The 71,700-nt window shown below is 45.1% G+C and overlaps 2 protein-coding genes across 6 annotated transcripts in view; both read left to right on the top strand.

Annotated features, from left to right (window-relative positions):
* The window catches only part of LOC144696777 (DENN domain-containing protein 5B-like), a 294,878-nt gene extending 271,888 nt beyond the window's left edge, over positions 1-22,990 (top strand). For all 4 annotated transcript variants that reach the window (XM_078568498.1, XM_078568496.1, XM_078568499.1 and 1 more), the window contains 6 exons: positions 3,702-3,820; positions 5,004-5,191; positions 8,562-8,644; positions 11,448-11,574; positions 15,152-15,326; positions 18,383-22,990. In XM_078568498.1, coding sequence (XP_078424624.1) covers positions 3,702-3,820; positions 5,004-5,191; positions 8,562-8,644; positions 11,448-11,574; positions 15,152-15,326; positions 18,383-18,566 — 876 coding nt within the window. In that variant the 3' untranslated portion in view covers positions 18,567-22,990. The remainder of the gene's footprint in view (positions 1-3,701; positions 3,821-5,003; positions 5,192-8,561; positions 8,645-11,447; positions 11,575-15,151; positions 15,327-18,382) is intronic.
* Positions 22,991-41,775: 18,785 nt separating this feature from the next.
* Positions 41,776-68,088, top strand: sinhcaf (SIN3-HDAC complex associated factor). 2 transcript variants are annotated; one of them, XM_078568489.1, is made up of 7 exons: positions 41,776-41,861; positions 46,738-46,856; positions 58,884-59,042; positions 59,155-59,254; positions 60,178-60,304; positions 63,327-63,477; positions 67,526-68,088. In XM_078568489.1, the coding sequence occupies exons 3-7, from the start codon at positions 58,915-58,917 to the stop codon at positions 67,686-67,688; spliced, it is 669 nt and encodes a 222-aa protein (XP_078424615.1). In that variant the 5' UTR covers positions 41,776-41,861; positions 46,738-46,856; positions 58,884-58,914; the 3' UTR covers positions 67,689-68,088. The 2 variants fall into 2 exon arrangements, with proteins under 2 accessions (XP_078424615.1, XP_078424616.1); XM_078568490.1 differs by having other exon boundaries at positions 41,786-41,885; positions 46,764-46,856; positions 58,904-59,042.
* The last annotated feature ends 3,612 nt before the right edge of the window (positions 68,089-71,700 follow it).

The following is a 71,700-nucleotide window of genomic DNA, read 5'->3' as shown; positions in this document are numbered from 1 at the left end:
TTGGAAGGTGCTGCCTAAAGAGCCTAGGTGAGTTTCTGCAGTGCATCTTGTAATTGGTAGACACTGCTGCTACTGTGCATTGGTGGTGAGGGAGTGAATGTTTGTGGATGGGATGCCAATCAAGCGGGCTGCTTTGTTCTGGATGGTGTCAAACTTCTTGAGTGTTGTTGGAGCTGCACTTGTCCAGGCAAGGGGGGGATATTCCATCACCTGTGCCTTGTAGATGGTGGACAGGCATTGGGGAGTCAAGAGGTGCTCGCCGCAGGATTCCTGGCCTCTGACCTGCTCTTGTAGCCACAGTATTTATATGGCCAGTTTCTGGTCAATGGTAACCTCCAGGAAGTTGTTAGTGGGGATTTCAGTGATGGTAATGCCATTGAACATCAAGGGGCAATGGTTGGATTCTCTCTTGTTGGAGATGGTCATTCCCTGGCACTTGTGTGGCACGAATGTTACTTGCCACTTGTCAGCCCAAGCCTGGATATTGTTAAGGTCTTGCTGCATTTGGACATGGACTGCTTCAGTATATGAGGAGTTGCAAATGGTGCTGAACATTGTGCAATCATCAGCGAACATCCCCACTTCTGACCTTATGATGGAAGGAAAGTCATTAATGAAGCAGCTGAAGATGGTTGGGCCGAGGACACTACCCTGAGGAACTCCTGCAGTGATGGAACTGAGATTAATGACCTCCAACAACCACAACCATCTTCCTTTATGCTAGGTATGACTCCAACCAGCAGAGAGTTTTCCCATGATTCCCATTGACTCCAGCTTTGCTAGGACTCCTTAAAGCCACACTCAGTCAAATGCTATATTGATGTTAAGGCCAGTCACTCTCACTTCATCTCTGGAGTTCAGCTCTTTTGTCCATGTCTGAACCAAGGTTGTAATGAGGTCAGAAGTTGAGTGACCCTAGCGAAACCAAATTGAGCATCAGTGAGCAGGTTAAGCAAGTGCTGCTTAGTTGCATTGTTGATGGCCCCTTACATTACTTTACTGATAATGGAGAGGAGACTGATGGGGTTGTAATTGGCCTGGTTGGATTTGTCCTGTTTTTTTTTTGTGTACAGGACATACCTGGGCAATTTTCCACATAACCAGGTAGATGCCAGTGTTGTAGCTGTACTGTAAAAGTTTGGCTAGGGGCGCAGCAAGTTCTGGAGCACAAGTCTTCAGTACTGTTGCCAGAATATTGTCAGGGTCCATAGCCTTTGCAGTATCCAGTGCCTTCAGCCATTTCTTGATATCACATGGAGTGAATTGAATTGGCTGAAGACTGGCATCTGTGATGCTGGGAACCTCCGGAAGAGGACGAGTTGGATCATCCACTCGGCACTTCTGGCTGAAGATTGTGCCAAATGCTTCAGCCTTATCTTTTGTACTGATGTGCTGGTCTCCTCCATCATTGAGGATCGGGATATTTGCGGAGCCTCCTCCTCCATTGAGTTGTTTAATTGTCCACCACAATTCGTGACTGGATGTGGCAGGACTGCAGAGCTTAAATCTGATCCGTTGATTGTGGGATCGCTTAGCTCTATCTATCACTTGTTGCTTATGCTGTTTGGCATGCAAGTAGTCCTGTGTTATAGCTTCACCAGGTTGACACCTCATTTTTAGGTATGCCTGATGCTGCTCCTGGCATGCCTTCCTGCCCTCTTCATTGAGCCAGGGTTGATCTCCTGGCTTGATGGTAATGGTAGGGTGGGGGATATGCCGGATCATGAGGTTACAGATTGTAGTTGTATAAAATTCTGCTGCAACTGATGGCCCACAGTGCCTCATGGTTGCCCAGTCTTGAGTTGCTAGATCCGTTCGAAATTTATCCCATTTAGCACTGTGGTCATGCCACATAACACATTTTTATCCTCAATGTGAAGACGGGACTTTGTCTCCACCAGGACTGTGCGATGGTCACTCCTACCGATACTGTCATGGACAGATGCATCTGCAGCAAGCAGGTTGGTGAGGATGAGGTCAAGTATGTTTTTTCCCTCACCACCTGCTGCAGACCCAGTCTAGCAGCTCTGTCCTTCAGAACTCAGCAAGCTCGGTCTGTGGTGATGCTACCGAGACACTCTGGGTGATGGACATTGAAGTCCCCCTACATTCTGTGTCCTTGGTTCAATGAAGAGTGCAGGAGGGAATGCCAGGACCAGCACCAGGCATACCTAAAAATAAGGTGTCAACATGGTGAAGCACCCTCGGTGCTTCCTCCAAGTGATGTTCAACATGGAGGAGCACTGATTCATCAGCTGTGGGAGGGCGGTATGTGATAATTAGCAGGAGGTTTCCTTGCCCATGTTTGACCTGATGCCATGAGACTTCATGGGGGCTGGAGTCAATGTTGAGGACTCCCAGGGCAACTCCCTCCTGACTGTATACCACTGTGCCGCTACCTCTGCTGGGTCAGTCCTGCCGGTGGGACAGGACATACCCAGGGATCATTATTGTGGAGTCTGGGACATTATCTGTAAGGTATGATTCCGTGAATATGACTCTGTCAGGCTGCTGCTTGACTAGTCTGTGAGACAGCTCTCCCAATTTTGGCACAAGTCACCAGATGTTAGTAAGGAGGACTTTGCAGGGTCGACAGGGCTGGGTTTGCCAGTGTTGTTTCTGGTGCCTAGATCGATGCCAGGTGGCCTGTCCGGTTTCATTCCTTTTTATTGACTTTTTAGCGGTTTGATACAACTGAGTGGCTTGCTAGGGCATTTCAGAGGGCATTTAAGAGTTGTCAGCCTGGAGTCACATGTAGGCTGGACCAGGGAAGGATGACAGATTTCCTTCCCTAAAGGACATTAGCGAACCAGATGGATTTTTACGACAATCAATAATAGTTCCATGGTCATCAATAAACTTTTAATTCCAAATTTTTATTGAATTCGAACCTGGGTCCCCAGAGCATTACCCTGGGTCTCTGGATTACCAGTCCAGTGACAATCCCACTACACCACCGCCTCCCTGTTATGTTTGATAATAGCCCCGTGAAGTGAAGTGCCATAGGATGTCATATTACATTAAAGGTGTTATATCAATGCAGATTGTTGCTGTGTTGTGATTTATCCACAAAGACAGCTCTCACTAACTCACCCCATTTTGTTAAATATAAGAACTGACTCTACAATTGGGTAATCCCTGGCAAGGATTAGCTCTGGCAGAGAGCCCAGGTTGGGGCATTGGGTGCCTACTGCTCTTGATTTGCCACCTATTAGAATTATTGAGCGGGTCTCAAACCTACAGTCTACAGAGCTTGGCTTCTTACTTTGGATTGCTCTACCTAACTTTACTGAGATTTGGTTTCTCAAGTGCTGGATGCCTTCCAGTACCTCACCTGAGTAGCCATTTCTGATGTGAGTTGTGAGAGTGGGGGCTGTTCGACCCGAGAGTGGGCGGCATCACAGTTGAAGTTGATCCTGTCCTCATCTGAATCCACACGTGCACTTTCCAGTGGGCTGGGGTGAGTGTCCTTGGCTTTTTTAAAAAATCCTTGCCCCCCTATATATTCAGGGTAGCAACACTAGTGCTGCTAGAACCTCATTGCAAGTATGGAGTCAGCACATTATGGATTGAACCCAAGGTCAGGCTCTTGAGAGCCAGCAGAGGGCAGAGGAATGAACACTGAGTCAGAGAGCAGACTGTTGTGTTGCTGTTGGGTGTGTGAACTGTGAATTAATGGTCTCCACTTTCCTCTCATTCAGTGCCAGAATCTGGGCAAACTAACCACAGTTCAGATCGGCCACGACAACTCAGGCCTGTTGGCTAAGTGGCTGGTGGATTGCGTGATGGTCCGGAATGAGATTACCGGACACACTTACAGGTAAGGACCTGACAACACTACACTAAACACTTTCTGTCAGCAAGACAGCACGATTCACTTGACCGGCTGCCTGTAGTCCCAGACAATCTCATGTACAACAAGAAGGGCTGCTGGAGATCGTCAATAGCATCCCCAGTAAAAGCTGGAAACACAGTTTCCTTGTCAGGCATAATCTGTGGAGAGAGACTGAGGGATCCTACTTCACAACTGGAATGAGAGAAGTGGACAGACACATATAGGAAATGGATAAGCAAAATACATACATCTATATCTACAGTTTTTTTGATTTGTTCATGAGATGTGGGCATCGCTGGCTGGGCCAGCATTTATTGCCCATCCCTAGTTCCCCTTGAGAAGGTGGTGGTGAGCTGCCTTCTTGAACCGCTGCAGTCCATGTGGTGTGGGTACACCCACAGTGCTGTTAGGGAGGGAGTTCCAGGATTTTGATCCAACACAGTGAAGGAACGGCGATATATTTCCAAGTCAGGATGGTGTGAGACTTGGAGGGGAACTTGCAGCTGGTGGTGTTCCCATGTGTCTGCTGCCCTTGTCCTTCTAGGTTGTAGAGTTGTGGGTTTGGAAGGTGCTGTCGAAGGAGCCTTGGTGAATTCCTGCAGTGCATCTTGTAGATGATACACACTGCTGCTACTGTGTCAGTGGTGGAGGGAGTGAATGTTTGTGGATGGGGTGCCAATCAGGCAGGCTTTGTCCTGGATTGTGTTGAACTTCTTGTGTGTTGTGGGAGCTGCATTCATACATATCAATGGAGAGTATTCCATCACACTCCTGACTTGTGTCTTGTAGATGGATATATATGGATACAGATACATCTACATATATATAAAATATACATGTATGCATGGGTATTGTGTATATATATAGAAAGGCGATAGATTAATATAAGATAGATATACACACATAGGTACCACACATACACATGTATGTTTATATTAACATAAAAAAATCATATGTATGGTATTTAGGAAGTACGGAGAGTGAGGGACAGCCTGTCATAGGGCACTGGGGTAACAGTGGATCATTAACAGAAACCACAGTACAACATGTTTTAGAAACAAGTAACATTTACTTCAGACTCCCCGCCTCACTCATGAAAAAATGGCTTTAACACAGTGTTGTCACGGTTTTGTTTGATGGCTTGTGCTCCTGTATTATATCACGTCAGGTTCCCCTGCGGCCGGTGGCTTGGGAAAGGGGTAGATGATGGCAGTTTGGAGCGGATCCTGGTTGGTGAACTGATCACCCCGGTCGTGGAGGAGGACCTGAGCAAGCAGTGCCGCACTCCGCCTCAGCTACGATCCCCAACCATCGCAAGGCGACTCAGCATCACGTCCCTCGGAGGGAAGACAGGCAGTGAGTGCCCTTTCAGCTTTGACGATCTGACAGGCCGGGGTTTCACAAAATCCCTGGGCTACAAGGCCATCTGTGGGAAACAGTCTCGCTACATGTCAGGCCAAGTATACCTGCAGTCCGGACCAAATTAATGGGAGGATCCCATGAGGGTGATTGGACTGTTCATATCAGGAGAGGCCTCCCGTTGCCATTTAGTCAGGGGGTTGCTCTTCTGAGGCTGGGGCTAAGACATGTTGTCGGGGCAAAGCAAAGGGAGCTTCACTCTGCAGCTAACTGTGCTATCTAGCCCTGCCCTGGGAGTGATTAACACTCAGTGCCTGACATGGAAAGTGTTTCATTTCTCGATATAACCATTGCACCAAAAAAAAATTGTGATAAAATCTGAAATAAAAACAGAAAATGCTGGAAAAACTCAGCTGGTCTGGCAGCATCTGTGGAGAGAGAAACAGAGTTAACGTTTCGAGTCCATGTGACTCTTCTGCACCAAAAAAATTGTTCCTTTTTCTTCCCAGGAGGGGAACTAATCTATAAAATGGCCTCAAAGTAAGATTTGCTCAGTCTCTATAGCTGGCACTGCCCATCCTCTCAGAATGAGCCAGTGGCCTAGCGGTAGCGTTGCTGCTTCTGAATCAGAGGGTTCAGACCCTACCTCACACAGTCCTGCTCAGCGGAGACTGAAGTACTGGCTCTGAATTCCAGTGGGATAATTGTGTCTGGTGGGTGTGGATGGTTCCTCCTCTCATTGTTTAGGCTGTGCAAGACCATCAAACCCTCCATGCATGTGGGATGAACCATTTCAATTGGTACACCCATGGTGGAGTGACGTGCCAACCTGTTAGATTGTGAATGCTTCCATCTTCTTCATAGTCTTCGCCAAGAGAAGGTCACCTTCTCAAATGGCCAGTGCCTAATCTCCTGATCGGCTGAACATACTTGTACTTATTCTATTCTAATATGGAAAGTGGCTGGCATGGCAAGAACTGAAGTTGATGAAAGCCTGGCACCTTCAAAGTTAATTGCAGGAATTTTTGACTGGTGGATTTCTCAGAATAATTTTTCTTTGGATTTCCGATCATTACATTCGAAAATGAGAATTAGGGGCTGATGTTTCTCTCTCGTTGTGTTTTTGGAGGAGGAGGAGGAAGGGGATGCAAGGAAAGATGCGAATTGGATTTGCTCCAGCCTGATGTGAGTTGGTCATCTTGGCCAGTCGCACAGGCCAAGGTCCACGACTCTGGGATCATCCCGGGCCCATTTCACCAGGCTGGCTGGCACTGAACTGTGCCAGTTGTGGAACCTGGCAATTAAGTCACCACAGCCTTGACATTCCGTGCCTCAGACCAATTTCAAGCTGGCACAGAGAACACCAGCAACAGCGAGGCCTCGGAGAGGGTGCAGAGATTTATTGGAATGGCACCTGGGATGAGGGCTTTCAATTATGTGGAGAAGCTGGGATTGTTCTCCATATAGAAGAGAAAGTTAAGGGGAAATTTAATTTAGGTATTCAAAATTAGGAGGGGTTTGGATAAGAGTATAGAGGGAGACATTGTTTCCATTGGCAGAAGAGTCAGTAACCAGAGGATACAGATTTAAGATAATCGACAAAAGAACCAGAGGGAGATGAGGAGAAGCTTTTTTATGCAGCTAGTTGCTACGATCTAGCATGCGCTACCTGAAAGGATGGTGGAAGCAGATTCAATAGTAACTTCCAAATGAGAACTGGATCTAAACTCGAAAAGAAGCATTAGCAGGGTTGTTTGGAAAGAGGGACTAATTATATAATTTTTTTAAGGAACCAGTAGGGGCAAAATGGGCTGAGTGGCCTCCTCCTGTACTGCCTGATTTTATGATCAGTTGAACTGCAATGCACAGATGCATTAGGCATGTCTCTAGTGCATCAGTCACAGGGACCTTTGGACTCTCAACTCTTCACCCTACTTATTAACAGCTTAGATGATGGGATATGAACCCCAATCCAATTTGCCGATGACACAAAGATAGGAGGCATTGTAAGCAGTGTAGATGGAAGCATAAGATTACAAAGAGATACTAATAGATAAGTGAATGTGAAAAACTGTGGTAAGTGAGTTTCAATATATGGGTTTCAAGTGTGAGGTCATCCACTTTGGACCCAACAGGATAGAACAAGAGACTTTCTAAATTGTGAAAAGTTAGAAACAGTGAAAGCCAAAGAGACTTGTGGGTGGTGGGGGGGTCCAGATATATAAATCATTAAAATGTCATTAACAGGTATAGCAAATAGACTAAGTTTTGATAATTCCTTCATGGGATATGTGCATCACTGGCAAGGTCAGTATTTGTTGCCCATCCCTAATTGCCCTTGAACTGAGTGGCTTGCTCAACCATTTCAGAGGGGACAGTTAAGAGTCAACCATATTGCTGTGGGTCTGGAGTCACATGTAGGCCAGAGCAGGTAAGGACAGCAGATTTCCTTCCCTAAAGGACACTAGCGAACCATGAACCACAATCAATGATAGTTTCATGGTCATTTTTACTGAGACTAGATTTTATTAATTAAACTTTAAATTCCACCAGCAGCTGTAGTGGGATTTGAACCCATGTCCCCAGAGCATTAGCTGGGACCTCTGGATTACTCATCCAGTGACATTACCACTATGCCGCCATCTCCTCAGAGCTCTTATATCTAGAGGCTCTTATATCTAGAGAACGTGAACACAAAAGGGGAGAAGCCATACCTCAGTTGTACAAAGCTCTCATTTGGCCACAGCTGGACAACAAGCAGTTCTGGGCACCGCACCCTAGGAAGGACATATTAACCTTGGAGATAGTACAGCACAGATTCACCAGAATTATATCTAGACTCCCAAGAATTAAATTACGAGGAGAGCTTAAACAACCAGTGTTATATTCCCTGAAATTCAGAAGGTTATAGAATGATTTGATGGAAAATTTCAAGATATCCAGGGGACCAGGTAGGGTAGATAAAGAGAAACTATTTTTTGCTGTTTGGGGAGTCTAGGACTAGAGCTATAATCAAAAAATGAGATCCAGACCTCTCAGGAGTGAAGTTAGGAAACACTTCTACACACAAAGGGTGGAAGAAGTTTGGAACTCTCTTCAGCGAACAGCAATTGATATGAGATCAATTGTGAATTTTAGCTCTTAAATTGGTAGATTTTTGTTAATCAAAGCTATTAAGGGTTATTGGGCAAAGATGTCTGTATGGGATTAGGCTACAGACTAGCCAGGATCTCACTGAACAGGCTTGAGGGGCTGAATGGCCTTCTCTTGTACATGTATTGCTATCATTCACCAGGGGAAGGGGGTTCATAATTTTCCTCATGGAAACCTGTCTGCTCAGTCAAACCTTTTCATTTTTCTCTGACAGAACCCAACGCTGGCCAAATCCAGGAAGGAATTGGGGAATCTATAAATAACATTGTGAAGCACTTTCACAAACCAGAAAAAGAGGTAGGTTTCAAAACCCTTGTACATTTGAGTCCGATAAAGATGTCAGTGAGCATCGGCTGATTTTATTTTTCCTTTTCTTTCCTTATGTGTCAGCTTTGACTCAGTTGGTAACACTTTCATCTATATGTTGGAAGATTGTGGGTTCAAATCCCACTCTAGAGACTTGAGCACAAAATCCAGGGTGACACTTCAGTTCAGTACTGAGGGAGTGCTGCATTGTCTGAGGTGCTGTCTTTTGGATCAGACATTAAACTGAGGCCCCATCCACGACCTCAGGTGGACAGCAAAGATCCCACAGCACCATTGAAAGAAGAGCAGGGCAAGTTTCCCCTTATGCCCTGGCCAATATTTACCCCTTAGTAAGCAACCAACACCAAAATGGGATGACCTTGGGTCATTGATCACATTGTTGTTCGGGGGACCTTGCTGTGCACAAATTGGCTGACGCATTTCCCATTGCAAAAGTACTTAATTGGGACTAAGACTTTGGGACATCTGGAGGTCATGAAAGGAGCTGTGTAAGTGTAAATTCTTCCCCTGTGCAGTTCATGAGTAAGCTTACTCTGCCGTAGTATCCATTCTTAACGTCAGCCCAGGTTGTGAGCATTAGTTGTTCTTAAACATTGAGAATCCCAGCCAAGCTTAATCCTGATCCCATCCATTGCAGCACGGTCACTGGATAATGATCAGGAGTGGGAATTCCTTTAGATTTTTTTTTTCCCCCATCTCTGAGGATGAGTTTGGAGTGCGGGTGGGGCAGATCCAATTATCCAACTTCCTTCTGGACTGGGATGAGCTAACTCGGTATAGGTCAACAATCGAAGCTGGGACTTGCTGGTCTGTAAGGATCAGGACCGTACACACACTCCTGTCCCCACAAGGTCCTTTGGTCAGAAAGGTGAGTTTTAAGGAGAGTGGTAAAGAACTGGAGAGAGGTGGAGAGGCTGAGGGATCTGAAGAGAGAATTGAAAAAAGTGGAGCCCTAAGTGGCTGGATGGATGCACTAGAGTCAGAGGAGAGGAGAGTTTGGGATAGGGGGGTGGTGGGAATTCTAAGACTGGTGCAAGTTGCAGAAATAAGCAGGGGTTTATTTATATAAGGGGTTGAGAATTTTAAGTTTGAGGCAGGTGCATGCTGGGAATCAACATGGACCTGTGAGGACAGGGATTGTCTGAGGTTTACCGAGCGGAGGATAGGTGGTTTCTCTGGAGACCACTGGAATAATTGAGTCTAAAGAGGACAAAGGCTTGGAAGAGGGTTTCTGCAGCAGATGGGCTGCTGAAGGAGTGGAGACCACCAGTGTTGTGGAGGTAGAGGTAGGTGCTTTCCTGTGGAGAGCATATGGGTTTGAAAGTCAGTTTGGGGTTGAACACCAGTTGTGGAATTATAAATCTGACCTGGTAAAATGTCAAGTTCCATCAGTAAAGGTTAGCAGCAGGCATCTGTGTTGATATGTTCCTTGTTACCTAGTGGACAAAACATGGTGTTGCTGAATCAGAAGATATTGTGCTGCAGGAAACAGTGGAACTACAGTGACACCAAATGGCTACAGCCAGGATCTGTTTACATAGGGAATTCCCATTTTAACCAGTTACATTGGCATTTTCAGCATTAAATATCGAGACAAGAAATTATCATTTGACAGTAGAAAGTGAGGTATATGAGCAGGAAATGGTGTACAAGCACATGGGGTATTTTAACTTAACCTGCACATGAGGGAAGTGACAGGATTGCGTAGAATACTGGCTTTTACACCTGCCTGATTTGAATCTGTACTGAAGACAGTGCAGAGTAATATTGGGCCTGGAATATAACCAGTATTCCTGCAGTTTTCCCGCTCGTCAAGTTAGATTAAACTGACCGCAAGACTTCCAGTGTAACGTATTACAGATGTGTGAAAGCACATTTGCAGTATATTTGCCAGGGGTCCAGTTTGGCAAGTCACTCATTCTTTCAGTAAAATTCTGAGGGATAACAGTTATCCAAGAAGTCGTGTTCCAACTTAGAATGGTTAAAGAGGAGGCCATTCGGCCCATCATATCCATGCCAGCTCTCTGCAAGAGCAAATCCACTAGTGCCATTCTCCCACCTTTTCCTCATAACCCTGCAATTTATTTTCTCTTCAACTATTCCCCTTTGAAAGCCATGATTGAATCAGCTTGTACCATACGCACAGGCAGCGCAGTCCAGATCCTCGCTGTGCAAAAATATTTATCCTCATGTTGCCGTTGGTTCTATTGCTAACCATTTGAAACTTGTGTCGCCGATGGGTAACTTCAGACATGTGCTGTGCATGGTTTTTCAACTGCTGACTCTTACTTTGTCAAGACTGGAAGCTTAAACCCAATAGCCCAATCTTAAAGCCACGTTACTTTGAGTCTATGATGTTGTCAGCTGTCTGGATGACATATAGCCTACTCTGTAAAGCAGAGCTGAAGGAGCTGCATTCTTCTAGTCCAAGAGAGTGGTCAAACCCTATTTACCTTTCTCATAATGTGGGGATGTGAATTAGCATGGTTATTATATTGTTATAAGAGGTAAAGCTAATCGCTGAATTTGAGTTCCCTCTGCCCCTCTATGGTTCACTCCTCCTGGAAAGGGGGTCACTCTTTAAGGAAAGGCCAAACGAGGCATCCCGCTCGGAAAATCCATCCCAGCTCAGCCTCCGTATTTCCCCTGAGCAGATTCTGCAGGCTGCAGCAAGGTATAAATGCACCCTGGGCCAAGAGCCTTGTCCAGTTCTTCACCATAGAGGTTTCTGTAGCCTGTGTTCAAGAACTCTCAACTGGTTGTGTTTCCACAGAGAGGCAGTCTGACCATCCTGCTGTGTGGGGAGTTTGGCCTGGTCTCTGCCCTCGAGCAAGTCTTTCATCATGGCTTCAAGTCTGCTCGGCTCTTCCAGAAGAACGTCTTCATCTGGGACTTTATAGGTGAGTGTCAGAAAGCTGGTGGTCCTCCTGCGCTAGGCGCTCACCAAAGTTTTTACTGCGGAGCTGATCTTCATCAGTGGCCCAGTGTATAATGACAGGTGAAGGTTCAGAGTTCAAAGTCGGTCTGTGCTAAACTAGCTGGTTCCAGATGTGGTGGAGCCAGGGACAGCACAATGAGCATCACCATTACTGGTTTAGCGAATTGCTTTCCACTAATCTTGCCTGAAGGATGATTAATGGCCGGCTGTTTGTCATGTGACAGTGGTTATGGCTTGACATGTGACAGCGGCTGGAATGATTTAGCTGCTGCCATTTTAAGTCCCTCTGGTTGACAATGCTAAACACTCTAATAGGTATCTAAATGAGACAGTTGTCAACAGGATTATAACTCTGTACTAGAGAACGGTTGGGAAAAGTTATTGAAGGAGAGTATTTAACTTGGAACTATCCTGGGTTTATTTTCTAACAGAAGCTCTGGGTGGTTTTTTTTTCTGTCTTCCTCCTCCTCCTTAGCAAAGGGGTAGGAAGGCCAACATCCCAGCAACTGCTGCCCCTAACTAAGAACTGGGAACTTTGCACTGTGGAACTGGCAGTCAGTATATGCAGTATATATAGTGTACTGCCACCTTGTGGAAGAAAGGTGAATGCCTTTGAAAGACAAATGGAAAGAGTTGCATTTGCACAGTCTCTGGAGAACATTGAGACCAAATGGTGCATCGCATTTTTGTCATCATCTCTCTCAGTCTCAGAGTATTTCTCACTGTATTTCACTGATAGTCCTGCCCGTTCCATCTCACAATTGGAGCCTGTGGTACAGGCTGTGCCTTTAGAGCAGTAATATGGGGCTGCTGCATTAATAGCAGGTTGCAGGCAGGAGTATACTTTCATTCTGTCTAGCCTAATGTTGGCTAAAACATTTGTGGCATCGTCAGGAACCCAGGCGTGACTAGTCACATGATTAGTGAATAAAAATTGTCATTGGGCATGTGATCGAATACCAAAATCAAGCCTCATGGAGTCAGTGTCAGCTTGGATTTTAAAAATTGCCTAAGGCCAGAAAACATTGAGTCATGGTAAGTGGTTATTCTTCAGACTGGAGAATGGTAGACAGTGCTGTTCCCAAGGCTCAGTGTGAGGTCCACAGCTTTTATTGAATACATATTTATAATATATAATATGACTTGGATATTGGAATACAGAGTAAAATTAGGGTTAACAAACATGGAAGTGTGGCAGAGAGTGAAAATGATACCAATTGTCTGCAACAGCACATAGATAGACTAGCAGAATGGGCAGAGAAGAGGCAGATAGAATTGAATACAGAGAGGTGTCAAGTGATACCTTTTGGCAGGGGGATAGGGAGAGGCAATGCATATTTAATGACACAGCTCTAAAGAGTGTACAGGATCTGAGGACCTGGGGTTTCATGTGCACAGATCGTTGAAGGTGGTAGGGCATGTTGAGAGAGCGGTTAGCAAAGTGTATGGGACTTGGGATTCATAAATAGAGGTATTGAGTATAACAGCAGGGAAGCCAAGCATTTTTTTATTCAGTCATGGGAAGTGGGCATCGCTGGCTAGGCCAGCATTTATTGCCCATCCCTAATTGCCCTTGAGGATGTGAACTTTTATAAAGCTCTGGTTTGGCCACAACTAGAGTAATGTGTCCAATTCTTATTACCACACTTTAGGAAGGATGTGAGGGTCCTTGAAAGGGCATAGAGGAGATTTACCAGAATGGTTCCAGAGATGAAGGATTTTAGCTACAAGGTGAGGTTGGAGAAGGTTGGGGTTGTTCTCCTTAAAGCAAAGGAGATTAAAGGGAAGATCTGACAGAGGCGCACAAGACATCAAGGCAGCATTTGACCAAGTGTGGCATCAACAAGCCCTAGCAAAGCTTGAGTCAATGGGAATCAGGGGGAAAACTCTCCGCTGGTTGGAGTCATACCTAGCACAAAGGAAGATGGTTGTGGTTCTTGGAGGTCAATCATCTCAGTTCCAGGGCATCACTGCAGGAGTTCCTCAGGGTGGTGTCCTAGGCCCAACCATCTTCAGCTGCTTCATCAATGACCTTCCTTCCATCATAAGGCCAGAAGTGGGGATGTTCACTGATGATTGCACAATGTTCAGCACCATTCGCGACTCCTCAGATACTGAAGCAATCCATATCCAAATGCAGCAAGACTTGGACAATATCTAGGCTTGGACTGACAAATGGCAAGTAACATGCACGCCACACAAGCACCAGGCAATGACCATCTCCAACAAGAGAGAATCTAACCATCGCCCCTTGACATTCAATGGCATTACCGTCACTGATTCCTGCACTAGCAACATCCTAGAGGTTACTATTGACCAGAAACTGAACTGGACTAGCCATTTAAATACTGTATACAAGAGCAGGTTAGAGGCTAGGAATCCTGTGGTGAGTGACTCACCTCCTGACCCCCTAAAGCCTGTCCACTATCTACAAGGCACAAGTCAGGAATGTGATGGAATACCCTCCACTTGCCTGAATGAGTGCAGCTCCAACAACACTCAAGAAACTTGACACCATCCAGGACAAAGCAGCCCGTTTGATTGGCACCCACTCCACAAGCATTCACTCCCTCCACCACCGATGCACAGTGGCAGCAGTGTATACCATCCACAAGATGCACTGCAGGAACTCACCAAGCCTCCTAAGACAGCACCTTCCAAACCCACGACCACTGCCATCTAGAAGAATAAGGGCAGCAGGCACTTGGGAACACCACCACCTGGAAGTTCCCCTCCAAGCCACTCAACATCCTTCACTGTCACTGGGTCAAAATCCTAGAACTCCCTCCCTAACAGCACTGTGGGTGTGCCTACACCACATGGACTGCAGCGGTTCAAGAAGGCAGCTCACCACCACCTTCTCAAGGGCAACTAGGGATGGGCAATAAATGCTGGCCCAGCCAGCGACGCCCACATCCCGTGAATGAATAAAAAAAGAATTACAATAAGTTTAGGTAAGGTAGACAAAAGCTGTTCCCATTAGCTGATGGGAGGGGAACACTGACCTGAAGTTTTGGGCAAGAGGTGCAAGGGGGATGTGAGGAAGGACGTTTTTACACAGTGAGCGATATTGACCTGGAAACCCGCTGCCTGTAAGGGCCGTGGAGACAGAGACGAATGATTTCAACAGGAAATAGGATGGACACTTGAAGGAAATCAACTCGAGGGCCAGGGGACAGAGCAGGGGAATGCAACTAACGGAGCACTTTAAGGAGAGTCAGCATTGACTCACTGGGCTGAATGGTCGTCTTCTATGCCATAAAAAGGCTTTGGCTCATATCCAACAACATAAACTGCATTTAGGAATATAGGGGAAAGCTACTTAGTCTCTTGAGCTTGTTCTGCTATTCAGTGGGATTTTGGCAGATCTGCCACCTAAATGTATACATGCCTTCACCCCATGTCCCTTGATACCCTTCCCAACAAACCAGCCCACCCTGCAGTGCCAGACGGGAACTGGTGTTCAGGTTCGGGGGGTTCAACTTTCTCAAACTCTGCACAGTCCACACGTTAATCCTTCTCCACCTCTCTAAACGCAGAGAAAGCTGTCACCTACTTTGAAACAGCCGAAGAGGATGAGGAGTCACAAGAGAACCTGCTGCAGCTGAAAGTCTGCTCTGCAACCTTCTGTCAGTATGTCAACGCGATTACTGCAGCTCCCCGCAGTATCGGAAAAGATGGAAAGTTACAGCTGCTGGTCTGTCTTGGGGCAAGGTAAGAAAATACGATTCCAAAGTACAAATGTTATGACGTTTGTCAATTATTACATCTATTCCTCATTTAGCACTCCTAATGTGTTCCTAAGAAATGGTCTGCTAAACAATAATGTGCTGAACAAAAATCACTTTCCCCGAAGAAAACATGTAATAAGGGTGGGCTGCGATCCTGACCTATAATTTTCACCCCATCCACAAACATTCACTCCCTCCACCACCAACGCACAGTGGCAGCAATGTATACCATCTACAAGATGCACAGCAGAAACTCACCAAGGCTCCTTAGACAGCACCTTCCAAACCCACGACCACTACCATCTAGAAGGACAAGGGCAGCAGACACATGGGAACACCACTGCCTGGAGGTTCCCCTCCAAGTCACTCACCATTCTGACTTGGAAATATATCGCCGTTCCTTCATTGTCGCTGGGTTAAAATCCTGGAACTCCCTCCCTAACAGCACAGTGGGTGTACCTACACCACAGGGACTGCAGCGGTTCAAGAAGGCAGCTCACCACCACCTTCTCAAGGGCCATTAGGGATGGGCAATAAATGCTGACCTAGCCAGCGACACCAACATCCCATGAAAGAATTTAAAAAATTAAAAACCTATGGCTGCACTGTACTTAACTGACCCAAAAATCCTCTTACTAATTTACTAACTCTTAATACCTTACTTACTAAATTACTCTAACTCTTACTAACTCTCTAACTCATACTTACATTACCTCCAGCTTCGTTGCTTCCCTCCCAGATCCTCCTCCTCGCCATTTGCAGCCACCATGCCCACTCCCCCCTCCCTCTTCCCACTCCACTCCTCTCCTGAACCCTCGCTCACAGCACCCCCTCCTCCTCTATCTCTATTCCCTATTCCTCTGCTTTTAATATTCTCCCTTTCTCTCTCTATCCTTGTGTGTATCAATGATTCTCTCTCTCTATCCCTCTTTCCTTGTGATTTTTAATCTCCTTTCCTCTATGTCTGTTCTCTCCTCACCTCTTTCTTTGTCTCTTTCCTTTCTTCTCCTCTCCCCTCTCCTCCCCTACTTCCTTCCCCTATCCTTCCCTCTCCTCTCCTCCCCATTCTCCCCCCCACCCACCTCCTCACCCCCTCCCTTGTCCTTCCCTCTCCTCTCCTCCCTATTCTCCCCCCCACCCACCTCCTCACCCCCTCCCCTGTCCTTCCCTCTCCTCTCCTCCCCATTCTCCCCCCCACCCACCTCCTCACCCCTTCCCCTCCCCTCTCGTCTTTCGCCTCTCCTCTCCTCTTGCCTCTCCCCTTCCCAACTCTCCTCTCCTCTCCTCTCCTCTCCTCTCCCCTTCCCAACTCTCCTCTCCTCTCCCCTTCCCAACTCTCCTCTCCTCTCCTCTCCCCTTCCCAACTCTCCTCTCCTCTCCCCTTCCCAACTCTCCTCTCCTCTCCCCTTCCCAACTCTCCTCTCCTCTCCCCTTCCCAACTCTCCTCTCCTCTCCCCTTCCCAACTCTCCTCTCCCCTTCCCAACTCTCCTCTCCCCTTCCCAACTCTCCTCTCCTCTCCCCTTCCCAACTCTCCTCTCCCCTTCCCAACTCTCCTCTCCCCTTCCCAACTCTCCTCTCCTCTCCCCTTCCCAACTCTCCTCTCCTCTCCCCTTCCCAACTCTCCTCTCCTCTCCCCTTCCCAACTCTCCTCTCCTCTCCCCTTCCCAACTCTCCTCTCCTCTCCCCTTCCCAACTCTCCTCTCCTCTCCCCTTCCCAACTCTCCTCTCCTCTCCCCTTCCCAACTCTCCTCTCCTCTCCCCTTCCCAACTCTCCTTTCCTCTCCTCTCCAGAATTTCTGCCTGCTCCTGACCTGCTGTCTTCAGGCATTGCCGACTGTTCCTGACCCATTTTGGAACTGGAAAATGCAGCTGAGCACACGTTCAACGTTTCTTAGGTGGCACCTTTTAACGCACCTGTCTCTCCCAGTTCACCAGGTGATGGTTTAGAGCTGCAGCAATGAGGCACTCAACCAACAAGAAGGGAAAAAAAGCACCAAATTGCAAGACTCAGTGCCTTAGAAGCCTTGTCATACACATGGGGCAAGTTAAAAGTCAGCAGCGCTGTTTGTGGGGATGGTAGAAACCTCTGACTGAGCCGACGCTTGATGGTAAGGGGTCTGTCCCAGCACAGAGCAAGGAGCCAGCAGATTAACCCTTTGTAATTCAGTACTTCAGCCAGTGAAGAGTGCTGGCTGAACAATAGAAGGGGGGGGAATGTAAAGAAAATAGCAGAGAATCAGCAACACAGTAAGAGCCTAGATGGCTAATTGTACCTGTGCCTGCTATTTGAAAGATCTTCTAATTACTCTTACAGCCCTGTTCTTTCCCTGTAGTTGAACTATCCTGTGCAAATATTCAGAGGAGAGAGGCGTAACGGGAAGAATGAACAGCGGACACCAGGAAATTCAGCCCGGCATTTGAAATTTTTAAACGTATAGGCCAGCCATTGTGCTAGAACCCATAGCGAGCAAGGACTTGTATTGGTTCCCCAGGAACACAACAAAAAATCTACATTTATATAGCACCTTTAACATCCCAAAGTGCTTCACAGGGAGCCTTATCAGACAAACATTGACACCGAGCAAAAGGAGGAGATACTAGGGCAGGCTGGCCAAATGTTTGGTCAAAGAGGTAGGTTGAAGGAGCATCTTAAAGGAGAGAGAGAGAGAGATGGAGGTGAGCTTTAGGGGGGGAATTGCAGGGTTTTAGGGCCTTAGCAGCTGAAGGCACAGCTGCCAGTGGTGAGGCGAAGGGAGTGGGAGATCACAAGAAGCCAGAATCGGAGGAGTGCAGAGATCTCAGAGGGTTGAAGTGCTGGTGGAGGTTATAGATGTGGGGGGAGGGGGATGGTGGAAGGGGTGAGGTACATGAGAACCAGGTCTAGCAAGTTAGCAGCCACCGTGAGTTGAATGAAGCTGTGGCCCATCACAACAGGAGCCTAAAGAGGGAAGGCGCAGGGTGACACCAGTTTCGATTCAGACCTTCACTTTGCCCCTCTTTTATTTCCCTCCCCGCAACCCCCCCAACCTCTCTCGCAGGGATCATTTGCTGCCTCAGTGGATCCCGCTGCTAGCGGAGTGCCCGGTGATCTCCAGGATGTACGAAGATGGCGCCCTGCTCCGGGACCATGCAGCCGTCAACTCGCTGATCCGGGTGCTGCAGACCCTGCATGAGTTCAACATCACGCTGGAAGCGTCGCTGGTCAAGGGCATCGACCTGTAGCGTTGGGTTTTCAAAGGGAGGAGACCCTTTCCCCCACCCTGCCTGTCTTCCTCTGACATATATTGAGGGCGGGGGGAAGGGGCCCTCTGCACATGGCATTTGGGGCGCCAGTCATGTGACACTGCCTAGAGACAGACATCAAAACAGACTGCAGAAAGGTCACGACCTCCAGCTGACCCTGGCAGAAGGGCAATAAAACTGATCACATTACACAGGGGGCCGGATTGATAATGAGAAGAATATTTTTGCTTGTTAGACGTGTGTAAATAAATTGCACCCTTCCGGAAAAGTTACGACACTGTCAGCTGTTCACCAGGACTTTTTGGTTTTAAAAAAAAACAGCTCTGGTTTAGGAAGCTTGAGAGGGAATATTCTCCTCCCTCCACGTGTAGCCACATCCTGTAAATACTGCGTGATTGTTTGTCGCTTGCTTGCGGGTACATCTGTGTTAAATGAAGAAAAGCTCTGAAATCCATTTGGGATGGTGGGTGCATAATGAGAGGACCGGTCTCACACTTTCCTCCCAAGCATTTTTATGACTTGTGCCCCTCTCGTTCCTCCCCAGCCCCACCCACCCCAAACTCCAAAAATCCTGAAACTTGCTCCTGGATGTTTCCGCCCCTCAATTTTCCGGCTTAATTTCGCCGCTGTCTCCTTGCTTTGAATCAGCTGTGACAGCAAACGAAAAGGTCACTGATGAATTCGTCTTTTCGATTTTTTTTTAAAGTCGATCGAGGAGCTGCCCCTGTTTAATACCCTGTGGTGTGCAGGGACCCTGTAAATAGATCAGTCCCAAAACCAAGGACCTGTTTCTAAGTCCAAAGTCCCCGTCTCCCAGAGATGCGACTGGTGCCAGTATGAGGTGCAGCACAGTGTTGCGAGGGCAGTTGGCCGATTGCGGGTGCCCTTCACCAAGTGCCACTCAGGGTAGCACCAGTCTTGCCTGCCATCATAACCCATTAATTTTCAAGGAAGGAAAGAAAAATGCAGTTATTTATTGGTTGAAACTTGAATTGCTCAGTTGGTTTGGAGAGAACTAGCATTGGCACGAGCGATTTACAATGAAACTGGACAGGGGGAGTGGGAGGGGGGGGGTGGTGCAGCCCTCTGTGGGATACCTCTCTGCGAATACCAGAAGTGTTCCTTCCCCTCCATCCCCTCAAGTCCTGCACTGAGATAGCTGGCCTGGCAAGGGAGGAGGAAACCATCCTGGATTCCTGCTGTGGATGGAAGTGCCGCCTCCCTTGGCCAAAAAGCTGGTTGTTGCTCACTGCCCAGGCTGACTCGAACAAGGCGGAGAATAGAATCGGGGAGGGGTTGGGGTGTGGAGTAGTGTTTAAAAATAAAAATCAGTGTTTGTGGATTCTGGAAATCCGCAATAAAAACAGAAAGTGCTGGAAATAAGTTGTCAACAACTGAGGAGACAATGGACCTGTTAACATTGCCGACGGAGGCCATCTCGTTAGAGAGGCCTTGAACTAAAGCATAAAGCTGCCTTCTGCTTTTAGACACGATGGATTTGCAGCCTTTTTCAGTCATTTGAAGGAGTTGCCTTTGGAGAGATAACAGAGTACCATGAGGGAAGATTCCCAGTATTGTGAAGAATTCCGAGGGGGAAGCTTGTGAAGATAAAGGCCCCTCTTCCCAATAGCTGCCTTGGCTCTGAAACACAAGAAGAAGAGGGAGTTGCAGCTGCACTCTCCCACTGTCCTGGGAACGCTGTCTTTGAACATTCTTTTCATTTTATGTCTGATAAACACTGCAGGTGGGTAATGTCTGCTGCTGTCTGGTGTAGGAGGTCACAACTGAATCAGTAAATGATGTCTGCAGTGAGGTCCCTAATTGCCATGAGCTTACAATTATTTTGAGAACAATTTTCTGTGTTTTTCATCTTTGGAGACTGTCTGTTTCAATTAGTTAACACCATAGTGACTCAGACCACAGGCGAGGCAGGATGGTCACCATCTAGAAAGACCTGATGATGGGTGAGAAAAGGCTGCCCCTCCTCTCTGTCCATTGGACAATTCCCCGCCCTGCCAGGGGCAGAGGAGGTGTAAAACTGGCCCATTTCAGGAAAAAACTCTGGAAAATCCTCCCTGACTCCGTGAGGAGTCTCCTGGATATTATGGTTAGTCATGATGCACTGAAGTAACCCCCACCTTCCCCCACAGCCTTTCACCTCATTCAAGAACTCTCTTTTACAAAGGTCTGCAGCAGTCACTTTTTGGGGGTTACCAACTCTCCAGGGGTATTCCGCAGTCTTCCGGAATTAAAGATTAAATCTTCCCCCACACGGCAGAGAGCAGCCCCAGAGAAAAATAATAAGGGGCATTAAAAAAAAGATGCCTTTTTTTTCATGTCCTTTGAACACTTCAATTTATTCATTGCAATGACATGGGAGATGGGGAAAAAAATGACAGGCTGGAGGATGGGGTGGGGCAATTGGAGGAGGGAGGTCATGTGATTAAACCTCCTGGAATATGTCCAACCAGAGTTGGCAACCCTGAGCACACCGGTGAAAGTTCTCGAAGCTGCGGGTACTGAGAGTTGGAACAATGCGTACAGATGGACAGCATTGATGGAAAAGACACCTCTTCACAATCTGATATTGCATCTCGACGCCCCATTGTTACAGAGTTGAGCAGTGACTCACACTATGGGACTAATAACCCTCGGAGCATTGGTATCTTGCAAAGCTACTGCTGGAAGAATTGAAGGCACTTTATTGGGATATTTGATTAACTGGCATGTCCTCAATGGACAAGAAATGCTTGGCAAAACTCCGTCTCTTTGGAGAGGCAGGAGGAGTAATTGCATGCTGGTTATGTATGACTGTTTCAGTGCTAAGTTGGTCGGTGCACCACGCAGCAGGACTCTAAAGAGCAAAAAGTCCCAGGTTTGAGAGACTGGAGTCTTTGCTGAATTAACTGATAATCAGTTAGGGCTACAATTGGCCCTGGCACCTGAGACTGCTGTCTGTTGCCTAGCCAGCAGAAAAGCCAGTCAGAATCTCACTCTAAATGACTGCCCAGTGACTGCTGAAAGTTACGTGTGTGGCTGCTTGTTGAGAAATGAAGCCCGCCAGGGCCGAAATGGTTTCCCCTGGCTCAGGTATGAAGAAAGACCACTTAGGCGGGTTACAGCAGGGGCACTGTAGCTCGACAGGAGGCAATGCCCCCTCAGGGCAGAGTGGAGGGACAAGACGGGCAACAGAACACAAATGTACACATTGCGCCATGTTGCATTTCAATGTAGCTTAGACATGGAATAATTGGCCAAATCAGTTGTACGTGTGTGTGTGTGAATTTAAAGTACAAGAGGTACCTGTTGGTTCGACTTTCCCTGCATTGCACACAAGTGCAGCAACTTATCTGCAACAGTGTTAAACCTTTCTGCAAATGGACCTGACAGAAATCTCGGGGTAAGGGCAATGGTTCTACCGGTGGGCGCCTGGGTGACAAGACCCTCATCACCTGAGCGAAGGTACCAGGCCATGATAACCACTAAGCAGGTGCCCACTGCTGTGTCTCAGTTCCTGCTGATTACCGTAGGCTGCTAAACAGGTATTAATGTATACTTGATCATCACAAGTAGACGTGACTATAGGTTTTTGTTGAGTGCTTGACCTTAGGTTACTTTTATTCCTCTTTTTAAAATAAAAATGACTGTTAACTTTACACAGAATTTACAGCACTGGATCAGGCCATTCAGCCCAACTGCCGGTGTTTGTGCTGTTCGCAAGACTCCTCCCAGTATTTTTCATCCTATTAGCATATCCTTCTATTCCTTTCTCTCAACCGACTTCCTCCAAAATGCATCTCTGCTATTCGCCTCAACTCAACAGTGTAGTTGCGGGTTCCACATTCTCACCACTTTAGGTAAAGAAATCTTTCTTTAATTCAATAATGGATTTGTTAGTGTTATTTATAGTTTGGAAGTCTCCCACAAGCAGAAACATCTACCCTATCAAACTTCATAACTTTTAAAAACTTCTGTCTAGTCACTCCTCAGCCTTCTCTTTTCGAGAGAAAGGAGCCAGGCAGCTGCACTCTTTTTCTAATACTTACAACCTCTCAGTTCTGGTATTGTTTTGTCAGAAGTGTGGAATTCCAATATTTCAAATCTCTTCTTTTCTCTCCCCCCCCACCACCTCCCCTTCCACCTTCAACCCAATCACGTGGGCTTTGCTTTCGCAATGAGACTGTAATGCAGACTAACGTTGATTGTGCACACAGGACTCTCTCCTTACTGATCCTTCCTGAAGCTTCTGACTGTCTAGATGCACACACTACCCGGATTTATGTAAAATAATGTCTTATTACGAAAGAATCTGATAAATGTTATCAGTGGAAAATGTGAATTGCTGACTTTGTACATGTGTCCTATAACTCTTGCATTGGTAATAAAAGATAAGGAAGTCATGATTTCATTGTTGGAGCGTAACTTTGTTCTTCTAGTTAGTTTATATATGAACACACAAAGATAGCTGGTAGGAAAAGACCAGCAGGAGTCCATCAAACTTGACCCCACACTCATGATGGCTGGACACTTACCACATGCCCCCACCCCCCCTGCAGTCCTGTAACCTCCTGGGAGAGGCAAAAAAAGAGGAAAATCCAGACCCAAAAGGGAGAATATCCTCTGGAAATTTCCCCTCCACTTCTTCAGGGAATTGAATTCAATCCAACAAATCTGCTTAATGTCAATGGTACAATCCCTGCCTTGGTCCACAATCCAACTTCCTCTTTAAGGCAATGCAGAGAATCAGCATCCACCACATTAGCTAAAGGCTCATTACTGTCCATCTACAACAACAACTTGTATTTAGATAGTGCCTTTAACATACTAAAGTCCCAAGGCACTGCACAGGAGAGTTATCATACAAAATTTGACACCAAGCCAGATGAAGGCAAAAGCTTGGTCAAAGAGTCATCTTAAAAGAGGAAAGAGAGGCAGAGGGGTATTGGGAAGGAATTTAAAACAAGGATGAGATTTTTATAATTGAGGTGTGGCTTAACCAGGAGTTGGCATAGGTCAGTGAGCACAGAACGATGGATGAACAGGATTTGGTGTGAATCAGGACATGGGCAGAGGAATTTTGGATGATGATTTAGGAGGTGGTGGTGAGGTAGGGTTGGATGTTTTTTTTTCATTCATGGGATGTGGGCTTCACTGGCTGGGCCAGCATTTATTGCCCATCCCTAATTGCCCTTGAGAAGGTGGTGGTCAGCTGCCTTCTTGAACCGCTACAGTCCATGTGGTGTAGGCACACCCATAGTGCTGTTAGGGAGGGAGTTCCAGGATTTTAACCCAGCGACAGTGAAGGAACGGCGATATATTTCCCAAGTCAGGATGGTGAGTGACTTGGAGGGGAACTTCCAGGTGGTGGTATTCCCATCGATCTGCTATCATTGTCCTTCTAGATGGTAGTGATCGTGGGTTTGGAAGGTGCTGTCTAAAGCCTTGATGTACGTATGTGTGAGAAGGAACAGTGTTTTCGTATGATATCACTGAGGGGCAGCATGTCGATGAGAAATAGGAGGGGGTCAAAGATGGATCCTTGTGGAGATACCAGAGGTAATGGTGCATAAGTAGATAAAGAAGCCAGGACAAGTAATACTCTGTTTAAATGAAATCAGGTAAGTTCCAAACTGCAGCATTTCGAGAAGGCGGCTCACCACCACCTTCTCAAGGGCAATTAGGGATGGGCAACAAATGCTGGCTTCACAAGTGACACCCACATTCAGTGAAAGAATAACAAAAAACAGCTGGATGACAGTGAAGGGACGGAAGGTGTGGGGGGGATGGGGAGAGGTGGAAAATGAAATACCTGATTGGAGCGATTCAAACATGGAATTCCAGGAAAGATGGGCAGGGATTTGGGAGGTCAAAGCACGTTCAAGGACTTTGGAGAGAAAAGATGAGTTGGAGATTGGGAATAATTTGCAAGGATATTGGGGTTAAGGTGTTTTTTTTTTGGGGAAGGAGTGATGACAGCAGATTTAAAAGAGGGAGACAGTATTTGAGAAGATTGCTACAACAATATTGACTACATGGGGACCAGGAAGAGAAGATGGGTGCTCAGCAGTTTATTGGGAATAGGATCAAGACAGCAGGAGATGGGGCTCATGGACAAGATGATATCTGAGAGCATATGAGGGGAGATGGTTGCTAAATTTGCTGATAATGCAAAAATAGATAGGAAAGTAAGTTGTGAAGAGGACATAAGGAGGCTACAAGGGGACATAGATAGGTTAAGTGAGTGGACAAAGATCTGGCAAATGGAGTATAATGTGGGAAAATGTGAAATTGTCCATTTTGGCTGCAAGAATTAAAAAAAAATGCTTATTATCTAAATGGTGAGAAATTGCAGCACTCTGAGATGCAGAGGGACCTGGGTGGTCAAGTGCATGAATCACAAAAGGCTAGTATGCAGGTACAGCAAGTAATTAAGAAAGCTAATAGAATGTTATTGTTTATTGCAAGGGGAGTAAGTATAAAAGTAGGGAGGTTATGCTTCAGTTGTACATACACTGGTGAGACCACATCTGGAGTACTGTGTGCAGTACTGGTCTGCTTATTTAAGGAAGAATGTAAATGCATTTGAAGCAGTTCAGGGAATGTTTACTGGACTAATACCTAGAATGGGTGGGTTGTCTTATGAGGAAAGATTGGACAGGCTAAGCTTGTATCCACTGGAGTTTAGAAGAGTAAGAGGAGACTTGATTGAAACCTTTAAGATCCTGAGGGGTCTTGACAGGTTGTATGTGGAGAGGATGTTTCATCTCGTGGGAGCATCTAGAACAAGGGGCCACTGTATAAAAATAAGGGGTCGTGCATTTAAGATAGAGAGGAGAAGAAATTTTTTCTCTCCTAGGGTCATGAATCTTTGGAACTCTCTTCCTCAAAAGGCAGTGGAAGCAGAGCCTTTGAATGTTTTTAAGACAGAGCTAGATAGATTCTTGATAAACAAGGGGGTGAAAAGTTATCGGGGGAAGGCAGGAAGTTGCAGTCAGATTAGCCATGATCTTATTGAATGGCGGAGCAGGCTCATAGGGCCAAGAAGCCTACTCCTGCTCCTAATTCATATGTTCGTAAGATGGGAATTCAGGGCTCGGGCTAGGGAGAATTAGAGGAAATTTGGCCCAGCGACTAGAGGAAGGAAGAGACACAGCAGAAGGAGCTGATTGGTTGATCTACAATCTTAGTGACAAAGAAGTCCATGAGCTCCTTGCATATAGAAATAAATAAGCACAATCTGATAGCCATTACAGAGATATGGCTGCAGGAAGACATAGATTGGAATCTGAGTATTGAAGGGTACATGGCATTTAGGAAGAACAGGAAGCTAGGAAAAGGTGAATGGTGACTCTGTTAATTATTCATGGTGTTAGCAGAATAGAGAGGATGATCATCAGTCAAGTGATGGAAGGGGTCGTCAACAGTGCGATCAAGTGGCACTTGCTTAGCAATAACCTGCTCACCAATGCCCAGTTTGGGTTCTGCCAAGGCCACTCAGCTCCTGACCTCATTACATCCTTGGTTCAAAAATGGACAAAAGAGCTGAACTCCAGAGGTGAGGTGAGAGTGACTGCCTTTGACATCAAGGCAGCATTTGACAGAGTGTGGCATCAAGGAGTCAGAGAAAAACTGGAGTCATTGGGAATCAGGGGGAAAACTCTCCGCTGGTTGGAGTCATACCTAGCACAAAGGAAGATGGTTGTGGTTGTTGGAGGCCAATCATCTCAGCTCCAGGACATCACTGCAGGAGTTCCTCAGGGTAGTGTCCTAGACCCAACCATCTCCAGCTGCTTCATTGATGACTTTCTTTCCATCATAAGGTCATCATTGTGATGATTGGTTAATGTTCAGCACCATTCGTGACAACTCAGATACTGAAGCAGTCCATGTCCAAATGCAGTACGATCTGAACTTGTCAGCTTAGTCTGACAAGTTGCAAGTAACATTCGCGCCACACAAGTGTCAGGCAATGACCATCTCCAACAAGAGAGAATCTAACCATCACCCCTTGACATTCAGTGGCATCACCACCATTGAATCCCCCACTATCACAATCCTGGGGGTTACCATTATCAGACCAGAAACTGAACTGGACTAGCCATATAAATACTGTGGGCTACAAGACCAGGTCAGAGGCTAGGAATCCTGTGGCAAGTAACTCACCTCCTGACTCCCCAAAGCCTGTCCACCATCTACAAGGCACGAGTCAGGAGTGTGATGGAATATTCCCCAATTGCCTGGATGAATGCAGCTCCAACAACACTCAAGAAGCTTGTCACTGTCCAGGACAAAGCTTCCAACTTGATTGGCAACCCATCCACAAACATTCACTCCCACCACCACTGATGCACAATAGCAGTAATGTGTACCATCTACAAGATGCACTGCAGGAACTCGTCAAGGCTCCTTAAACAGCACATTCCAAACCCACGACTGCTACCATCTGGAAGGATAAGGACAGCAGACATATGGAAACACCGCCACCTGAAAGTTCCCCTCCAAGCCCCACACCATCCTGACTTGGAAATATATCACCATCCTTTCCCTGTCGCTGGGTCAAAATCCTGTAACTCCTCCCTAACAGCACTGTGGATGTACCTACACCACATGGACTGCAGCAGTTCATTAAGGCAGCTCACCACCACCTTCTCAAGGGCAATTAGGGGTGGGCAATTAATGCTGGCCTAGCCAGCGACGCCCACATCCCATGACTGAATTTTTAAAAAGGCCCAAGTTTAGGCAACCAGGATGTAGAAACAGTTTGGGTAGAGATGTGAAATAAAGGCAAGAAGTCACTTGTGGTAGTGGTGTTCTAGTCACCTAACAGTAACCGCATGGTAGGACAGAGTAGAAAGGGAGAAATGATGAGAGTTTGTCAAAAGATGCGCCGATAATCATGGGGGATTTTAATCTACATACAGACTGGAAAAATCGGATGTGCAAAGGCAGCCTAGATGAGGAATTCATAGAATGTTTTTGGGTTAGGTTCTTAGAATAGCACATTCTGGAGCCAACCAGGGAGCAGGTTTTACTGGGCTTGGTATTATGCAATGAGATATAATTAAATAATGACCTCATGGTGAAGGAGCCCCTAGGTAGCAGCGATCATAATATGATTGAATTTTACATTCAGTTTGAGGGAGAGAAGAGTGGGACCAAGACTAATATTTTAAACTTAAATAAGGGCAATTATGATGGGATGAAAGCAGAGTTAGCTAAACTGAATGGGCAAATTAGGTTGAAGGATGAGTGAATAGAGATGCAGTGGCTGACATTCAAGAGGATATTTCAGAATACGCAGAATAGACACATTCCAATGAGAAAGAAATATTCGGAGGACCCACCATTCGTGGTTAACTAAAAGAGCTAAAGATAGTGTCAAACTTAATGAAAAAGCATATAATTGCACAAGATGGATGGCAGGTCAGCAGATTGGACAGAATATAAAAAAACAGCAAAGAATTATTAAAAGGTTAATAAGGAGGGAAAAATTAGGGTACAAGAGAAAGCCAGCTAGAAATATAAAGGCAGGATATTTAAAAAATAAAAGAGTTAACGAAGTGACTATTGGTCCTCTGGAAAGTGAGTTTGCGGGATTAATGATGGGAAATAAGGAGATTGCAGATAAATTGTACAGGTATTTTGCATCGGTCTTCAGTATAGATGATACAAGTAACATCCCAGAAATAGCTGTAGATCAGAAAATGGAAGCGAGGGAGGAATTCAAGAAAATTACAATCACCAGGGAAGTGGAACTGAGTAAATTGCTGGAACTGCAAGTTGACAAGTGCCCATGTCCTGATGGATTTCATCCTACAGTCTTAAAAGTGGCTAATGAGATAGTTGATGAATTGGCTTTAATTTTCCAAAATTCTTTAGATATTGGGAAGATTCCGTTAGATTGGAAAATAGCAAATGAAACTCCTTTATTCAAAAAGGCAGGGAGACAGAAAGCAGGAAACTACAGGCTAATTGGCTTACAATCTGTCATAGGAAAAATGTTGGAAGTTATTATTAAAGATGTTATAGCAGGGCACTTGGAAAAATTCAAGGTAATCAGGCAGAGTCGATATGGTTTTGTGAAAGGGAAATCATGTTTCATCAATTTATTAGAGTTCTTTGAAGAAGTAATATGTGCTGTGGATAAAGGGGAACTGGTGGATGTACTGTATTTAGATTTCCAAAAGGCTATTGATTAGATGCCACATCAAAGGTTAAGGCAGAAAGCAAAAGCTCATGACGTAAGGGGAACATATTGGCATGGATAAAAGATTGGCTACTAACAGGAAACAGAGAGAAGGCATAAATAGGTCTTTTTCTGGTTGGCAAGATGTAATGAGTGATGTGCTACAGATCAGTGCTGGGGCCTCACCTTTTTACAATTTATATAAATGATTTGGATGAAGGGACTGATGGAATGGTTGCTAAATTTGCTGTTGACACAAAGATAAGTAGGAAAGTAAGTTGTGAAGAGGACATAAGGAAGCTACAGAGATAGGTTAAATGAGTGGGCAAAGATCTGGCAAATGGAGTATAATGCGGGAAAATGTGAAATTTTCCATTTTGGCAGGAAGAATAAAAGAGAAGCATATTATCTAAATGGTGAGAGATTGCTGAGCTCTGAGATGCAGAGGGATCTGGATGTCCTCGTACATGAATCGCAAAATATTAGTATTCAGGCACAGTAAGTAATTAGAAAAGCTAATAGAATGTTATAATTTATCGTGAGGGGAATTGAATACAAAAGTAGGGAGGTCATGCACCAATTATACAGGGCATTTGTGAGACCATATCTGGAGTACTGTGTACAGTATTGGTCTCCTTATTTGAGGAAGAATGTTAATGTGTTTGAAGCAGTTCAGGGAATATTTACTGGGCTAATACCTGGAATGGGTGGGTTGTTTTATGAGGAAAGATTGGACAGACTAGGCTTGGATCCACTGGAGTTTAGAAGAGTAAGAGGTGATTTGATTGAAACATATAAGATCCTGAGGGGTCTTGACAGGGTGGATGTGGAAAGGATGTTTCCTCTTGTGGGAGAATCGAACTAGGGGTCACTGTTTAAAAATAGGGGGTTGCCCATTTAAGACAGAGATGAGGAGAATTTTTTTCTCTTAGAGGGTAGTGAATCTTTGGAACTCTCTTCCTCAGAAGATGGTGGAATCAGAGTCTTTGAATATTTTTAAGACTGAGCTAGGTAGATTCTTGATAAGCAAGGGGGTGAAAGGTTATCGAGGGTAGGCAGGAATGTGGGGTTGAGGTTACATTCAGAACAGTGAGGATCTTATTGAATGGTGGAGCAGGCTCGAGGGGCCGAGTGGCCTACTCCTGCTCCTAATTCGTTTGTTTGTTCGTACTTGTTGGAGGTGAGGGCGGAGGAGATTGGGGCGGGGGAGGGGTTTAAGAAGACAGTTTGCTTCACAGAAACAGGGGGAAGAACTTTACATTCGGCGTGTGGGGGCGGGCCCGACACACTGGAAGGTAAAATGATGCGCGTTGACGTTGGGCGTGCGTGCCGACGTCATCGCGCTGTCTCGCGATATTTCCTTCGGTGGGCTCGTGCCGATAATTGAAAGGTCTATCAAGGCTATTAACGAGCTAATTAATTTCGCATTTACGCTGCCCGTCCAACCTAACGGTTGGCGGGCAGGCAAAAAGGCCAAGCGGCCTTTACATTTTTTAGGAAACCTCATCCACGAGCGGGGCGGGGTTTGCCAAAGCTATTACAACTTGAATAAACACTTTCTTTGAAAATGAAAACATGTCCCATCTCATGTGACACAGTCACATGAAGGGACATATTTCATTAAATTTTTACTGTATTTATTTTTTAGCAATGGCTTCATTCTCCCTGAGGCAGTTCCGTGCTCTTTCACATGCATGAGCAAAAGAGCGCTGGACCCGACTCTCCCTCCTCCCCTCGCCCGCACACGTAACGCTGAGTGCTAATGCTCATGTTCCACACTGGACGGGCCTTAATTGGCCCGCCCGCGTAAAATCGCGGTGCGGAGCCGATCGCGGGCGGCTCCACGACAGCACCCGCCCGTTTCATCCAAGTCCGCCCGACCAATGAAAAGTCCTGGCCAGGGATTATTTTTTGCGTTCCAGGATGATCCTGGAACAGTGAGCAGGTTTAGCAGATGATAGCAGAATTGTTAGTGCTTTACGTGGTCCAGTCAGATCCGGCACTGAATGGCTAAACCGTCATATCCTTTCAAGTCCTTAAGTCCCTTGGACTTAAAGGAGTAGAAATGAGGGCCATGCTAGGGGAAGGTTCAGGGTGAGGGAGATCAACGGTTTTACTGGGGACTAGGGCATCAAAGGTGGAGGTGGAGGTGGAGGAGGAGGTGAGGGTGCAGTTGAGCTAATCAATAGTTGGAGAAATGTTGTGAATGGGGGGCCAAAGGCTACAGAGTTAGGATTTTGTAAGTGCAGTTGTAAGTGAATTTGGGGACAGGAAGATTGATTTCTAGGGCACTGCTGTGTGTAATCCTGGAGAAAAACCATCTGGATATTAAAAATGATCATTTTCTTTGTCATTTTCTTTGAGCTTCTCTCTTTATACCATATATAAAAATATTGAAAATGGGGAGAGAAAGGTTCTTTGGCTGACAGTCAAGCATCCTCCAATTGCTTTCAAATTGGTGTGGGAAGGCAGTACATCACAAAGGTGGATGTGTTGATGACTAATGGCTGGAGCGTGGGGGCAAGTCATGTGGTGAAACCTCCAGGAATACATTTAATCACAGTTGGAAACTCTGCAGAGGGGAGTGCTCAGAGCTGACCTGCTGGCAGAGTCCACAGGGTCAGCAGCTTACCGAACATCTAATCTATTTTTCCTTCCTTATTTTGTTACTTTAATGATCTGCAGGCCTGCCATGCACAGTTAGAATTCAGATTTTAGGCAAACTGCATTTAATAGTTAGCAACTCCATTCCTCCCCCTGGCCACTGTCTGAGACTAAACCAGACTGTTCACAAACTTGGTGTCGTATTTGACCCTGAATGAGCTTCTGACCAAATATCCACTCCATCAGCAGGACCTATTTTCGCCTCTGTAAGATGGCCTGACTTTTACCCTGTCTCAGCTCATCTGCTGCTGAAATCCTCATCCCTGCCATTGTTACCTTGTGAATTTGTGCATCCAGAAAAAGAGCAACTGAGGTCACAAGGTATGTGAGACGATGACTGTTTGACCTCATCCTCCCAAACTCCCTGCCGTACCTTCCTCCCATTACTGCTGTTTGTTTCATTAATGCGTCCGGGCCTGTTAACCAACTTCAGTTATTGATTACCCTTTCACAATCCTGAACCTGTGTATTTTTCATTTGTACATGGGATGTGGGCATCGCTGGCGATGTCAGCATTTATTGCCCTTCCCTAATTGCCCTTGAGAAGGTGGTGGTGAGCCACCTCCTCGAATCACTGCAGTCATGTGGTGTAGGTACACCCACAGTGCAGTTAGGGAGGGAGTTCCAGGATTTTGACCCAGCGACAGTGTAGGAATGGTGATATATTTCCAAGTCAGGATGATGAGTGGCTTGGAGGGGAATTTCCAGGTGATGGTGTTCCCATGCATCTGCTGCCCTCGTCTTTCTAGATGGTAGAGGTAGTGGGTTTGGAAGGTGCTGTCGAAGGAGCCTTTGTGAGTTCCTGCTGTGTATCTTGTAGATGGTACACACTGCTGCCACTGTATGTTGGTGGTGGAGGGAGTGAATATTTGTGGATGTGGTGCCAATCAAGTGGGCTGCTTTGTCCTGGATGGTGTCAAGCTTCTTGAGTGTTGTTGGAACTGCACTCATCCAAGCAAGTGGACAGTATTCCATCACACTCCTTACTTGTGCCTTGGACAGGCTTTGGGGAGTCAGCAGGTGAATTACTGTTCACAGAATTCCCAACCTCTGACCTTGTCTTGTAGCCCTGTACTTATAAGGCTGGCCCAGTTCAGTTTCTGGTCAATGGTAAACCCCAGGATGTTGATAGTGGGGAATTCAGCAATCGTAATGCCATTGAATGTCAAGGGGCAATGGCTAGATTTTCTCTTTTTGGAGATGGTGATTGCCTGGCATTTGTGTGGCACGAATGTTACTTGTCACTTGTCAGCTCAGGCCTGGATATTGTCCAGGTCTTGCTGCATTTGGACATGGACTGCTTCAGTGTCTGAGGTGTCGCAAATGGTGCTGAACATTGTACAATCATCAGCGAACATCCCCACTTCTGACCTTATGATGGAAGGAAGATCATCAATGAAGCAGCTGAAGATGGTTGGGCCAAAGACACTACCCTGAGGAACTCCTTCAGTGATGTCCTGGGACTGAGATGATTGACTGCCAACAACCACAATCATCTTCCTTTGTGCTACGTATGACTCCAACCAGTGGAGAGTTTTCCCCCTGATTCCCATTGACTCCAGCTTTGCTAAGGCTCCTGGATCATTCGGTCAAATGCTGCCTTGATGTCAAGGGCAGTCATTCTGACTTCACCTCTGGAGTTCAGCACTTTTGTCCATGTTTGAACCAAGACTGTAATGAGGCCAGGAGCTGAGTGGTCATGGCGGAGCCCAAACTGTACATCAGTGTGCAGCTTATTGCTGAGTAAGTGCCGCTTGATAGCACTGTCAATGATCCCTTCCAGCACTTTGCTGATGATCGAGAGTAGACTGATGGGACGGTAACTGGCCGGGTTGGATTTGTCTCCTTGTCCTGCTACTTTCCTGCATCTGAAACTTCCATTCTAGGATTGCTTTCTCTATCTCATAACAAAGTAGCTGGGAGAACTCTACATGGGTTCCAAGCTCAATTTGGGTTCATTTTGCTGAGAGAAAGGGAAAAACTTTGTAATGAAGTTTTGAAAATTCTGCAGAGAGCCTGTAAGCATTATTCATTAGGTTAATACCAGGGACATCAGCTAATAATTAGGAATTTTTGTAAGAAAGAAAATTGGGCTGCACTATGTCATCCAAAAGTTAATGGAGTTACTGAAAACACAGTGTTAGTTTTCATATGTATGCTGATGACACCCAGTTCTATCTCATCACCACCTCTCTCGACCCCTCCACTGTTGCTAAATTTAGACACTTCCTCCAATTAAATATTAGGAGGACTAGAGCCATTGTCTTCGATCCCCACTACAAACTCTGTTCCTTAGCTACCAACTCTATTCCTCCCCCGGCAATGGTCTGAGACTAAACCACTCTTCATTACCATGGTGCCATGTTCAATCTCCAGCTGAGTTTACTACCACATATCCATGCCATCACTAAGACAGCCTATTTCCACCCTACTTCACTCCTATCTCAGCTCATTTGCTGCTGAAACCCTCATTAATGTCATTGTTGCCTCTAGATTTGACTATTGTAATGCACTCCTGGCTGGCCTCTCATGTTCTACATGCACCCCTCCCGCTCCCCAACCCACCCCACCCCACACTGGTAAACTTGAGGTATCCAAATCTCCACTGCCATGTTTTAGCTAACACCAAGTCCCATTCATCCAGGTAATTTAATTTGGGTTTAGCAACAGAATAATCTGGATTTCCTGGCTCCATTTATATAAGAAATGAAGGGCATGTCCTCAGGCTGGAACTCAAGAGTGCTGGCAATACTTTTAATCCCAATTTTTCAAAAATGTAAGAGCCTGTTTAAACCATTCAGATAAGGAAGGTTTCAGATTTGATCACGTTTGAGCTGTATTAGCTGATTTCAGCCAGAGCTGCAGTACAGGGTACTCTATGTGCCTGTAGTGTTCCTGAGTTGGACAAGACCTCTTCCAATAGGCGTGGGATGACCCCTGGTACTGATAGGTGGATGTCCGCATGAGGTGTGGACAGGATTGGGCTCGATGATGATCTAACCAGCTCCCTGCAGTGCAATAACCCACTACACCCACCGTCGAGGCCGAGATCTGAATAATGGCTGCTTCAGGAAGTAGCCAAAAGGTGACCACTGCCTGTGGAACTCTACCAAGGGAAGGAGTTGATATCTTCCAGACTGGAAGAGAAAACAAAAAAAAAATGCATAAGTTGAAATGAAGATGGAAGGGACAGAAAAGAAGCATCAACAACCTGCATTTATATAGCACCTTTAACAGAATAAAAATGTCCCAGGGTGCATCACAGGAGCGTTATCACACATAATTCGACAACGAGCCACATAAGGAGATACTGGGAGAGGTGATCAAAGCTTCAGGTTTGAAAGAGCAATGTAAAGGAGAGAGGTGGAGAGGTTTATGGAGACAATTCCAGAGCTTAATGTAGGGTTCCCAAACTGTGGGTCGCGACCCCATAAGAGCGATTGGGATCGTGCTGGAATGAGCAGACTGTCATTGCTCTGAAGCCCCAAGAGGGGTGGCCATCCCTCCGCTGCCTCCGTTAGTGTTTGGCACCTGCTTAGGGGTTTGGACAAACATGCAAGTCGTTGGGGGGTGGGGCAGGTGACTAGGCAGCGGTGACACGAACAGTGCACATCAATCAAATCAAATGGCAGGAAAGAGGGGAAGCTGTGATTGGAGGAGCAGTAAGTGGGGGAGGTGGAACTGATTGGAGAGTCGGAGGGAGGGTGGGATCAGGAAAGAACCACTAGAATGTTCTGGACCTCCTGCTCCTCTGCTCTGCAGCTCAACAGCCTAACTGCGAGTAATTTTGATAATTAACAGCAACTTGCTTCTAGCACCACGGACATATTTTTACACAGAGACTCTACTTCCAGCAGCAAGCCTTCTGACTCCGCTGCAAATGAAGAACAAGAAAGTAAAAAAATATGTTCAGAAATATGATGAGGCTTTCCTTGAGTATGGGCTCATGTGCGTTTTTGCAACATCCAAAGAGAAGCCAAAATGCCTCATTTGTCTCCAAGTGTAGTCTAGCAAAAGCATGAAGCCAAATAAGCTTAAGCGACAATTGGAGATTGTTCGCAAGGAATACCTCAGGAAACCACAGTCATTTTTCCAACATTGAGAAAAGCAGCATTTGCAGCAACAAGTTTCAATTTAAGAGGGTCTCGCCTGTCTCCCAACAAGAGCATCTTCTGAGGTGAGTTTTCGGATTGCACAGGTAAAGGAGTCTCACGCGATTGCAAAACTTTGATTTTACCTATTGCAATCAATATGGTTAAAATAATGTGTGGGGAGGCGGAGGCAAATAAACTTACAGCTCTACCCCTCTCAAACAACAGTGAAGGGAAGCTTTTTGTTTTTGTTGGCTGGGATCACGTTAACTTTCAAGCATTAAAATAGGATCACATTGGAAAATGGTTTGGGAAGCACTGGCTTAGGGCCTAGGTAATCTGGGTGGAGGGGGAGGGCAGCAGATACAATTTAAGGAAGTGATCAGTCATCACTTAAACCCTTTCTCATTCGAACCATTTTTCCATTGTGGAGTTGGTGTTCTGAATGTGAGGTCAAATCAGCCAAAGACCCTTTTTGTTAATCCGACAAGTAATCTAGTGCCCCTGCTGAAAACATTGGACACCCTCAACTTCTCAAAACTGTGGATTTTTAAAAACTTGTTCATGGGATGTGGGCGTCGCTGGCTAGGCCAGCATTTGTTGCCCATTCCCAATTCCCCTTGAGAAGGTGGTGGTGAGCTGCCTCCTTGAACCGCCACAACCCCTGTGTTGTAGGTACACCCACAGTGCTGTTAGGGAGGGAGTTCCAGGATTTTAACCCGGAGGCAGTGAAGGAACGGTGATATATTTCCAAGTCAGGATGGTGAATGGCTTGGAGGTGAATTTGCAGGCGGTGATGTTCTGCTGCCCTTGTCATTTTAAATGGTAGTGGTTGTGGGTTTGGAAGGTGCTGTCGGAGGAACCTTGGTCAATTCCTGCAGTGCATCTTGTAGATGGTACACACTGCTGCTACTGTGCGTCGGGGCTGGAGGGAGTGAATGTTTGTGGATGACGTGCCAATCAAGTGATGTCGAGCTTCTTGAGTATTGTGGGGGATGCACTCATCCAGGTAAGTGGACAGCATTCCATCACACTCCTGATTTGTGCTTTATAGATGGTGGACAGGCTTTGGAGGTCAGGAGATGCGTTACTCGCCATAGAATTCTCAGCCTCTGACCTCTTGAAGCCACAGTATTTATATGGCTCGTCCAGTTCAGTTTCTGGTCAATGGTAACTCCCAGGATGTTGATAGGAGACGAGGGGATCAGTGGGTATGATGTTGGGTTTTTAACTGCCCAATCACAGCTGAGCGGGTAGGGTTAAAATTGCCCCTATAGTGTGAGGAAGAAGAACAAGCTCTGGCAGGGCCCCTTAAAAATTTCTTGACTGAACTAATGCAAAAGCACAATATTAATACAATTTTAAGTGATTCTAATTAAATATGTGCACCATAGATTATTCATATACTGCTCCTGAATGTAACAGTGTGTCAGCTGTGGCTCAGCTGGTGGCACTGTCAGCTCTGAGTCAGAAGGTTGTGCGTTTAGCCCCCACTCCAGGACTTCAACACAAAAATCAAGGCTGACACTCCAGTGCAGTAATGTTACTGCACTGTTGGAGGGGCTGTCTTTCAGATTCATGCCCTTTCAGATGGGTGTTAAAAACCCCAGGGCACTATTTTGAAGAAGAGCAGTAGAAGTTTTCCCTGATGTCCTGTTAAATCTATCTGCCTCAATCAACATCACAAAAACAGATTATCTGATCATTAGCACCTGAACTGTTTGTGGGAGCTTGCTGTATGAGAGCCAGACCGTTGGACAAGTTGGAGTTTATAGGTAAAAGCAAAATACTGCGGATGCTGGAAATCTAGAACAAAAATAAAAATACCTGGAAAAACTCAGCAGGTCCGACAGCATCTGCGGAGAGGAGCACAGTTAACGTTTCGAGTCCGTATGACTCTTCATCATAACGAAGGAAAAATAGAAAAGAGGTGAAATATAAGCTGGTTTAAGGGGGGGTGGGACAGGTAGAGCTGGATAGAGGGCCAGTGATAGGTGGAGATTGCCAAAAGATGTCATAGACAAAAGGTCAAAGAGGTGTTGACGATGGTGATATTAGCTAAGATATGTGCTAATGGGGACATTAAGGGAGGAAAGCAGGACGAGCAAGGGACAGATAGCCCTAGTGGGGGTGGGGTAGGGGGGAATCGAAATAGGCTAAAAGGTAGAGATAAAACAATGGATGGAAATACATTTAAAGATAATGGAAATATTTGGGAAAAGAAAAATCTATATAAATTATAGGAAAAAGGGGGATCGGAAAGGGGGTGGGGATGGAGGAGAGGGTTCATGTTTTAAAATTGTTGAACTCAATATTCAGTCCGGAAGGCTGTAAAGTGCCTAGTCGGAAGGTGAGGTGCTGTTCCTCCAGTTTGCGTTGAGCTTCACTGGAACAATGCAGCAGGCCAAGGAGGGACATGTGGGCATGAGACCAGGGTGGAGTGTTGAAATGGCAAGCGACAGGGAGGTCTGGGTCACGCTTGCATACAGACCGAAGGTGTTCCGCAAAGCGGTCACCCAGTCTGCGTTTGGTTTCTCCAATGTAGAGGAAACTGCATTGGGAGCAGCGAATGCAGTAGGCTAAATTGAGGGAAGTGCAAGTGAAATGCTGCTTCACTTGAAAGGAGTGTTTGGGTCCGTCCTTGGCCTGCTGCAATGTTCCAGTGAAGCTCAATGCAAACTGGAGGAACAGCACCTCATCTTCCGACTAGGCACTTTACAGCCTTCCGGACTGGATATTGAGTTCAACAACTTTAGATCATGAACTCTCTCCTCCATCCCCACCCTCTTTCCGATCCCCCTTTTTCCTATAATTTATATATATTTTTCTTTTCCCACCTATTTCCATTATTTTTAAATGTATTTCCATCCATTGTTTTATCTCTACCTTTTAGCCTATTTCGATTCCCCCCCACCCCACCCCCATTAGGGCTATCTGTACCTTGCTCGTCCTGCTTTCTACCCTTAATTAGCACATTCCTTAGATAATATCACCACTGTCAACACCTCTTTGTCCTTTTGTCTATGACATCTTTTGGCAATCTCCACCTATCATTGGCCCTCTATCCAGCTCTATCTGTTCCACCCCCCCCTTAAACCAGTTTATATTTCACCTCTTTTCTATTTTTCCGTAGTTCTGTTGAAGAGTCATACGGACTCGAAACGTTAACTGTGTTCCTCTCCGCAGATGCTGTCAGACCTGCTAAGTTTTTCCAGGTATTTTTGTTGGAGTTTATAGAGGCTGGAGCATGAGAGGAGAGCATGGAATAATCAAATTTGAAGGTATCAGGGTACAAAATTATAGTTAACATCCTTTATCAAAGCATGAATTCACAATTTTCTGGATTAGGAGGCCAACATTACCTCAACACAAGGTAAACATAGAAAAGGAAGTTCATTTGATTCATTCTAGTTCATCCATGCCGATGCCGTGCATGTTGGAGTGAAGTGAAAAGGATTCACAGGAGGCCAGAATCAGAGGATTAAAGGGCACAGGCTGGGATGGGCTGTAAGAAATTGAAGAGTTAAGGAGGAATGGGACCATGGAAGAGTTTGTTAACAAGGAGGGAGATAGTGAATGTGATGTGTTGGGGATGGAGTGACAATGTCATGGGCAATGGGTAAATGGAGCTCAATGCAGGGTAGGGTGCGAGCAGCATGAATTTTGGAGACATTGGGCTGCAGCCTAGGACGGCAGTAAGGAGTCAAGTCTGGAGGCTGGATGAAGGCTTCAGTGGTAGGTGGGGGAATGAGATAGGGAGGAAACAGGCAATGTTGTAGAGAAGAAAGCCAACAGTATTTACCCTGCATTGGGGCATTTAAAGACATCCATTTATCCTCACTGATGACTCCCAGTTCAGCTCTTGCCTCTGATTCAGAAGGTTGTGGGTTCAAGTCCCACTCTTGAGTCTTGAGCGCATAATTCAGGCTTGTGCTCCTGTGCAGTATGAGTGCTGCACTGTTAAGTGGTGCTTTCCCGGAACTCCATGCTTAAATCCCTCCAATCAGTTTTCTGCCCCTGTCACAGTACCGAAACTGCTCTTATTGAAGTCACAAGTGACATCCTATGTGGCTGTAACAAAAGTGAGCTATTTCTCCTTGTCCTTCTCGACCTATCTGTAGTGTAATCTCTGACACAGTTGACCACAACATTCTCCTCCAACACCCCTCCGCTGTCATCCAGCTAGGTGGGGCTGCTGTCGCCTCGTTCCAAGCTTATCAATTCAATTGTAGCCAGAGAATCACCATCAATGGCTTCTCCTCCTGCTCCCACGCCGTTACCTTCAGTGTCCCCAAGAATCTGTCCTTGGCCTCTTCCTAGTTCTCATCCATATGATGCCCCTCAGCAATATAATCTGAAAACAGTGTTTTCACTGATACACTGATGACACCCAGCTCTACCTCACCACGACCTCTCACGACACCTTCAGTATTGCTAAATTATCCGACTGCTTATCCAACATCCAGTACTTGATTAGCAAAAATTTCCACCAATATTGGGAAGGCCGAAGCCATTGTCTTCAGTCCCTGCCACAGACTCCCCTCTCTTGCCACTGGATCCATCCCTTTCACTGGCAACTGCCTGTGATTGAACCGGGCTACTCTCAATTTTGGTGTCATATTTGATTCCAACCACCTGTCCGCACCATCACTGAGACTGCCTACTTCCATTTCCGTAACATTGCCCAACTCCGTCCGTGCCTCAGCTCATCTACTGCTGAAAATCCTCATCCGCACCATTGTTGCTAAGCTTAACTGTTCTAGCCCGTTCCTGTGGCTGCTCTCCCTCATTCTGCCCTCTGTTAACTGGAGGTCATCCAAAACTTTGCTGCACAAAATCCTGTTCGCCAACATCGCTGCGCTCACTAACCTACACTGGCTTCCGGTCAAGCAATGCCTGGATTTTAAAATTCTCATCCTTGCTTTCAAATCCCCCCATGGCCTTGGCCCTCCCCATCTCTGTAATCTCCTCCAGCCCCACAATCCTCCCAGATATCTGAGCCCTCTAATTCTGTACATCCCCGATTTTTAATTCCTCCACCACAGGTGGCGATGTCTGCCCAGGCCCTAAATTCTGGAATTCCCTCCCTAAACCAACCTGACTCTCTTTTGTCCCTTAAGACACTTCTTAAAACCTACCCCTTTGGCCTTATGTGGCTTAGTGTCAAATTCTGTTCGATTGTTCTCCTGTGAAATGGCTTGGGACTTTCTATTACATTGAAGGTGCCATATGAACACAATTTATTGTTATTGTGCTGGCTTTCAAATTTGAGATGTTAAATTGGGGCAATATCTGCCCTCACAAAAGATCCCCTGGCACTATTTTGAAGAAGAGCTGGGTGAGTTATCCCTGGTGTCCTAGTCAACATTAATCCCTCAATCGACATCACAAAAACCCATTCTCTGGCTATTGTCGCATGACCGTTTGTTTGTGGGAGCTTGCTGTGCGCAAAAAACTGGCTACACTTCAAATCTGCATAATTCGCTGTGCAGAGATTTGGGATGCCCTGACGCGTGTAAATAGAAAAGGCAGTTCTCTCTTTAAGCATTTCCTCTGAAATTTAGTTATTTTAAAACAGAAATCGCACACCTCTTCGGTGATCCTTGCGGGACAAGGAGGAAAGAAAACATCTCTGAAATTTCTCCCCAGTCGTCCAAAAAAAAGACACAATGGATTTTCAAACGGTCGGAACTTCCCCTCCCAGCGTCGCTTTAAGACGAAAATCCGGCTGCAGATGCAGGACACGCAAAGGGTGCCTGAATCAATCGACCGCCCATTCCACTCGGTTTCCTATGGCTCTCGGTGACACAGTCCCCGCTGTTGTGCCCCCAAAATACACTGATGGATCTCCCCCCCCCTCCTCCTCCCTGACTATACCCCTCTCCCCTCCCGCGGGTAAGGTGACCCACACACTGAATTCACAGGTGAGCAACACTTTCTCAGCCAAACGCCTCCCAGTTTAAGCACTGAGTTCGCTGAAAGTTCTGCACACTAACTAATAACTGCGACCGAAGCAGAGTTTAAAGCACAATCACTCCTTCCTCTTTCCATGTCGAGTGCAAACATCCTGTGACGTTTGGGAGGGAGGGGGGCTGCATTTCCCGCGTTCCTCTCTTCCCTTATTTGGCCTTGAAACTGACATCATCGTCCCGATGCAAATGAGTTTGATTCAAGAAGATTTCAAAAGGCGTCCAAATACGCCTGCGCCGGACGTAACTAACACCACCCACCACAGCCACCCCCCCACCCCCCAACTAAAAAAAAGCAAAGCAGTAGCTTTACCTACATCAACAACGAGGTTGTAAAAAAGAAAGTGAAGTTCACGCTGTGCTGGTGAGTGCATTTTTAATGGAACGTGTTTGCAAGAAAATATGATTAATAATCTCTGCCTGCTCTTGTTATATTAGACTAGCAACGTGCCTCTCTATCCACCTCTTCTGTGTATTTAGTTCTAAACTTTTTTTTTTGGATCTTGTTGAACATCTTGCTCGCAACAATGAGCAGAGATTAGAACGTGGGCGCGCACCGCGTTCGAATATAGAACCTTGCCCGGATCGTCCTGTTGTTACACGCGACCTGGACATTCTAAGCGCGCTGTCACAACGTTCCATTCTCCTGGATCTCTCCCCCACCACCCCCCAACACAAAGTTTGTTCATTTCAACTTGCTATCTGTAACTTAACAAGAGGGATCCCCCCCCCATTTCTTTTCAACCACTGCAGCATGTACAACACACACACGCACCGACTGTGGGTTGATCGCTTCTGCGACACGAGTTGCTTGTTCCTGGTTCACTAATTAATCCTGACCGGTCGTTGCACATTTTGTTTTTGTTGCGCGTGTTTTTTTCCCCTCTCTCTCCCTCTCTCTGCAAATCTCATGTCTTAAGAACTTTGAACGCTTTTTGTCTCGGAAGCCTCGATTCATATATCTCTATGATGATGGCGTCATGTGAACTTCATCCAGGCAACTGCACAGGCCGTTTTCTTCTATTGCTCATTTCCCCCCCACATTTATTTGCGGTGCTACGAGAAAGGGGGGGGAGGTGGGGTGAGGAGGGGAGAGAGAGAGGTTGGAAGGGTCAAGTGGCGATGAAATTAAAGGTGGCTTATAATGAGCAGGAGGGAAGCGACTTGCTGCAGTTTGCTGTTTTTGTTCGGGAGATGTCTCCCAATGTGGGGAGCTGATGCTGCACGTAGGCAGGAGCACGCCAAGAGACTGAAAACAAAGAACAGCGTGGATCCCTCTCTCAGCCCATCACACATGGAGCCACTTGCTACGTCTATCGATCCAGAAATTCCAATTTATTTTCGCATCGACTCGTGTGTTGGATTTTTCACCCCTCCCTCAATGCGATCATTCCCCCATTCAGAAATATTCAGCAACGTGCTTTCAATTTATGTGTGACATTTTTCAACGTCAGATGGCCCCGTGCTAATTCGTTTTTAAAAGTACAATTTTAAAGTGTCGGGATCGGAGCAAGAGGCCATTGACTTTTCATTTTCGTTGGTCCATGTGAAGCGGTGTCGATCCCCCGGGGTCGTGTTGATAAATGACCATTTTCTTTTCCAAAAATAAAAAAAAAAGCAAAGAGGAGAGTGTTGGGTTTCGGGCGGGCCATGTTTTTGGAGATTGCAGGCGTGAGGAGAGCAGCAGGAAGACCAGAAGAAAGGCTTGTCTGTGCGATTAAACATACACACACACACCAAACAACAACAAGCAGCGTGCGACCCACCTCCCAGACACGTCTGAGACAGCGATTGCAATATTGCATTGGGAGGGTGGGGGGTGGGGGAGCGGGGAATGGTTTAATTTAGGATTTAAAAAAAATAACGCCGACAGTTAGGAAGTGAGGCTGATGTTAAGTAACATTTATTGTATCCTTCAGCAGTCTGCCAATTTCAGCTTGGGGAAGTCAATTTCCTTTCAGCTACAGTCCTGAAATACCGAAATGGACAGGATCCACAGGGAGGGATGTGGAAGGGCGGGGGCGGGGTAGTATTTGTAAGCCAGGTTGAGTTTAGATGAAAGGCTACTCTTATATAAAAAAATTTTTTCGCAAGCGTGTAAGTAGGTTTCCTGAGTTCAGTGTTTATGGGTGCCAGATGATTGGGACTGCGCTAGTTTTTGTTGAATAGACACGGTAAGGCCACCCACCTGAAACATTAGCCCAACCTCTTTGGGCTGTTTCATTAATTTTGTGTTTTTTTTAATCTCTAGCAACGCTTTGTTTTGATAGCTGAGTGACACCCTTGCCCCGACCTTCGTCTTAAGAGTTAACCCAAGAGACTTAAGGAGGTCCCTACAAGGGACTGATAAAAATGATGAAAGATTTTGCAACAGTAAATAACTGTTTCCACTGGCAGTGGGGTTGGTACACCTTGAGGATGCTTGACAAAGGGGGAGATGAGGAGAAATTATTTTACTCAGTGAGTTGTTATGATCTGGAATGCAGGGCCTGAAAGGATTTTTTTTTAAATTATTCTTTGTTGGGATGTGGGTGTCACTGGCAATGTCAGTATTTGTTGCCCATCCCTAATTGCCCTTGAACTGAGTGGCTTGCTTGGCCATTTCAGAGAGCCACATTTCTGTGGGTCTGGAGTTACATGTAGGCCAGACCAGGTAAGGACAGCAGATTTCCTTCCCTAAAGGACATTAGTGAACCAAATGGGTTTTTATGACAATCAAGGATAGTTTCATTACTGAAATCAGCTTTATAATGACAGCTTTATCAACTAAACTCACCAGCTGCTGGGGTGGGATTTGAACCCATGTCCCTGGATCGTTAGCTTGGGCCTCTGGATTACTAGTCTAGCAACATTAACACTACACCACCAAACCTCCCACAGAAGCAGATTCAATACTAACTTCTAAAAAGGAATTGGATAAATATTTGGAAAGGATAGTCTTACTGGGCTAAGGGAGAAGAAGTGGGAACAAATTGTTTAGCTCTTTTAAAGAGCGGACATGACCCAAAATGCTCCTTTGCTGTACAATCCCTGACCTACATTGGATTTGGGTCTACATCTCGATTTTAAAGTCACATCCTCATGTTCAGTTCCCTTGTAGCCTTGCCCCTTCACTATCTCTGTGACCTCCTCCTGCCTGACAGCTCTCTCAGATCTCATGTGCTGCAGCAATTCTGGCCTCTGGTGCATTTCCCGCTTCTTTCGCATTTAATCGGCGGCCATGCCTTGAGCCATCTGGGCCCTGACCTTTGGAAATTCCTCCCCAACCCTCTCCACCTCCCATTTTGAAGACAGGGTTTCAAGCCAGCCCATTTGATCTTGCTGTTTGTCACCTTTTGTCTGATTACATCATCAGATGTTAAAGGTGCTATATAAATCCATGAGGTTGTTGTTATTGTTATTGCTGGAATTTCAGTGAAATGATATGGACGTTTAAAATCTCCATACTATTCCCACTCAAAACTCCGCAACACATTTAGCAGTGTGAGTGTGCATTTTGCCTTTTCAAAGTTGTGTTGTGTGTGGGAGATCATAACACTTGAGACAGCATTAGGAAGAAATTTTTTTTATTCATTCAAGGGATGTAGGCTTTGCTGGCTAGGCCAGCATTTATTGCCCATCCCTAATTGCCCTTAAGAAGGTAGTGAGCTGCCTTTTTGAACCGCTGCAGTCCATGTGGTGTAGGTACACCCACCATGCTGTTAGAGATGACAGAATTGAATTGTATTAATTCTGATTACTGTTTCCTGTGACATGTTGGTATCAGATGACTTGCTCTCAAGGGTCTTCACCACTGGGATTACCTTGCATCATGTCTGGGTCTGTTGTAGACTAATTGATAGAGATTGATTAGGAAGATCAATCAATAACTCCATTATCATTGTATCGTGCTACCACCAGGATGGTAGAAGGTGAACTAGATGGATGTTGAAATTTTTCTGTCTAGCAAGTCTTATATCCCTATCAATGCTAAGATGAGGAAGCCTAACACTAACATTGGCCTATTGGCACTCATTGCCCAGGTTCATTCCTGGGATAAGGGACTTATTTTACAAAGAAAGGTCAAACAGGCTGGGCCTGTACCCATTGGAGTTTCGAAGAATGTGAGATGATCTTATTGACACATATAAGATCCTGAGGGGATTTGATAGGGTGGATACCGGGAGGATGTTTCCTCTTGTGGGAGAGACAGGAACCAGCAGTCACAGTTTAAGAATAAGAGGTCTCCCTTTTAAGGGGGTTGAGGAGAAATTTTTTCTCAGAGGGTCATTCGTTTGTGGAGCTCTCTTACCCACAAAGTGGTGGAGGCTGAGTCATTGAATTTATTCAAGGCTGAGTTGGACAGATTTTTGATAGACAAGGGTTATGGGGGGGCAGACGACAAAGTGGAGTTGAGACACAACCAGATCAGCCGTGATCTTATCGAATAGTGGAGCAGGCTCAAAGGGCTACATGGCCTACTCCTAAGTCCTATGTTCCTGAGAGGTGCAGAGGGGCTGTCTCGGTGAGGCTACCAGCATGTTAAATCTCTCAGAATCTATGGCACAGAACCAGGCCGTTTTGACCCAACTGATCTATGCGATTATATAAATGCCACACAAGCCTTCTCCCACTCTAATTGCCACTTCCCACCTCACTGCTGTATCGCTCTGACCCTTTTCCTCCGTGTATGTCAAGCCTGTGCTTATATCCATCACTGCTATCTGCTTCAACCACTCCACGTGGCAGCAAGTTCCACATTCTCAACCACTCTCTATAAAGTAATTCCTCCTACGTTCATTTGATCCATTAGCGACTACCTGGCCCCTTGAGCTGGATCACTCACCAAGTGGAAATGATTTCTCCACACCACCCTATCGAGCCCTTTGTGAATTTAAAGACCTTCATCAGGCTTGCTATTAATCTCTTTCCCTGAGAAAAGGGCCTCCGCCTGCTTAACCTTTCCTGCAGTTTCTTCAGTCCTTCCATAGTGTGGAGATCAGAACTGCTTATATGCAGATCCATGGCCCAGCAATAGCCTATCTTCAATGGAATGTGGAGGAGGGGGCTGGGCTGGTGGGTGCTGACCGTCTACTGTTTTGAAGCTTTTGGAGTGACGATTGACTATTCAAGAATTTGTAGGAACTTTTGTTATTAAACTGGCCGCAGGCCACATCCCCTGGTAGACAAGATATTAGGGATAGCCAATGAAAACATGTGAAGCTTAAATCCACATTCCAATTAATTTTCCTCTACCTCAGGTTGCCGATATTTGCTGATCTTGGAGCTCTAAAGATATATCCATCAGTGAGGAAGAAGCACTCAAATCATTCTTGATAATCCTCCAGGACCGCGATATTCAAACAGGACAAAGTGGGAAGTAAGTGTATAACAATAAGTCGAATTGAGATCCCAGACATTGCTCAAGCTCAGGCCTGCATGTGGACTGCAGATTATATTTTGGAGACTCCTCCTTTAAGGGAGTCAGTACCATTAGGACAGAAGAATGGGCGGAACCTGGAAACATAAATTATAAAGGAAAGAGAGAGTCGCATTCCTATAGCACCTTCCACAACCCCAGGACATCCCAAAGTGCTTTGCAGCCAATGTACTTTAGAACTGTAATCACCCTGTTGTAGGGAATGTGGCAACCAGTTTGCGCACAGCAAGCTCCCACAAACAGTAGTCACTACAGAAAAAACAGGAATGAGAATTGAACATTGCAGGATATAATACATTTCAGAATCACAGAATTTTAACGGCACAGAAAGAGGCCATTCGGCCCATTGTGTCTGCACCGGCTGTCCAAATGAGCATTATGACCTAGTGCCATTGCCCTGCCTTTCCCCCATACCCCTGAAAATTGTTTCTACATTCATCTAGAAAAGATGTGAAAGGGGAAAAGGGAAGGTGGAGTAACTACTTATTAGAAATAACATAAGGGCAGTGGAAAAAAGTTTGCAGCCATCAATAAGACAAAATAGAATCCATGTGACTAGAGATAAAAGATAAAGGATCAATTGCCCTGATAGGGATAGTCAACAGATCATCTAATAGTGGAAGGAGGCAGAGGAGGAAATATGAAAGTTCTCTTTTTTCTATAGTCTATAGTTTTTTGGCAACTTCTACCTCCCTTCTTAAATATAGATTTAATGTTAGCTCTCCCTTCACTGCACCTTTTTCTAATGAATTCTTCAATATGTATAAGAATGCCTCTGCTGTCTCTTCTCCAAATTCTTTTAAAATGTACAGATGCAATCTGTCTGGGCCAGGGGTTTGATCTTCTTTCAGTTTGATTAGCTTTAATGCTAATTAATCTAATTTAATGGTTCTTTTTTTATTTTAAATGCTGTTATGTCATTTCTCGTCTCATCTTCCAATGACATGTCTGCTTGATCTGGCTCCCTGGTAAATTCCAAAGCAAAATATTTAATATTCTTGCCATTTCACTATTGCTGCTGTGAATATTCCCTGTCCATCTCTTTGTGGCCCTATTCTGATCCTGACTTTCCTACCTTTCTTAATGTGCTGAGAGAAGTGGATTGGGAATTGGGAAAATAAGCATAAAACGTAGAATAATAATCAGGGGGCATTTCATGGACCTGAAATGAATTGGCCAGAAGAGATGAAGATGAAAGGGATGGAGTTCCTGCAATGTGTACAGGACTCCTTTCTAACTCAGTATGTAAGGAGCTTGACGAGGAGGATTTGCAATTGGATTTAGTAATGGGGTATAAACCAGAGCAGATAAGCGAAGTAAAAGCAGTGGAACATCTTGGCAATAGTGACCATAATATAATAAAGTTTAACCTAATAATTGAGAAGGACATAAGCAAGACAAGGAGCAGGGTAACAGATTGGAGAAAAGTTGAATTTGAGGGCCTGAGAATAGAACTTGGGGTGGGAGATGCAGTGGGGAATACATTGGACAACAATATTAGCAACTAACGGTCTGGAATTGCAAGGGAAGCATTGTAAATGGTGTTCAGCACAGCCCAGGAAAAATCTATTCCACTAAAAAGAAAGAACATACTAAACACTAATGAGACACCATGGATGAATGAAGACTTGAGAGAAAAAACAAGGGGAAGGAAGGGACATACACTAAGTAAAGGGACAGCATAGGAAAGTGTGACAAGGGAGAATATGAAGAGACCAGAAGAGAAGTGGAAAAACAATTGGGAAGGTAAAGAGGAACTACGGAATCAAATGATCAAGGAACATAAAATATTCTCTCAGCACATTAAGAAAGGTAGGAAAGTCAGGATCAGAATAGGGCCACAAAGAGATGAACAGGGAATATTCACAGCAGCAATAGTGAAATGGCAAGAATATTAAATATTTTGCTTTGGAATTTACCAGGGAGCCAGATCAAGCAGACATGTCATTGGAAGATGAGACAAGAAATGACATAACAGCATTTAAAATAAAAAGAGAAGAACCATTAAATTAGATTAATTAGCATTAAAGCTAATCAAACTGAAAGAAGATCAAACCCCTGGCCCAGACAGATTGCATCTGTACATTTTAAAAGAATTTGGAGAAGAGACAGCAGAGGCATTCTTATACATATTGAAGAATTCATTAGAAAAAGGTGCAGTGAAGGGAGAGCTAACATTAAATCTATATTTAAGAAGGGAGGTAGAAGTTGCCAAAAAACTATAGACTATCAATGGCTGGAAAGGTAATGGAATCCCTGCTAAAGGAGAGAATAAAACAATTAGAAACCAAAAGCATAATAATGCATAGTCAGCATGGATTTTAAAAGGGAGAGTCTTGCTTGATCCACCCTCATTGAATTTTCGAAGGTGTAACAGAGAGTCGATAAGGGTAATACAGTAGATGTAATTTACCTTCAATATGTGCCACAGAATAGAATAATGAATAAGCGCAAAGCATGCAGAGTCAGGGCACAGGTGGCAGAATGGATAGCTAGCTGGCTGCAAGACAAAATGCAGAGAATGAGTAAAGGATGGTTGTTTGGAATGGCAGAAGGTGAGAAGTGAGGTTCCACCAGGATCAGCGCTGGGACCACTCTTGTTCATAATTTCTATTAATGATTTAAATTTGGGAAGCAAAAGCAGAATTTCAAAACTTGCCGATGACGCCAAACTGGGGAGATAGTCAATTGCACTGAGGATTGCAACATATCACAAGAAGATGTTAATAAACTTGCAGAATGGGCATTTATTTGGCAAATGATTTTCAACACCGATAATTGAAGTATTACATTTTCATAAGAAAAAAAGAAAAAAAATCACAATTTCCAGGCAATGACTGTCTCCAACATGAGAGAATCTAACCATCGCCCCATGACATTCAATGGCATTACCATCACTGAATCCCCCACTATCAACATCCTGGGGATTACCATTGAACAGAAACTGAACTGAAACTAGCCATATAAATACTGTGACTACAAGAGCAGGTCAGAGGCTAGGAATCCTGTGATGAGTAACTCACCTCCTGACTCCCCAAAGCCTGTCCACCATCTACAAGGTACAAGTCAGGAGTGTGATGGAATACTCCCCGCTTGCCTGGATGAGTGCAGTTCCTAGAACACTCAAGAAGCTGGACACCAACCAGATCAAAGCTTGATTGGCACTCCATCCACAAACATTCACACCCTCCACTAGCGACGCACAGTAGCAGCAGTGTATACCATCTACAAGATGTACTGCAGAAACTCCCCAAGGCTCCTTAGACAGCACCTTCCAAAGCCACCACCACTACCATCTAGAAAGACAAGGGCAGCAGATACATGGGAAAACCACCACCTGGAAATTCCCCTCTAAGCCACTCACCATCCTGACTTGGAACTATATCGCCGTTCCTTTACTGTCGCTGGGTCAAAATCCTGAAACTCCCTCTCTAACAGCACTGTGGGTGTACCTACACCATGTGGACTCCAGCGGTTCAAGAAGGCAGTTCACCACCACCTTCTCAAAGGCAATTAGGGATAGGCGATCAATGCTGGCCTAGCCAGCGATGCGCATGAATGAATAAATAAAATATTATCGGTCAGTGAAAACTCAAGACTCAGATTGATAGATTTTTGTTAGATAAGGATTGTAGAACAAAGAAGGAAAATGAAGTTGAGGTGTAGATCAGCCTTGGTCTCATTGAATGGCGGAGCAGACCCATGGGGCTGAATGGCCTACTCCTGTTCCTAATGTCTCTATAAAAAACACAAGTGGCCAACGTTAAACACTAACTAAGTACCTGTTAAATAGTTATGTTGGTTATTAAGAGTGGCTAATAAATGCTGGCCTAGCCAGCCACGCCCACATCCTGTGAATGAATAAAAACGATATTCCCGGTAGCTTCTCTTTACCGCGCATGGCCACTTGTTGCACTCCCTGGTCCCTTTCAGACAAACGTGTAGCCGCACATGTTTGCATCCTGAGGGTCTGTTGCTTGTGCAGGGCATGTTTTTTGCCCTTTTGGCACATTCTGATTGCTGCATGCCTTAGAGGAAATATTGGGTCACAATATACTTGGAAAATAACAATCGAAATGAGGTAAAGGAATCTGGGAGCACAAACACGCAAATCGTTAGCAGGGATGCAGGTAAGTAAGACCCTTTAAAGATAACAAATCAAGCACCAGGGCTATTTCCAGAGAGATAGACATGAGAAGCTGTAGAAAACTGGAGCAGCGAAGGAAACACATTATATCAGCGATGCAGAGGCACTGTTGCTGTGGCCACTGCCGTAGACAGCAGTCAAGTATCACTTAATCGCCCAAGTTAATAAGAGGCTTGGCAGTTGCAGGCTTCAGAATACAGACTGCATAGCTTCCAGTACTGTCTAGGGAACGAAAGGGATGAAACCTCCCGTTGAGATTGAAATGCAAATAACTGAATAATGTAGCAGCCCTGATAATTAAATAACTTGCCAGCCTTCTCTGGATAACCATTACACCAGTTGCACAGCTCACTAATGGAATAGGTTCTGGAAGAGAAGATTTAATTGAAAGGTATAGAGTACTAGATGCTAAAAGGCTGTTTTCCCCTGGTTAGAGGGTCTAGAACTGGAGCACAGTCTCATAGTAAGGGATCAGCCATTTAGGACTGAGATGTGGAGAAATTTTCTTCACTCAGAGGGTCGTGAATCTTTGGGATTCTTCATCCAGAGGACTGGATGCTCAGTCAGTGAAATCTCAAGTCTTGGATTGATAGTTTTTTTTTAGATAAGGATTGAAGTTGAGGTCTAGATCAGCCTTGGTCTCATTGAATGGCAGAGCAGGCCCATGGGGCTGAATGGCCTACTCCTGTTCCTAATGTCTCTCTAAAAAACACAAATGGCCAAAGTTAAACAGCAACTAAGTACCTGTTAAATAGTTATTTTGAGTATTAGGCAACAAAAGTGACACGTTTCTGCTGACTATCAATCGTAACTTGCTTAAATCCTGGTTTTGCTTACTATATCAGCAGCTTGTACTCAATTTCACAGGGACCTTCAGGCATTTGAGTGCACACAGGAATAACATGGATTGCCAGGAGTTTCTCCACAAACCCCACACAGCAAAAAGCTGACATGTCACGCAGACATGTTAAAGTCCTTTTGTGCTGGGAGCAGAGACTGCTTCTACAGGCTGTAGTGGCTTTAATTACTGCTTTCCTCCAGAGACTAGAACACCTAATCTAGGCTGACAATTCGGTGTAGTACTGAGGGAGTGCTGCATTGTCGGAGGTGCTGTCTTTTGAATGAGACGTTAAACTGAGGCCCTCAGGGTGAATGTGAAAGGTCCTATGGCACAATGTTGAAAAGGAGGGACATTCTCCCTGGTGTTTGGCCAATATTTATCCCTCAATTAACATCAGCTGGCTGCAAGTACCAAAGCAAACTACTGCGGGTGATAGAAATCTGAAATAAAACACACAAATGCTGAAAATACTCTCCACATATGCTGCCTGATCTGCTGAGTATTTCCAGCCTTTTTGTACGTTGTTAGGCCTTTTGTTTTATTTATGTTTCTGAGGGCTTGCTGTGTGCAAATTGACAACCATGGCCAGGATTTTTAGGATGGTGGGGTTTCCTGTCCTGCCACCTGAAGAGTCAGCAGGGAACACATCCCCGCCACCGCTGTCTGCCCCGCAGCGACTTCACACTCCAACGAGCGTTCATTGGCCGCAAGCAGGACTTCCTCCCTTCACTCGGGAGGAAGTCCCACCTTGGAGAGCTGCTGGCCAATCTGATTGGCCAGCAGCTCTCTAGACCCTGCAGCGCCAGGGCTGTAGTGGACAGGACTGGGACTGCATGCAGTTCCCAGAACCAAAGCCCTGGGATTCCACAAAGAGATAAGTTTTGGGGGTCTCTTTGGGGAGGGTGTGCGAGGCCTGGAGGGGTGGACAGTGGGGGATTGGGGTGTCAGGGCGCGGGAGGTCCAGCGGTTACCAGACCTTTTTGGGGGGTGTGGGGGGGTGCAAAGTTAAAAAGGGGCTTCTGGTGGAGGCGCCTTCTCCCTTCCCACCTAAGGCCTGAACCCAGTTTATTTTTGGGCTTCCCCCATACCCCAGAACTCCTCCCGCCAGCCTGAAAATTGAGGCTGGGTGGGAAGTGGTCCTTAAGTGGTCAATAGTTGGCTACTTAAGGGCCTCAACTGGAGCAAGGGCGGGCGGCCTGTCTGAGGCCCTGCCTGCCCCAGCCCCCGCCCCAGCATAACATTTCAGAGAGGTCGAGGCGGGTAGGAAGGTCAGCCAAAAAAATTTAGCGCACCCCCACCTATGGGGTACTCAGGCCTATGTTTCCCACATTACAACAGCGGCTTCAAAAATCCTTCATTGGTTTTTAAAGTGCATTGGGTTGACCTACTTGCATACATGTTTGTCTGTGTACCTGCATGCATGTGTGTGTATGTGAGTGTGTGTGTTGTAAGGCAGTATTCTAGTTGCTGTGTTCCTGTCAGCACATGCTGTACACTGTTCAAACCCAGCTTATATGGCTACAGGAGGATTTGCTGCAAAAGCTCCGATTTTGGTATAAAAATAGAAAATGTTGGTCAGACAGCATCTGTGAAGAAAGAAACAGAACTAACATTTCAGGTCCATGACCTTTCATCAGACTCTGGTTTGAGATGCCTTTGGATTGATTTAAGGAAACTAACTTTTTTTTAAAAAATTGGCCTATTGTGCACATTCACCATCTCAGCCAGCAGTAAGGCTTTGGCAAAGTGTGAGGGTGTGAATTATACTTGAGGCTGACTTGAATGGTGAAGAGTAGGATTATAGACTCTGCCCTTCTTAACTATGGGTTGTGTTAGTGTTTAGCACTTGGAGCTGTACAGCCCTAAGGGCTAACTGAATGTTATAGTGATTAAAAGAAACGAAATATTGCAGATGCTGGAAGTCTGAAGTAGAAACTGAAAATACTGCAAAAACTCAACGGGTCTCTGGATGCAGGAATCATTGGTAAGGCTAGGACTTACTGTCCATCCTTAGTTGTCCTGCAAAGGTAGTGGTGAACCGCCTCTTGAACCGCTGCAGTACACATGGCAAAGATGCTCTTTGAGGTGAGGGGAATAATAATCTGGTATTCATAAAAGTGACCATGAAGCAGTTAGGTTGTTGTAAAAATCCAACTGGTGTCCATTATGTGGCTCCTGTCCCACACTTATGTGGCTGGCCCTTAAGTTAGGTGGCCTAGCAAATCGCGCAGTTATATCAAACACCTTTCAAGGACGATGCCTACCTTTTCAGGGTAACTAGGCATGGGCATACCCAGTGGTGACCAAAAATCATTGCCCAATTCAGGGCATTGTGTTGGCTTGGAGCTGATGGCTAGTACTCCCATGACTTTTCAGCTCTGGTAGATAGTGTGGTGCTTAATCACAGCAATAAGCAGGAACCTCAGCAAAGAGAAGGGTCATTTAAACCTTGCTTCCTATTGCCATCTATTTCAAAGCTTTTGCATTAAAGATTAAATGACAGACACTCTAATCAATGAATTGAGAGGACCATGTGGAAAGTTTATTAATGTAGCAGCAAAGCATTTAGGCTGAAATATTGATTGGGTCAAGTATTGGTCCAATATAGGAAGTAAGTCTGAAAAACCGTTATTGAGGTTCAAGGAACAGGAGTAGGCCATTCAGCCCCTCAAGCCTGCTCCATTCAATTGGGTCTGCATTTCAACTCTACTTGGTTTCATATCCCATGATACCTTTACCTAACAAAAATATTATTGACCTTGGTCCTTAATGTGGCAAGTCTCTGATTTCCTGTTTACTGCAGTCAATACTCGGACAGCTGACATGAACAGGAAGGCCACTTTCAACCCAAATGTTTTGCTTCCATTGCGAGTTCAGGGCACAAATCCAGTGAGATCACTTTCTGCTTTCAATCACAGTTACAGTAGTCTTGCATTGTATGTTGCAATTCTACAATTTCAGTATTCGAAAGTACAATGTCAGGTTTCTAATCCCTGACGATCATTTTCTGAGTTTTGTTGCAAACAAATGAAAGACTTGCATTTATATAGTGCTTTTCACAACTTCAGGATGTCTCGGAGCACTTTGCGGCCAGTTAAGCACTTTTGAAGTAGAGCCATTGTGGTAATGTAGGAAACACACAGCATTTGCGCAAGATGACTGGATCGTTGTAATTATGTCGGTTGAGCAACAAAATTGGCCAGGACACAGGGTAAACTCTGAAATGAGCGCCATGGGAAATTTTACATCCACTTGAGAGAACACAGGGGGGCTTAGTTTAATGTCTACCTAAGAGGCCTTACGTAACTCTAGTCCCACACCTATCTGGTTGACTCTTAAATGAAGTGGCCAAGCAAATAACACACATGTATAATAAACAACTTTCAAGGAGAATGCCTATCAGTAGCTTCTCAGGATAACTAGGCATGGGTGGTAACTGCTGGCCATGCCCAGCATTGCATTGGATGTCAGCCTGGTTTAGGTGCTCAAGTCCCTGGAGTAAGGTTTGGACCCCACAATCTTCTGACTCTGAGATGAGAGGGCTATCACTGAACCAAGGCTGACAGCTTAAGATCAGCAGAGAAGATGGTGAATCCAAGACATTCTGGACTGTACAGCCTAGGCTTCACCTATACAAACATGCAAACTAGGAGCAGAGTAGGTCACTTGGCCCCTCGAGCCTGCTGCGCCATTCAATAAGTTCATGGTTGGTCTAATTGTAACCTCAACTGCACATTCCCGCCCACCCCCAAAAACCTTTAATTCCCTTGCTTATCAAGAATCTATCTAGCTCTGCCTTAAAAATAGCCAAAGACCCTGCTTCCACCACCTTTTGAGGAAGACAGATTTAAAGCCTCTCAACCCTCAGAGAAAAAAATTCTCCTCATCTCTCCTTTAAATGGGCGACCCCTTATTTTTAAACTGTGACCCCTAGTTCTAGATTCTCCCACAAGAGGAAACATCCTTTCCACATCCATCCTGTCAAAACCCCTCAGGATCTTATATGTTTCAATCAAGTCGCCTCTTAGTCTTCTAAACTCCAGTGGATACAAGCCTAGCCTGTCCAAACTTTCCTCGTAAGAAAACCCGCCCATTCCAGGTGTTAGTCCAGTAAACCACCTCTGAGCTACTTCCAATGCAGTTACATCCTTCCATAAATGAGGAGACCAATACTGTACACAGTACCTCCTGATGTGATCTCGCCAATGCCCTGTATAATTGAAGTATAACCTCTCTACTTTTGTATTTAATTTCCCTCGCAATAAACAATAACATCCTATTAGATTTCCTAATTACTTACTGTACCCGAATACAAACCTTTTGCAAATCATGCACTAGGACATCTCCAGATACCTCTGCATCTCGGAGCTCTCCAATTTCTCACCATTTTGATCATCTTTTTCTTTTCTTCCTGCCAAAATGGACAATTTCACTTTTTCCCACATTTATAGGCCTTTGCCTACTCACTTAACCTATCTATATCCCTTTGTAGCCTCCTTATATCCTCTTCACAACCTACTTTCCTACCTATCCTTGTGTCATCGGCAAATTTAGCAACCATCCCTTCCATCCCTTCATCCAAGTCATTTATATAAATTGTAAAAAAAAGTTCAGGCCTCAGCACTGATGCCTGTGGCACACCACTTGTAACATCTTGCCAACCAGAAAAAGACCCATTTATGGCCACCCTCTGTTTCCTGTTAGCTAGCCAATCTTCTGTCCATGCCAATATGTTACCCCCTACACCATGAGCTATTGTTCTGCGCAATAACCTTTGATATGGCACCTCATCAAATGCCTTCTAGAAATCTTAAGTACAGTACATCCACCAGTTCCCCTTTATCCACAGCACATGTTACTTCTTCAAAGAACTCTAATAAATTGGTGAAACACAAAACCATATTGACCTAGCCTGATTACCGTGAGTTTTTCTGAGTGCCCTATGACAGAATGTAAGCTAACTGGCCTGTAGTTTCCTGCTTTCTGTCTCTATCTGCCTCTTTTTGAAGAAAGGAGTTACATTTGCTATTTAATCTAATGGAATCTTCCTCAAATCTAGGGAATTTTGAAAAATTGAAACCATTGCATCAACTATCTCACTAGCCACTTCTTTTAAGACCCTAGGATGAAGTCCATCAGGATCTGGAGTCTTGTCAGCCTGCAGCTCCAACAATTTGCTCAGTACCACTTCCCCGGTGATTGCAATTTTCTTGAGGTCCTCCCTCCCTTCCATTTCCACTTAAACCACAATGACAACTTGCCTTTGTATGATTCCTTCGTATCCCAAGAGGCTTCACAAGGCAGTGTTGGAGAGCCTAGGACGGGGTGAGAGAATGATTCATCAGAGATTAGAGGATTGAGAATGGGTTTTCGGGGCACATAGATTCTCATGGAGAAAATTCTGAAGAGGGTTTTTTTCTCTCTTTCTTTGTGGAGAGAATCCAGAGTCAGGGCCGGGCCAGATACCTGAGTGAAGTGCAGTAAGACTTTCTTGGAAGAGTGCATTTCTCTCCAGTGAGCCACTTTGGGCCTTAACATCTAATTTACCTTGAAGTTTAGTGTTGGTGTGAAAACACAACTTGTAGTGTAAATGTTAACTCAGGGTGATGCATTTAATCACCAAGCCATTGGGTGAGGCTCAATTTCCTTATATTTCTATGGTCATCTTTACATGGGAAGGTAGATGGCGTACCTGTTCCTTGCACAACACCCCAGATGTTTATAATTGTTTACATTTATTATCAAACAAATGAGTTTCTTTTGTCCTCTTTCAGTGTGCATCAGTCTTGTGTCCAATTTCCTCAGCTCATCTGTGCTCCCAGTCACCGCCGGGATCAATTTAGCATGACTCCCAGTGGTTAACCTTCAGCTGCCTAGTGCCAGTTGAGCCTAGTGCTGTAAACCAGGCAGTATCACACAAGGCTGGGTCTGCCTCAGCAGTTATTGTGTTGTGCCATGACCCGATCCAAGAAGAGCACCCCAAACAAAGGCTGAGGGCGTGCTGCTCTGTCAGAAGTGCCAACCAAGGCTCCATCTGCCCCCTCAAGTAGTTGTTAAACATAACCATCACACTACTCGAAGTGTAGGATAGTTTTCCTCGTTATCCTGGCCATCATTTATCCCTCAACCAACACCGCAAACAACAGACGACTTGGTCATCGAGAACATAGAAATAGGAGCAGGAGTAGGCCTTAAGGTCCCTCGAGCCTCCTCCGCCACTATATACGATTGTGACTGATCTTCTGCCTCAACTCCACTTCCCTGCCTATCCCCTATATCCCTTCATTCCCTGAGAACCCAAGAATCTGTCTATACCAGCCTTAAATATACTCAACAATGAAGCATCCACAGCACTCTGGGATAGAGAATTCCAAAGATTCACAACCCTTTGAGTGAAGAAATTTCTCCTCATCTCAGTCCTAAACGATTGACCCCCTTATCCCGAGATTGTGCCCCCCGTGTTTTGGATTCCCTGACCAGGTGAAACAATCTCCATGTCTGCCCTGTCAAGACCCTTCAGAATCTTGTGTGTCTCGATGAGATTATGTTAATGTTTGTGGGAGCTTGCTGTGGGCAAATTGGCTGCTGCTTTTTCTACATTTCAGCAATGATTGACCTTCGACAGTGCATAATTTGGCTGTAAAAGTGCTTTAGAATGTCCTGAGGTCGTGAAAGGTGCTGTAGAAATGCAACTCTTTATGGCGAACCGGGGACAATTGGCTGTCCAATGACATGCTTTGGATATCAGTCACCCTATAATAATATGAAGAGCCAGTTTTCCATTGAACGAACGCACACAGTCTGTAAGTTAGTTGTGAAGGTTTGTCGTGGAGTATTTTCGTTCTGTGTCGAGCTTCCTAGTTTACATTTAAACACGCATGCTCGACCAGGCATTGAAATCGATGATGGTTCAAGCAGAAGCCCCCTTTCTTAGCACCAACCACAGTTTTATGTTTCAAGTGTAAACTCTTGTTTTCAGGGCGTGTGTTTTGTTTTAAGTTGACCAAAAGATGTTCGGCTTCCACAAGCCTAAGATGTACCGAAGTCTGGATGGCTGCTGCATCTGCCGGGCCAAGTCCTCGAGTTCACGATTCACTGACAGCAAGCGCTACGAGAAAGACTTTCAGAGCTGCTTTGGGTAAGGAGGGGGGAAACCCTCTAAAAGAAAAGCAAAACAAAATGGTAATCTTTTCATGGACAAACCCATTCGAGTCAGAGTTGCCCATTATTCTCTCGTGGTTCTCTCAAAGGTTGAACGAAGCCCGGTCAGGTGAGATCTGCAATGCCTGCGTCTTGTTGGTGAAAAGGTGGAAGAAGCTCCCTGTTGGCTCGAAGAAGAACTGGAATCATGTAAGTATATTATCTGAGGATGTTTCCCCTTGAGAGACAGACTAGAACGAGGGGACACAGTTTAAAAATCAGGGATCTCCCAGTTAAGACAGAGATGAGGAGAAATTTCTTCCTCTCATATTGTCGTTAGTCTGTGGAACTTTCATCCCCAGAGAGCAGTGGGGATTGGGTCATTGAACATTTTTAAGCCTGAGTTAAATAGATTCTTGATTGACAAGGGAGTCAGAGGGTATACACGTTAGACAAGAAAGCAGATTGAGGCCACAATCAGATCAACCATGATCTTATCAAATGGCGGAGCAGGCTTGAGGGGCCGAATGGCCTACACCTGCTCCTAATGCATATGTTCGTATTTACAGTAACGGGGGAGTGGGGAATCCATGCTGCAGCATTGAACTTTCACAGAAGATTTGCTACAATGTTGTATTCAGACTGTCCAACAACAACTGAACAGATTTGAAGTGTACACCATTGGGTAGATATTTGCACGTACAGCGCACACACACACACACACACACACGGTCTAATGGTAATTTAATGTCTTTTTTTAATTAAAAAAAAATCTAATAATCTTATTGAAGCAACATAAATAACACAGCACAGTAGAGGTTCAGTGTTTTAAAAAATTCAGATAATTTCAAATAAGCAGCTTTGAATTAAGTGTAAGACATAAATTTTAAAATTTATGTTAAAACATTTCCACCAGGTATTTACTAGGAAAGCATGAAGATATGAAACCAGAATGTCAGATCATTAATCAGCTAGTGAATCCTTCTAATACTTCAAACTAACTTCTCCAAGGGAAGAGTGTAAAGATACAACAACCAATTTGCTCTACCATCGGTTTCCCAGTATTGAGTGGGGTAAATGTCTAAACAGTATAAGCAGCCATAACTATATGCGTGGGCTCTTGTGTCTTGCAGGTGGTTGATGTTCGAGCAGGACCAAGTTTGAAGACAGCATTGAAGCCAAAAAAGGCAAATTCCCTCACTGGAAGCAGAATAAAAGCCAGTCAGATCAGCAAGATTCAGAAAGAGCTCAAACGACAGAGTAAGTATCTTTGCGTGTCTTGTGATATTGTTTCATTCTGCAGTGCATTCAGTACTTTGCCCTGAAGATGCAGTTTGCAGACAGTTTGGTACAGAACATGTGACATGTTCTGTGAATAATTCAATATGTTGACTTATATTTATCTGAATGGAAAACAATACCTCAGGCCCAGCACATCGACTGGCAGCATTCCTGCAGCCACGTCCTTGACCCAGCCATCTTCATCCATGTTTTATCCATGGTCTTCCCCACCATCTAAAGACAGGAGTGGACTGTTGACTGATGTTTCTGCAGTGTTCATTCGCAACTTCAGGACCTGGTTACCATCCTGACATGGGCTGAGGCTTGGCAGCTAACATTCGTGGCACATTAGTGACAGGTAGTGATTGTCTCCAACAAGACCAGATCAGACCACTTCCCCTTGACCTTCAACAGCTCCAGTGAGCCGTCTACCATCGATATCCTCCGGGCTGGGGTGTTTGTCACCATTGGCCAAAAGTTGAACCAAACTAGTCATAATAACACTGTGGCTATAGGAACAGGCTGGGTAACTAGTGGTGAATAATTCACCACCTGACCCCTTAAAGCAGTGCTTCCCAAACTTTTTCCCAGTGTGGCCCCATTTTAATGCCTCAGACTTCACGTGACCCCAGAGTGAAAACCTGAGGGGTATGAGAGTTGTCGAATGGGTGGGTAGGGAGGGAAGGCTGGAGCTATTGAGCATGGTGTGAGGAGCTTTAATTCTTGACCGCGTTGGGTGGGGTGTAGGGAGGAGTTGAACATGTGGGGAGTTGATGAAAAGGCAGAGTTTCTCGAGAAAAAGACAACAACCTCCAACCTATTCACTGGCTTTTTTTGCAGCAGTAATTAGGCCTGTAAGAGCAGTCCTTTAGGCCACGCCTGTCAACAAAATAAAAAACATTTAACAGCTGTCAGAAAGTTCGAACTCCACCACAGCCATTGCTGCCTCGGACCTCACAACCCCAAAACCACGGCTGGGAGGCCCTGCCTTAAAGTCTCTTCAGCATCTATCAGACTCGAGTTGGATGTGGAATGGAATTCACTAGTTGTCTGGATGGGTGTGCTGAAGAGACTCAACACCTTGCAAGACAAAGCAGCTTACTTGACCGGTGCCACTGGACTCAGTGTCCGCCGTCAATGCAGTGTAGTTGCAGAATATTGATGCACTGCAGCATTTGCTTCAAAAGTACCTCCCACCCACTGTGACCTCTGTCACTGAGAACGACAACAACAATGTTGTGGGAACACTGTCACCTCCCCCCCAGCCCCCTCCCCCCAGCCTCCTCCCCGCCCTCAACTCATGCACCATCCAGACCTGGTCACAAACCACCCAGTCACTCGGCCATGATAGGAGCACCATTACTACAAGAGCTAGGGTGGCTAAAGGAAAATATCCAAATCCGCTTTCTCAGGGCAACATAATATGGGCAATAAATGTGACTGCCAATAGCACAGCCATTGAACTTCATAGGAAGTTCCCTTTCACAGGGTTCAAATCAAACTCCAATTCAATGTCCAAACCTCAGCTAGTATGGAAATGAAACATTTGGCCTGATTTTTCAGGGAAGGGGCAATCAGGCTGTTGGGTAAAAGGCTTGTTCTGCACCCGTGGGATAATAGTTGGTTGGCTAGCTATTTTAAAACTTTATCATAACGTTTGGGTATTGAGTATAGCCAGTCACCCCCACCAAATAAACCCACGAACAGATGCACTCCTTAAACTCCCCAATCTCCCATCTGGACAGACAACAACTGTGAATAATTATTATGTTAGGTCCTGTACAATGAGGTCACTAAAGATAGTTTACCCATTGACTGTTATGTAGATAAACATTTTTTTCTGGGATAATGTAAACTATAAACCGTGTGAGTGAGAAAAGGTTACATTTTTGACCTCTGACCTGTTTTAGCTCTGAAGAAGAGTCATACAGACTCGAAACGTTAACTCTGTTTCTCTCTTCACAGATGCTGGCAGACCTGCTGAGTTTTTCCAGCATTTATGGAGCATTAATGGAGGTGCTCAACATTGAGGGGTTCTGATAGATTAAGTAGGGAGAAACTGTTTCCATGAGGAGGACATGGATTTAAAGTATTTGACACATGGACACAGAGAATTTATTTTATGTCATGATGACCTGGAATACACTGCCTGAAAGGGTGGAGGAAGCAGGTTTAATATCTTTCAAAGGGTGAATTGGATGTATCTTTTGAAAAGGAGAAAATATGCCTGGCTCTTGGAGAAAGAGCAGGCAAGTGGGACTGATTGGATAGCTCTTTACAAGAGCTGGAATGGCCTGTCAATCTATGATCTTAAGAAACTGTTTTCCTATTGTGCATTCATACCAGCGTACTAAACATGGGTGTGGGACAACACTGTCAAAATCTGAACCTGAAGGATCTCTAAGACTCTGTTACTGTGCAACCCATATTTTTGTGTGTCTGTTGCAATAACTGTACATGAAGTAAAAACAGAAAATGCTGGAAATATTCAGGAGATCTGGCAGTATGTGTGGAGAGAGAGAGAGAGACAGAGTTAACATTTCAGGTCAGTGAACCTTTGCCCTGAAACATTCACGCTTTCTCTTTTCAGCATTTTCTGATTTTATTTCAGGTTTCCAGCATCTGCAGTATTATGCTCCTGCATACGTGGAGGGAAGCTTTTTGTACATTTAAACAGAATTGAGGGGAGGGGAGGAAGGTTCGTTAAAAGTAAACAGGGATGAGTGTGGAAGAAGATTTGGTTAGAGATAAATTTTTGTTAGTTGAGGGTATTAAGGGAGATAGAATCAATTGAGTTAGGACACAGACCAGCTCTGATCTAACTGAATAGTGAAACAGGCTCAAGGAGTGGGATGGCCTATTCCAGTTCCTGTGTTTCTGTAGGTTTATAAATTAAGTGGAACAGATTGGAATTTGATGCATTGGCAAGTTTAAAATATGCTCATCATGATTTTAGTGCTTTCGATCTACTAATGGTCATGGCTTCCTTGTTTAACCACAGACTCTGATGCCCACAGTACCACTTCCAGTATGTCTCCCGCACAGTCCCCCTGCTACAGTAATCACTCGGATGACGGCTCCGATGCAGAGATGGCTTCTGGATCAAACAGGGTCCCTGTCTTCTCCTTCTTGGACCTCACTTACTGGAAAAGGTAGAGTAAGGATGTGCTGTTTTCCAACGTCCATTTTCTACACTGTTTCCATCGGACAGATGATCAGGATGTTATTGAACAAGATGTGTTTAAGCTGGAAATGGGGGATTTTTGATGTGGAGGTTGCTTCATCCACCCTGTCAGGTGAATGTAAAAGATCCCACAGCACTGCTTTGAAGAAAAGCAGGAGAGTTCTCTGCAGTGTCCTCCCATCATTCATCTCTTAACCAAAACAGCTTATCCGGTCATAATATTGTAAGTTTGTGGGAACCTGCTGTGTGCAAATTGGCTGCCATGTTTCCTGCATTACAACAGTGACAACACTTTATTGGCTGTAAAGCACTTTGGGACGTGCTGAGATGGTGAAACGTCTTAATTATTGCAGCAGTGTGATTATGAGCAGATAATATGATTTTTAGGGATATTGGTTGAGGGTTAGTTGTGCCTGGGAAGACTTCTCTGCATTTTAAAATATTTAAATTCTCCTTAGTCCAACAGTGTGGCACTCAGTCAGCACTGCACTGTCAGCATAGGTTGTGTACTCAACCCTCTGGACTGGGAATTGAACCTACCTTAGCTAAGAACTTACTGACATTGGAGGTGAGAGTGCTACCCACTGAGCCAAAGTAGGTTACTTTGGAACTGGTGCAGAATATTTCAAAATTGAAAGCTGACTTTGTGTTTCAGCTTTGCCATCATTTATCATTGCCCTGTAAATTTTCAGCAACACTTCCTTACTCTTGTACTGCAACCTCTTGCAATAGAGGCCAATGTGCCATTTGCCTTCCTAATTGCTTGCTGTACCTACATGTGAACTTCTAGTGTCAGCAGCCTTAAGTAAGTCATTAATATTGATTGTAAGTAGCTGAGACCCCAGCACTGATCCTTGCAGCCCTCCCACTAATAACAACCTGCCAACCTGAAAATTATTTGTTTATTCCTCCTCCTCTATTTTATATCCTTTACTCAATCCACTACTCATGCTAATATGTTAACCTCAACCCCATGAGCCCTTATCCTGCACAACAAGCTTTCACATAGGCACCTTTATCGAATGCCTTTTGAAAATCCAAATATACCACATCGACTAGTTCCCCTTTATCTATCTCGCCAGTTATATATCAACTAGTAAATTTGTCAAACGCGCTTTCCCTTTTATAAAGTCATGCTGACTCTTGTCTAACCATATTACCATTTTCTAAGTATCCTAGTACCACTTCCTTAATAATGGAATCCAGTGTTTTCCCGATGACTGGCAATCAAGCCAAATGGCCTGTAGTTCCCTGTTTTCTGTCTCTTTCCTTTCTTGAAGTTGCTATCTTCCAATCTGCAGGGACCATTCCAGAATAAAGGCAATTTTGGAAGATCACAACCAGTGCATTCATTACCGGAAGCCACTTCCTTTAAAATCCTAAGATGTAAGCCATCAGGTCCAGGGGATTTGTCGGCTTTCTCTAGTACTTTTTCTTTCCTAATATTGATTACTTAAAGTTCCTCACTCTCATTAGACCTTTGGTTCCCCGGTATTTCTGGTATTTTTTTATGCCTTCTATTATGAAAAGTGGAAAGAAAGTATTTATTTAATATCTCTGCCATCTCCTTCTTCATTATAATATCCCCTGTTTCAGCATCTAATGCACTCAAGCTTCTTTTCACTATCCTTCCTTTTTATATCCTTGTGGAAGCTCTTAGAATCGGTTTTAATGTTTCTTGCTAGTTTACTCTCACGTTCTATTTTCTCCCTCATAATAAATTATTTACTTCCTTTGCTGATTGCTAAAACTTGCACAATCCTCAGACTTGCTACTCTTCTTGGCAACTTTCTGCCATTATTCTAATGCCATTCTTAACCTCATTAGTGAGCCACTGATGAATTCACTTATCCTGTAGAATTTTTTTTTGGTAATGGAATGTATATTTGTTGAGAATTAGGAATTATTCCTTTAAATGTTCACCATTGCTCATCTACCATCATATCTTTTAATCCAATATTTCAATCTACCTTAACCATATCACCCCTCATACCTATCTAACTGGCTTTGTTTAAATTTAAGGCCCAATTTCAGACTTAACTACATCACGCTCAAACTCCATATGAAATATCATATTATGATCACTCTTCCCCAGAGGTTCCCTTGATATGAGATCCCTAAGTTGCCCTTGAGAAGATGATGTTGGGGCTTGATCTGCTGTATTCCTGGGTGAGCTGAAATTCCTTCGAATTAAATATTGGAAAGATCGAAGCCATTGTTGATGGCCCTTGCCACAAATTCTATTCTCTGGCCACCAATTCCATGCCCTTCATTGGCCATTGAAACTGCAACTTCAGCATCCAATTCAACGCAGAGCTTCTGATTCTGTATTTCTCGATCACCAAACTCTATCTCACTTATACAACTGTAATTCTGTCCCTCCGTCTCTGCCTTAGTCCCATTTGCTGCTGCAACCTTCACCTGTTAATTTGTTAATTCTTGTCTTTTTGGGCCCGATTTTAACCCATTCAAACCCCCTTCATTTGCACAATGTTAAAATTTGGCTCATCTACTCTGCTCTCCTTGCCGCCTCCCATCTTCCATCCACCATAATCTTGAGCTCATGCAAAACTCCGCCCGTATCTTAACTCGCGCAAAGTCTTATTCACCCATCATCCACTGTGCTCTCTGGCCTACTTTGACTTTTGGTCTGCCAACATCTCACATTTAACATTCTTGTCCTTGTGGTTCAAATTTTTCCATGACCTCGCACCATTCTAACACCATCAACCCTCTGAGAACTCTGCGTTTCTTCGAATTTGGCCCCTCGTGCATTCCCACTGCCTTGGCTACACCACTGGTGGCTTGTACAGCCGTTTAGGCTCTGAGTTCTGGAATTCCCTTCTTCAAACTCTCCATCTCTCCTCCTTTAAGATGCTTCTTAAAACCTCCTTCTGACCAAACTTTTGGTCAGTTATCCTAGTGTCTCCCTATGTGGCACGGCATCATTTTTTTTGGTCTTACCCTTCTGTTAAGTGACTTGGGAGGTTTTATGAGTATAATGTGGGAAAATGTGAACTTATTCACTTTGACACTTTGACAGAATAAAAAAAGCAGTATATTGTTTAAATGGGACGAGATTATGGAATTGTGTGGTACAAAGGGATCTGGGTGTCCTGGTACATGAATCACAAAAAGTTTGTATGCAGGTACAGCAAGTGATTGGGAAGGTAAATGGAGTGTTGGTGTTCATTGCAAGGGGATTCAAGTGTAAAAGTTGGGGAAATGTTACTACAGCTGTACAGGGCCTTGGTGAAATCACATCTTGGAGTACTGTGTAGAGTTTTGGTCTCCTGACTTAAGAAAGGATATAAATGTATTAGAAGCAGTTGAGCGAATAACTCGACTTATTCCTGGGATGAAGAGGTTATCTTATGAGGAAAGGTTGGACAGGCTGGGCCATATCCATTGCGAAGAATGAGAAGTGATCTTATTGAAATGTAGAAGATCCTAAGGGGACTTGATAGGGTGGATGCTGACAGGACATTTCCCCTTGTGGGGGAGTCTAGAACGAGGGGCCTCCCATTTAAAACTGAGATGAGGAGAAATTCTTTCCTCTAAGGGATATTAGTCTGTGAAATTCTCTTCCCCAGAGAGCAATTGAGGCTGGGTCATTGAATTTATTCAAGGCTGAGTTAGATACACAAAAGATTCAAGGGTTATGGAGAGCAGACAGGAAAGTGGACTTGAGGCTACAATCCAATCAACCACGATCTTATCGAATGGCGGAGCAGCTTGAGGGATCCAAATGGCAGCTACTCTTAATTCTTGTCTTGTTTACAATGTTAAAGATGTTTCAGGGATTCTGAGAGGAACTTTCCAGTGTAATTTTTCATTCCCTTATTGGTCCCGGATTTCTCTTTTATTGGCTCTCTTGGGAGATTAAATGCGTTCGAGGAAGGGGTTAGAAGTGTCTAGTTGCAGTTCTCCAGACATTGAACTTGAGGCAGGCTTGATGGACCAGCTCGTCTTTTGTTGCCCTTATAAACCTTTTTCCCCCCCTTATTATTCTACAGGCAAAAGGTATGCTGCGGAATCATCTACAAAGGTCGTTTTGGAGAGGTGCTAATTGACCCTCAACTCTTCAAGCCCTGCTGTGCCAATAAGAAGAGAACAGTGGAAGCCCCAGAGCAACAGGCAGTTCAGTCCCCATCTGCTTCGAAAGATGATGAATGGTGAACTGGCTCATTCAGAGAAGGAGAGGGGGGGGAGAGAGAGACTGAATGGGGCAAAATACTTTGAAAAGGATGTGTTGCCCAAAGGATGAACTGAACAGAAAAACTGTCCAAAAAGGGCAAACTGCGATTGCTTTGCAAATGAACTGACCTTCCCAAAAGACTGACGGTTTTCCTTTTTATCGTTTCTAGGGGTCGGTTGATTTAATGTGTAAAAAAAAAAAAAAATAATTGTAAATGTTGTAATATTTCACAAGCTGCACGCGTATTAAGTGGAGTGGAGCGCACCTGTAAAGTGCTTATTTAGGGTTTATTTCATTCATTTATCGATGGACTTTTGTGGAGGGTGAGCGAAATTGGGAAAGTGAGTGAAGGTTGTAACATAAATGTGACTAGCTCCCATGTTGTTTAGAAAGCATTGTCTGTGTTGATTGTCTGTGAGCCGGCTGGTTGTCCCTTTTGTGTTCTGCCTCAGTGCAAGCTTTTCCCAACGAGTTGTTGAGACACAGGAGCAAGGAAGGGCCCGAGGTTTTTATCCCTTATCCCTGTTGATTTGAATGATCATTGTTATGGGTGTCACTTTCTAAAGTAACAAAATGTAGCAAAGCAGAACCAGAAAAAGACTTGCAGCTTTTTCACACGATGTAGAATCATTAACTCCCATTTATTTCTAGTAGGCCTGTTAGCCACAGAGGAAAAGGCTCTCTTATTGTCTAATGCTCATTTCAGTCACATATCGTTGAGACATTTTCGTCTCTACTGTGATGTGGTGAGCAGGTCACCTGCCAATTTCAGAAGGGGTGGGGTTCATAGCCACTCTACCACGGCCATACAATCGCATACCTTGAGATCACCTCCTGGCATTGAAGACAAAACATTGCCCACACTGACCAATCTAGAGGGCGGTGAGGGAAACGTGTCCGAGAGTTTCCTTGGCCTAGCCCTGCCTGTTATTAAAACAGGCCGTCTTCGCTCCATTTTGTGTCTCTTGCGCTGAGGCAGCTCCCGAACATACAAAAGCAGAAAAATATCTGCGGTCACCATTTTAAATCTCAATATTTTGCTTTAAAGGTGACTATTTGCAGACTTGGGTGTGGCCACTTGATTAGCTGTCATTTTGGCGTACCGGGCAAAAGCATGAGCACCACTCCCCTTCCTCCACTGCCATTTTTCCCTCTCCTGAAGGCATAGTGTAATTGCTACCAGCTCTTTAACCATGTAGCTATTCCTCACGTGGGAATGGGCGGACTGTAGGAGGTAGCTCAGTATTTTCTGCAGGCTCCCTGCCCTCTTCGGTTGGCTTTGGAGGGAAGTTGTGGAAGGGTCAGTTTCCAAGGGCAGTCGCCTTAACCTTGGTGGAAGAACCAAAGAATTTTAGGGCTGACAAGCGGGAGAACCTCTCTCCTGACATTCACCCCTTTGTTTCCCTCACCAACGCCCCTCAGTGGCACCAAGAGCAGCTGCAGACTTCCAGCTTGAGCCCAACAAAATCATGTTTTCTTCTCATAGAAGTGTCCTTTTTGCTAACCCAGTGCTTTGCAGCCGAATGAATGGAGTAGTCAGCCTGTTTGATTCTATTTAATGCAGCAAATGTGTACTAATACTAGGAAACCATTATAAACAGCTCCGTGCTGATGAGGGGATCCTTCTTGCAAGGATATCACATGTTGTGTGAATGAAAATATGTGACAGTATTTTCACGACTGGGGAAAGGGCAGAGATCAATTGGACAGCTCTTTTTTGGAAGAGCCAGAACAGGCACGATGGGCTGAATGATCTTCTGTGCTGCGTGACTTTATAAAAATGCAGGGGAATGCAAGCAGAGTTAATTGCCTAAGTGAAGAGCAAGCGCCTAAATGGCCAATATGCCTGAGATACCATTTAGCCACCAGTTGCCAAGGCAATGAGCAGTAACCATCACATTGGACAGGTTCCAGGAAGTCCAATCATTCCAGAGTTTACCTAAAGCCATCCAAATGGTGCCATTCTGGAATTGGAGGAGGGGGCTAAGTTTAAGCCTTTGCGTTGATTTACATTTCCCATGTTACCTGCTCGGCGTGCTTGCTGTAGAGTTGCCGGCCTTCATTGTCAAATTATGGTCGCTAAGGGTCTTTTTCCTTTTGTTGTTGAGTTGCGCTGCACGCACGCATTAAGCGTGTTGGGAAAGAGTGCATGAAATTGTGCCATCCACTTCACCTGCATGCCTTGTGTTCAGGCACGATTCAGCCTCTGGTTGTCCAGTTCTTGGTTGAATGTGATCTTGAGGTTGGGTTTGAAGTTCTCCCTGGGCTTTGTGACTGAGCTTTCTCCCCCTGTCTTTCTATTTATTATTATTTATTTTTTTCCTCTATAACACGAAAAAAAAACCACCACTGTCTCCTTTCACTTCTGGACCTAGTTTAGTGCAGCAAGATGTATTTTAGTGATGCACTTTGTAATGTATTAGAGATCTATGGAGCCAGTTTTGTACTTTTTTTATACTGTTGATATTCTTCTACTCAAAATTTTTTATTAGTCTTGAAATAAAGTAGACTGCTTTATAAAGAAGGTGCCTGTGTTTGTGGCTTTTCTTCCATTGGCAGGTACAGGCTGCCTGATACAGGATGACCTGCAGCATCCCCTGAGGCAAGCCCTGGCTCAGTGGTGGCCTGCTTACCTCAGTCTGAAGGTGGGAGCCCCATTCCAAAGACTTTGAGCACAAAACCTAGGCTGACAGTCCAGTGCAGTAGTGAGGGGAGTGCTGCACTGTCAGAGGTGCCGTCGTTCTGATGAGGCCCTTTCTGTTTTCAGTTTCCAAACTCCACCCCCAAGCCCTTGCCACAGAAGCTGGGCAATGGGTACAAAAGGGTTGATCAAAACAGGGTGAAGTATGGTGAGACTTCTTGTGTCTTGGGCCACTTCAGCTACCGTGAGGGCCTGTTAGGGACTCTAGAAACATTCAGCAGATGGGGCTGTGGCAAACAAGTCCTCAACAGCAGAACAGACAGAGGAAGATGTGCCATCTGGAATATCTCAACGGCTGTTCTGACAGATGAAGACTGCAGCAGAATCGTCTTGGCTTCCTTGCCATTGGATCAAGGTTTCGTTCTGTCGAGACACGTGTGGCAGCTGGTGTGCAACAGTTCACCACGCTAAAAGATGTCACACACAGGCGTCTTTCTTTCCAAGCACACTTCGGTGACCAGCAAATGGCAACAGGAGCAGGATTGTGTCATCTTCAGGCTCATGGATGATCATCACCCTTGCTAGTGAGGGATAGCCAATAACAACAATGTCTGCCCTTTTGAGGTACAGGTTCATATAAAAGTATCTGTGGCACTATTCAAAGAAGAGCAGGGAATTTCTTCCTAGTGTCCTGGTCAAAATTTATATCTCAACCAACGTCTATGAAACAATTTTTCTCACTGCTGCTTGCGGGAGCTCACTGTGCAAACTGGCTGCTGTATTTTCCTGCAGTATAACGGGGACTACAATTGATGAGCTATGAAACACTTTTTTGTTTAGATGTTCTGAACTTATGAAAGGTGTTAAAGAAACACAAGTCTGTTCCTTTCATTGCCTGCAGCAGCAGCAATCACAGCAGATCTGAAATTGTTTTCCTCCAGTTCCTCCTCGTGCCACAAGGGATATCAGCAGCCAATCAGCACTCCATTAGTTATCAAGCCAGTTACTGATGGCCACTGTGTCCCAATCAAAGACCCCTGACTTAGCCAAGCAACTGGCTCCTTCACTGGGGTGGCTGCTGGGTCCATTAGGTTCTGTGCGCTGACTGACACAAACATAGTCGAGGTTTAAAGGGGGTGCTGGGTACGGAGATATTATCATCCTGAGAGATGCAGCATAATTTATCCTGATTGAATGCTATTCACTGCTTCAAAGCCCATTGACTAGCGGGTGAAAATATCCTAAGACAACTGTTTTAGTGATTGTTGGTTGAGGGATAGATATTGGCCTGGAAATATGGAAGAACATTCCTGCTCTTTTGTGTAGTGTCATGGGATCTTTTATGATTATCT

Source organism: Cetorhinus maximus, chromosome 22 (genome assembly GCF_964194155.1).
Source record: "Cetorhinus maximus chromosome 22, sCetMax3.hap1.1, whole genome shotgun sequence".
In the NCBI taxonomy this organism is placed as follows: Eukaryota; Metazoa; Chordata; class Chondrichthyes; order Lamniformes; family Cetorhinidae; genus Cetorhinus; species Cetorhinus maximus.
Note: the sequence above shows the minus strand (reverse complement) of the source record. Positions and strands in the feature narration are given on the sequence as shown.

Excerpts from the sequence above, each read along its gene's own strand:
- sinhcaf (XM_078568489.1), top strand. The coding sequence starts at position 58,915 with ATGTTCGGCTTCCACAAGCCTAAGATGTACCGAAGTCTGGATGGCTGC. Across the intron at positions 59,043-59,154 it reads GACTTTCAGAGCTGCTTTGG|GTTGAACGAAGCCCGGTCAG; the intron begins GTAAGGAGGGGG and ends GTTCTCTCAAAG. Across the intron at positions 63,478-67,525 it reads GACCTCACTTACTGGAAAAG|GCAAAAGGTATGCTGCGGAA; the intron begins GTAGAGTAAGGA and ends ATTATTCTACAG.